A 72,089-nucleotide genomic window follows, 5' to 3' on the forward strand; every position below is an offset into this window, starting at 1 on the left:
GCAGGGAAGGGAACCGGAAGGCAGGTGCCGGCATCGGCCGAGCACACAACGGGAGGATGACTGGAGGATGGCTGGAGGACAGCGGGGGAGGACGGCAGGGGATCGCAGGGGAAGGTGAGTTTTGTTGTGGGGTAATCCCGAGTGTGGCTTGGGGTTACCTCTTTTGGTACTGTATATTACCCTGAGCCACACTCGGGAATACCGCTAGGGAGGTTAAGGTAAAAATATTTAGGCTTTAGAACCACTTTAAGGTCAAGAGATTCTAGGGAGTGTGGGTTATAAAGGTGGCACCATGGCAATTATGGCCTTCTATATGCATATGAAGAAGTTACAAGCATATATTTTATTGCTAATATACAGAGCCATTGACAGACTTTATATAGAGTTGCCCATAGACTTTAGTCAATAGTTATTTTTGGACTTGTAGTTTTAAATTGTTGGAGATTTTCTTGTGGTTTTAAAGGATTGGAAAGCTTTATAGTGTAATACATAATAATTGATAATATTTGTTTATAGACCCCTTTATATCTATTTTTTATATTGGGAACTAGAAGTAATGGATACCAGTAAGTATTTTCAGTAACTATATAACTTGATTAGAATTTAGCATCCCTCTTACTAAACATTTTCCTTCTTATATCTCTACTTGTTTACAATCAATATAACCATTGAGAAATATTTTCTTTATCCAGCATGCATATACACCATTTCCATTCCTGTAGGTCTATTTAGAAATGGATGAAACAACACCAAACTGGGAAAACAGCAGGGAATTGTGAAGAAAGGGCTTTACCACCAAAATTAGGCTCCAAACATTCATCTGCTATGGTTGTTTGCAGGACACTTGGTCCTTCAAAAACCTCACAGTTAGAAAAACCAATTCAGATGTATGACTGTGTGTAAAAGTCACCTATTACTGAAGGAAATGTGCACACAAGCACTAGGTTACATAGTTACATAGTTACATAGTTAGTGAGGTTGAAAAAAGACACAAGTCCATCCAGTTCAACCCATGATGCGTGTGTGTTTGCTTTTAACCGTACATTGTGTACCCCTGTATGTTGTGGTCTTTAAGGTGTACATCTAATAGTTTTTTGAAACTATCTATGCTCCCCGCTGATACGACTGCTTGTGGGAGAGAATTCCACATCCTTACCGCTCTTACAGTGAAGAACCCCTTACGCACTTTAAGGTTAAACCGCCTTTCCTCAAGTTTTAGTGAGTGGCCACGTGTCTTATTGTATTCCCTTTCTCTGAATAGTTTGTTCCTTATGCTAGGGTCGCCAGTACAGTATTTGTACATTGATATCATATCCCCCCTCAATCGTCTCTTCTCCAGAGAGAATAGGTTCAGTGCTTGTAGTCTTTCCTCATAGCCGATGTCCTCCATTCCCCTAATTATTTTTGTTGCCCTCCTCTGGACTTTCTCCAGTTCCAGCACATCCTTCCTGCGGACCGGTGCCCAGAACTGGACAGCATACTCCAGATGTGGCCGGACCAGAGTCTTGTAGAGCGGGAGAATAATCTCTTTATTTCTGGAGTGAATCCCCCTTTTTATACATCCCAGTATTCTGTTGGCTTTGCTTGCGGCGGCTTGGCATTGCATGCCACTGCCAAGCCTGTTGTCTACCAGTACCCCCAAGTCCTTTTCCATCCTAGACTCACCCAGAGGTTCACCCCCTAGTGAATAGCTTGCTTTCTGGTTTCTGGCACCCAAGTGCATTACTTTACATTTTTCTACATTAAACCTCATCTGCCATGTGGTTGCCCACCCCGTTATTTTGTTCAGGTCTGCTTGCAAGATTTCCACATCCTGCATAGAAGATATTGGCATGCCTAATTTAGTATCATCTGCAAATACTGAGATTGTACTAGATATCCCCTCCTCTAGATCATTTATGAATAAATTAAACAGGATTGGTCCCAGGACAGAACCCTGGGGGACCCCACTTTCCACACCCGCCCAATCCGAGTACTCCCCATTAATCACCACCCTCTGGACTCTCCCCTGGAGCCAGGTCTCTATCCAGGTACTCACCTTATGATCCATACCTACCTTCCTTAGTTTGTACAGTAAGCGTTTGTGAGGAACGGTGTCAAAGGCCTTTGCGAAGTCCAGATACACCACATCCACAGGCTTACCTTTATCTAGGTGGCAGCTCACTTCATCGTAGAAGGTTAACAGATTGGTTTGGCACGAACGATTTTTCATGAATCCATGCTGATTTCTACTTATAATACCATTTTCATTACTAAAGTCTTGTATGTGGTCCCTTATCATCCCCTCCAAAATTTTGCAGACTACTGATGTTAGGCTGACCGGCCTATAGTTACCCGGGATATATCTCGGCCCCTTTTTAAATATTGGTACCACGTTGGCTTTTTTCCAATCAGCTGGCACCATACCCGTCTGTAAACTATCCTTAAAGATCAAGAATAATGGTCTGGCAATCACCTGGCTGAGCTCATTAAGAACCCTCGGGTGCAAGCCATCCGGTCCCGGGGATTTATTTATGTTAAGTTTCTCTAGTTTAGCTCTAAGTCTATCCTCTGTTAGCCATGGCGGCACTTCCTGAGGTGTATTATTTAGTTCGGCCTTACAAGCGGGTTTCGTGTAGCCCCCCGATTCCTTTGTGAAGACTGAAGAAAAGAAATTATTTAACACTTCCGCCTTTTCTCTGTCCTCAGTGGCCATTTTTCCTTTATCATCTTTTATGGGGCCAATGTGCTCTGGCCTGGCTTTCTTACTGTTTATATACTTAAAGAACTTCTTGGGGTTCTTTTTGCTCTCCTCCGCTATATGTCTCTCGTGTTCTATTTTAGCCGCCCTGATTTCATCTTTACATTTCTTATTACACTCTTTGTAGTGCTTAAATGCTGCCAATGACCCCTCAGTCTTGTATTTTTTGAAGGCCTTTTCTTTAGCTCTAATATACATTTTAATGTTGGAGTTTAGCCACCCAGGGTTTAGTTTTGCTCTTTTAAATTTATTTCCCTGTGGAATGCACTGGCCCACTCCCTTGTTAAGTATGCTCTTGAAGCACTCCCATTTTTCCTCCGTGTTCTTTGTTCCCAGGGTTCTATCCCATTTGATATTTTCTAGCAGCGAGCGCAGTTTAGGGAAATTGGCTCTTGTGAAATTCAGCGTCCTTATATTACCCTTGTGTTTCCTATTACTGTAATTAATACTGAAACCAATTGACCTATGGTCACTGTTCCCTAAGTTGTCCCGTATTTCTATATCCGTGATCAGGTCTGTATTGTTGGTAATCAGTAGGTCAAGTACCGCATTGCTTCTTGTCGGTGCATTCACCATCTGACCCATGAAATTGTCCTGCAAAACATTTAGGAACTGCCGAGCCTTGGCTGAGTGTGCGGTTCCTTCTGCCCAGTCTATATCTGGATAATTAAAGTCCCCCATTATAATGACATTTCCCATCCTTGCTGCCAATCCTATCTGTAACATGAGGTCCGCCTCACCCTCCTCCCTCTGGTTGGGGGGCCTATAGCATACGCCCAATATTACCTTCCCCGCCGTGCCTTCCCTTTGAAGCTCTACCCATAGGGATTCTGCCTCGTCCATAGCTCCATTATTAATATCATCCCTCATATTTACTTGTATACTGTTCTTAATATACAAACATACCCCTCCCCCTTTTTTACTTTCTCTATCTCTGCGATAAAGGGAATACCCCTGAATGGACGCCATCCAGTCATGAGAGCTGTCAAACCAAGTCTCAGTTATCCCCACAAAATCTAAGTCCTCCTCAAATATCAGCAGCTCCAGCTCTCCCATCTTGTTGGCCAGGCTTCTGGCATTGGTATACAAACCTCGTAATTTTGATCGGTTATATTTATCCTCTTTTGATGTTTTTAGGCTGCTCTCTTGATTTTTCCCCGTACCCACCCTGGGTATAGGAGCTCCGCACACCCTATCGCTAATGCCCCCATTTCTGCCCTCTGAAACTTGCTTTCCACTGGGTAATTCTACATCTGTACCCTCCCCCCCATTCCCTAGTTTAAAAGCCCCTCTAACTTTTCGGCCATCCTCGCACCCAGTACGGCTGCACCCACCCCATTTAGGTGCAATCCGTCCCTAAAGCGCATATAGTTTCTAAAAGCTCAGAGAATCTACTGCAGCCAGTCTTAAGCAAGGTTCTGTAGATTCCTAGGGTTTCTCCAAAGGTTGCTAGGGGTTCCTTGAGCTGTGGCTGATTGACTTCCCATTTGATGGTGGCATATTTTTAGAGTCAGTGCTACTTGTTAGAGCCAACAGCATGACATGATATTTTTAACTGTCTGTAAGGGTGGCACTCTATCCAACAATAAAAGTTGAGAGAGGCTGATCTACTGGAACAAAACTACTGCTTTCACTTTCTCAATCTCCGCCTAAGGAAGGATCACATCCCTTGCCCTGTCCCCTTTCCTCCCATAGCCTCCTGGTTGCCTGGTTGCCTCCCACATCCTGGTTGCAGGACCATTCACAGAGCTCTATGCGAGCATGTGCAGTGAGGGGACAGCCATCTCCCATATCCAAGATGGCAGCACCAGGGACACACAGTAGTAAGAAGAGCCGACTGTGGAAAGACAGTGCTGGACTTCAAGCACCAGTAATACCCGGCTACAGTATTTGTAAAAAAACAAATATAATCATATTTCATGTTTGTGTTGTACAGTAAGAAGCCAATGTTTTGTCTATGAACATTTGAGTCATGGGTTTTTGTACAGTTTTCCCACAGCCAGTGCTAAGAATTACTTGGTGTGCTGCAGGATCAAACACTGTACACTCCCTATTGGCAATTATGTACGCAAGGCCTAAAAGATCAGACTCATATAGTGCAAATAATACTTAATGCATTGGATGAACTATGGGCACTCCTTGACGTATTTTCAGAATATCCACTGTTCAACAAAGTGACAATAAACACTTCCAACACTAGCAAAACATATATCTAAGTTGCCAACTCAACCCTTTAATTTGTGACGTTCATTATATACACAAGACTGAATTATTCCAAGGACACCAGAAAGTGAATCGAATTACCCACACTAACTATATAATTTAAATTTGTCAGTTATTAAATGGGTGAGTTGTCAACCCTATATACTGTGCACTCCAAACTAGATAAATGCAGCTGCACTCTTTCAGATGTGGCTGTATTCATTGATTCCTATAAATTACATGCTAGGATACCGACACTTTGTAGCATCTAAAAACACTTTTCACAGCCCTCGGCACATGCAGGTGAAAGCTCTGCAACCTTTGAAGGCAATAAAATCATTAAAGGAACAAATGTTGACACATAAAAATAAAAAAAAGGATTTGTTGCAAACAAGCAGAAATCCATTCAGCTTTATGAATGGGGTTTTGTTATACTAAATACTACAGCATTTTGCCAAAAACATAAATAAGCCCCTAAGATTGTTTGTTATATATTATGTGCAATAAGGACATACCTATTTCTGCACTGTCACTTGCAAACTTTTGAATATGGTAAATGTGTATACTGTAGGTATACCTTTTTAACACAGAGTAACCCTTGAAATAAATTTCCGGTCTTATAGAACCCTCATAATAACTGGGGTTATAATAATATATACAGCTCACTTTACATTAGAGTGATGGCTACTGTTAGAATGCTTCTTACATTTTTGGCCAATGGGAAGTATCACTTCCATACAGATAACTAAAAGTTGTTCTCAGTGGTTACTTTTTGAAGATACAGAAATTAATTATTGCTCAAGGAACCCCTAACTACCTCCAGAGCAATGGTTCCTAAGTTTTTTTGAGCCATGAACACTTTTAAGAATCTGATGAAAGCTATGGACCCCATCGCTGGTGAGCACAAATTAATAGGCACAACAGATCAACTGACAAAAATACATCCAACTTACTGTACCTCAATAGCCTAGCATAACCTAACCTATTTCAGTCATTCACATCTGTCATTCACCTGTCATTTGGTGGTTTTTGATGCTTTTCATTAAGTAGTCTGATTGGTTTTTAGAACACTTACACGTGTGTTTTTCTATATTGCACCCACATGCATAAACACATTCATACATTCTACACATATTGCTTTTGAGCCACACTGTGAAAGAAATTGTGGTCAATAACACATCACCAGAATAGGAAAATATAATCAAGCTGTTAAAAGCCATGGAAAATTAGAATTTGCACTTGCTGTTATGGAGTGGCACAGGATGGCAGTTGTGCAGAGGACGATGATACAAATTTAAATGGTTGCTATAGGCCCCAACCAGAGGGAGGAGGGGGAGGCGGACCTTCTTTCACAGATTGGATTGGCAGCAAGGATGGGAAATGTCATTATAATGGGGGACTTTAATTATCCAGATATAGACTGGGCAGAAGGAACCACACATTCATCCAAGGCTCAGCAGTTCCTAAATGTTTTGCTGGACAATTTTATGGGTCAGATGGTGAATGCACCGACAAGGAACAATGCAGTTCTTGACCTAGTGATTACCAACAATACAGACCTGCTCACAGATATAGAAATACAGGGCAACTTAGGAAACAGTGACCATAGGTCAATTAGTTTCAGTATTAATCATAGTAATAGGAAACACAAGGGTAATATAAAGACACTGAATTTCAAAAGAACCAATTTCCCAAGACTGCGCTAAAAAATATCAAATGGGATAGAACCCTTGGAAAAGAACACGGAGGAAAAATGGGAGTGCTTCAAGAGCATACTAAACAAAGGGATTGGTCAGTGCATTCCAAAGGGAAATAAACTCCAACATAAAAATGCATATTAATACTAAAGAAAAGGCCTTCGAAAAATACAAGGCTGAGGGGTCATTGGCAGCATTCAGGCATTACAAAGAGTGTAATAAGAAATGTAAAGGCGAAATCAAGGCGGCTAAAATAGAACACAAGAGACATATAGCGGAAGAGAGTAAAAAAAAAAAAAACAAGAAATTCTTTAAGTATATAAATAGTAAGAAATCAAGGCCAGAACACATTGGCCCCATAAAAGAAGACAAAGGAAATAATACACCTCAGGAAGTACCCCCATGGCTAACATAGGATAGACTTAGAACTAAGCTAGAAAACTTAACATAAATAAATCACCGGAACCGGATGGCTTGCACCCCAGGGTTCTTAACCACTTAAGCCCTGGAGGATTTGGCTGCTCAAAGACCAGGCCCCTTTTTTCAACTTGGCACTGCGTGACTTTAACTGACAATTGCACAGTCATGCAATGCTGTACCCAAATAAAATTTATATCCTTTTTTTAACAAACATAGCTTTCTTTTGGTGGTATTTGATCACCTCTGTGCTTTTTATTTTTTGCGATATTAATAAAAAAACTGCGAAAATTTTGAGAAAAAATTTCATTTTCAACTTTGTCTTTTAAAAAATATCCAATATACTCAATTTATGTAATATATTTTGGCCAAAATGTATTTAGCTACATGTCTTTGACAAAAAAATCTCAATGGTTTTTATTGGTTTGTGCAAAAGTTATAGCTTCTACAAACTATGGTATAAATACTGGAATTTTTGCAGCTTTTACTTTCTGACTGCCTATCTCATTTCATGAAGTGCTAAAATGGCAGGGCAGTACAAAACCCTACCAAATTACCACTTTTTGGAAAGTAGACATCCTAAGGAATATCCCGAGAGGCATGTTGAGCTCTTTTTTTTTTTTTTTTACAGAAAGTTGTTATTTAAATTAAATATATTGCTCACCCATGCCATGGGTATATGTGTAATTACACCCCAAAATATATTCTGCTGTTTCTCCTGAGTACAGGGATACCATATATGTGAGACTTCTTTGGAGCCTAGCTGTGTACAGGACCCCGAAAACCAATCACCACCTTCAGAATTTCATAAGGGCGTTAATTTTTCATTGCATTTTCTCACTACCTATCACGGTTTAGGAGGCCCTGAAATGTCAAGATACCACAAACCCCCCCCCCCCCAAATGACCCCATTTTGGAAAGTAGACACCCCAAGCTGTTTACTGAGAGGCATGGTGAGTCCATGGAATATTTTATATTTTGCCACAAGTTTTGGGAAAATTAAAAAAAAAATTAAATTTTTTTAACACAAAGTTGTCACACATGCCATGGGTATATGTGAAATGACACCCCAAAATACATTCTGCTGCTTCTCCTGAGTATGGGGATACCCCATATGTGAGACTTTTTTGCAGTCTAGCCGAGTACAGGACCCCGAAAACCAATCACCACCTTTAGGCTTTCCAAGGGCGTAAATTGTTGATTTCACTCATGACTACCTATCACAGTTTCAGAGGCCATGAAATGCCAAGACAGCACAAACTCAACCCCAAATTACCTCTTTTCGGAAAGTAGACACCCTAAGCTATTTGCAGAGAGGCATGTTGAGTGTTTTGCAGATCTCACTTTTTGTCACAAAGTTTTGGAATTTAAAAAAAAGAGGAAAAAAAAATTTTTCTTTTTTTTCTTCATTTGTCAAAATAAATGAGAGCTGCAAAATACTCACCATGCATCTTAGCAAATACCCTGGGGTATCTACGTTTCGAAAAGGGGTCATTTGGGGGGTTTTGTGCCATCTTGGCATTTCATGGCCTTCAAAACTATGATAGGTAGTGACAACTTTGTGTAAAAAAAAATAAAATACAATAAAAAAATAATTTTCCCGAAACTTGTGGCAAAATATAAAATATTCCATGGACTCTCCATGCCGCTCAGCAAATAGCTTGGAGTGTCTACTTTGCTAAATGGGGTCATTTGGGGGCTTTTGTCCTATCTTGAAATTTCAGAGCCTCCGAAACTGTGACAGGTAATGTTGTTGAAGTTGGTTTTCGAAGCACCGTACACAGCTAGGCTCCCAAAAAGTCTCACACATGTGGTATCCCCATACTCAGGAGAAGCAGTAGAATGTATTTTGGGGTGTCATTTCACATATACTCATGGCATGCGTGAGCAATATATCACTTAGTGTAAAAAAAAAACAAATTGTCACCTTCCTGAAACTTAGGGCAAAATATAAAATACTCCATGGTCTCAATATACCTCTCAGCAAATAGCTTTGGGTGTCTACTTTCCAAAAAGGGGTCATTTGGGGGTTGTTTGAACTGTCCTTGCATTTTATGCTCAATCTTAGCCACACATCACCCACTCTTCTAACCACTTGAAAACCAAGCCTTTTCTGTGACTTTTTGTTTACATGAAAGAATATATATTTTTTTTTAACTAGAAAATGACTTTGAACCCCAAACATTATATATGTTTTTTTTTTAAAGCAGAGGCCCTACAGAACAAAATAGTGAATGTTGCAATTTTTTTTGTGACACGGTATTTGCGCACAGATTTTCCAAACGCAATTTTTGCGAAAAAAATACATTTTTTTAAAATTGAATGCACAAATACACTCTATATTATATTTCCTAATTGTTTGGTAAAATTTAAAAGATGATCTTATGCCGAGTACATAGATATGAAACATAACATGCTTTAATATTGCGCACGCCCGTGCAGCGGCAACAAATTACGTACATTTTTAAAAACCTTTAAAAGTCTTTACAGGTTACCAATTTGGACTTACAGAGGAGGTCTACTGCAAGAATTACTGCCCTTGACCTGGCGTTTGCGGCGATACCTCACATGCATGCTGCAATTGCGGTTTACATATGACACTAGACCAACGCTTGCATGCTCCTTTTTTTATTTATTTTTTATTTTGCTTTTTTATGTTATTTTGACACCTTTCCTTTCTTTTCTTTTTTTTTTAAATAATTTTTATTGTTATCACAGTGGATTTAAATATCCCCTATGATAGCAATCTGTAGTGACAGGTACTCTTTTTAAAAAAAATTGGGGTCTTTTAGACTCTAGATCTCTCCTCTGACCTTAAAGCATCTGACCACACCAAGATTGGTGTGATCAGATGCTTTCCCAATTTCCCAATGGCGCTATTTATTTCTGGTGAAACAGAAGTCATGAAATGCTCGTAGCTTTCGGTATCTTAGGCCATAGAGATGATTGAAGCCATTCTAGTCTCCAATCAGCTCTATGGTCAGATAATGGAACCACCGGCTGCACTCTCGGGTTAACCGGTTGGACAGGAGAGCCCAAGAAAAACCGCGGAAGGCGGCGGGGGGGGGGGGGGGGAGTCCCCTCCCACAGCTTGTAAAAGCAGGCCAGCGGGTAATTATCCTCTAGGATCGCTTTTACATGTAAAAAACGATACCAAGATGATACCTAAATCTGCAGGCATAATCCTGGTATAGCCGATCAAAGTCCAGCAACGTACTAGTACATTGCTGGTCCTTGTTTGGCATATATTGTAGGTTTTTTTTTTTTTCATGCTTTTTTTCATGCAGCCTGTGGGCTGAACGAAAATAAGAGAACCTAACAGATTCCTTCATCCACATCGATTGATATATGCTGAGCGCAAACGCTGTTTGTCTCAGAATATATATAAATCAGTGTGGCAGCTGATGAGTGTAGTTGCAAGGCAAATTGAACAGTAAACATAAACCATTACATTGGTACCTGAAAAGTAAAAAATGGTTACCAATAAAAGACAGTAAGAGTAGGAAGAGTAGAAGTAGAAGATCAGAGTAAGAACAGAAATATAACTCAAACGAAAACTATTTTTGGCTTTTTTATTTTATGTTTTTTTTTGTCAATTTTTTTGTAACTTTTTTTTGTCTTTTTTTTTTTTACTTTTTTTTACATTTTTATTTTTCTTCAACTGCAACATTCCAGCTTAGGGTCTCTCAAAATGACGATAGCCATCGAACATCTTTCGAGACCCTGTGTAAGTTCCCTAGACTGTGCTGTACCCTACGCTAATAATCCACTAGTGTGTGGTAGCGTTGGAAACATTCCCCGATGCAGAGACCAGGTTGGTCAGGACAGAAGGGACAATAAGTGCGGGTGTCACGCCTAAATCCGCGCTTACTACGGACACAACATCTTTTTTGGGGGTTTCTTTTGGCAGGGGTACGCGCAGTGGTGTATTTTGGTTTTGTGCTGCCCTAGGCAAGGCTAAAATTGGGCGCCCCCCCATGTAAATTTTACCCCACTTCTTCCTAACGGATGTGACTACCTCCAAAATTTAAGGACTTCAAGTCCCAGCGAACCCCTGAGATCTCATGAGGGGGTTGGAGAGGGAGGGGGGTGAGAGAGAGGGAGGGGTGAGAGAGAGAGAGAGAGGGGGGGATAAGAGAGAGAGGGAGGGATGAAAGGGGGTGAGAGAGAGGGGGGGTGAGAGAGAGGAGAAATGAGGGGTGTGAGAAAGGGAAGAGGGGGGGCAACCAGTGGCCAATAGAGTCTCAGTTGTAGGGGGGGAGGCTTTTTTGCTGCCCCCTGCAAAGTGCTGCCCTAGGCCTGGGCCTTGTTGGCCTAAGCCAAAATACAGCACTGGGTACGCGGGAGGACATGTGGAAAATGCCTCTCATGCAGCTGGCTCACTGCATCTGGTAGGGGAAGTTGGGCAGGAGCACCTCCTGGATACAGGTAGGCACTGATGATCTCTTCCTGGAATTCTAGGAAGGATCCAGTTCAACCTGATGCTTTGTATAGCACAAAAACGTTCAGCAAAGCCAATTGGAATAAATAGGCAGACACTTTTTTGTACCAGCGTCTGGCTTTATGGGCAATTAAGTACAGCGATAAAAGCTGGTCGTTAAGGTCCACCCCTACCATATTAAGGTTATATTCGTGGACACAGAGGGGCTTCTCCAAAACACCAGTTGCCGTATGAATTTGGACCGTCATGTATGCGTGAATGGAGGACAGAACGAGAACATTCCGTGTATCCCTCTACTTCACTGCAAGCAATTTGTCAGATTTCAAGCAGTCTCTCTCCCCCCGACTAAGTTGGGAATCTACAAGCCGTTGGGGGAAGCCTCATCGATTAGGTCACACAGTGCCACAAGCACCAATTTGAAATTCGAGCAGGTGACTAAAAAGTGGCACGCGTGAATAAAAATTGTTCACGTACAAATGGTACCCCTTTCCGAATAAGGGTGACACCAAGTCCCACACAATCTTGCCACTTCTCCCTATGTAGTCTGGGCAGATGGGGGGCTCCACAGTGCTATCTTAACCCTCCTAAACACGGAAACTAACTGTATAGTCTGTGGCCCTGTCACACAGCTTATACAGCTTGACCCCATATCTGGCATGCTTGCTGGGGAGATACTGCTTGATGGCCAGGCGGCCAGAAAACTTAATCAGGGACTCATCAATGCAGACAACTTGTTGGGGGGGTAAACAAGCCTGCAAACCGCTGACTGAAGTGGTTTACGAGGGGCCGAATTTTGTGGAACCGGTCGTATCCAGGGTCTCCCCGAAGATGACAGAGTTCATTGTCACTGAAGTGCATGAACCGCAGAATTTGCTCGTATCTCGCCCTGGTCATGCAAGCAGAGAACATGCGCATATGGTGAATTGGATTAGTGGACTGCAACTCACTCTTTTTAGTAATGCCCATGTTAAGGGATAGGCCCAGAAAAGTTTTAAACTCGGAAACCATTATAGGTTTCCCGCCGAAGGGTCTGACAAGATGCGAATTTGGATTGGCGGTGATGAATTGACCAGCATATAAATTTCTTTGGTCCACAATAGATCTGTAAAGATCTTCTGTGAAAAACAGCTAAAAAAACTAAGGGGAGTAAAATTGGCTGTTTCCACCTGAATTCTGGGTTGGGCAGTGAATGGGGGAAGTACTGGCACTGTAGAATCTGGGGGCTGCCAATTAGGATATGCCAGCCCATCAGGGAGGGCACTATGGGCTCTATGAGCCTGTCTTAGAATGTGTGGTGGCTGCGGGCCACTACTCTTGCTAGCCACCGCACCAGCTTCAACTGCACTTATAGGACTCGCCACGTCACCAAGTCTTACTGCAGTGCTGGTTTGTCTATGACCAGGGTGTACTAGGCAACTGGTGCTTGCCAGTTCACCAGAAGTTTGAACGGCACTAGTACTGGCACTCTGCTGCATACGAACACACTGTGATCTCTGCACCTCAGCAACTCCAGAATGGGGTCGGGTACACCTGACCTTAGCAGGGACCCCTCCGTCGTCGGAGCTATCTGTCAGGGAGCCACTACTGTCTACAGGCTCGTATACTGACCCTGCCAGTGAGGCTTCCCCATCTCTCTCATCTGACATGGTCAGCATGCTGTAGGCTTCTTCACTACTGTACCACCGTTTGGACATTTTAGCCACTAAATTTACAGGTACACTAGTGTGACTCACAGGTAAAAAAGCACCTGGTTGTCGAGGACTATTTCAAACGCTACAAAAAAACTGCTAGTGCTAGCAGGGATCAGGCCTGACTCTGGTACCACTGCGGTTTCATGTGTTGTGTTTTTGGAAGTGACAGTAATCTATTGGTTACTGCACTTGCCTGGGCGGGGTAGGGTGGGGTGGGCTGGGCAGAGGGACTAAACGCAGGTGCTGGCAGTTTTTGTGACCGATCCTGCTAACGCTGAATTTTGGGAACCCTAAACTATTGGGGACGCTAGTATAGTTCTGATCGGATCAAAGATATTGATCCGTTCAGATACTATACTAGTAATGAAGATGTATGTGGGTGTATGTGTGTGTTACTGGTAATCAAGGGGTTAACTAAGGTTTCTAACTATGCGGCAGGGATCTGCGCTGTCCTAGACTGACGCTAACTAGCGTTAAGGCTAACTAATGTCACCTGTGACACTAATAATAGTGATCAGAAAAAAAACTGTACACTATAAAAGTGATATTGTGACAGGGCAATGAAGGGGTTAACTGGGGGTGATCAGGGGGTGATGAGGGGGTTAAATCTTTATTGGGGGGAATGCGGGTACCCTAAACCTACTTGGGACAGAAACTAACTCGCTAGCGCTAAATCAAGTCACAATCACACTATTACAGAAATACAGAAAACTGCTATATATCTGTATATAGTGTGCAATGTGACAGGGGGTGAAGGGGTTAGTTGGGGGTGATCAGGGGTTAAATCTTTATTGGGGGGTGGCGGTAACCTCAACATACTTGGGACAGAAACTAACTCTCTAGCGCTAGCTGAAGTCACAATCACACTATTATAGAAATACAGAAAACCGCTATATACCTGTATATAGTGTTAAAGACTGCCCACCGCAGTTTTACTTCGCTGGACCGCAAGCAGGGGCACGCGTTCTTGCCCATTCCCCACAGAGGAAGTCGATAAGGGGGTCCAGCAGCGGCGATTGCCTCCGGGCACTGGCGATTGCCGCCGGGCACCGGCGATAGCTCCTTGTGGAAACAGAATGGCGGTTTGCCATTGTAAACACGGCAGACCTCTGTTATGTCAGTTATGAACACAGGGATCCTTTGTTCCTCTTGGGATATTTTTTATAACGCAACTCAGCTTTAACGTTGTCCACAACTTCATCCCTGACCTTTCTGGTGTGTTCCTTGGCCTTTATGATACTGTTTGTTCACTAGGGTTCTCTAACAAACCTCTGAGGGCTTCACAGAACAGCTGTATTTCTACTGAGATTAAATTACACACTGTTTTTACTAATTAGGTGACTTCTGAAGGCAATTGATACCAGTAGATTTTAGGTAGAGGTATCAGAGTAAAAGGGGCTCACTTTTCAGATGTTTATTTGTAAAACAAAATATGAAAACCATTTATTATTTTCCTTCCACTTCACAATTATGTGCCACTTTGTGTTGATCTATCACATAGAATCCCAATAAAATACATTTACGTTTTTGGTTGTAACATGACAAAATGTTGAAAATTTCAAGGAGTATGAATACTTTTTCAAGGCACTGTATATGAATATAAGCCAGAACATGGAGAAATCAGTTGACATAAACAGAATAGTGGATCTACAAGATGGGTAAACAGGGATTAGTTCTGAATGATCAGCTCCCTGCATGTATGGCCAGCCTTACATATGAGCATCTAATAATAGAATCTGGCACATTGCATACAAGAGAGGAATGTGGGATGTGTTAACCGTGTCAAACAACTTGGCTTGCTACTTATATAGACCAATAACAAATATTGAGGTATGTTTTGAGTTAATTATCATTTTTCCTTGCTGCCTCACAGGAAGGGAACAATTAGATAGGAATTTAAGATGATGCTGATGGCTCTGCGATCAACACACAAATAACTTATAATTAATACAGTAAATCTGAAAAGTGCCTTCAAGCCAAGCATTGTTAAATAAGGTCAAAGTACTGCATCACTGTGCTCCCAATACGTTGTAGGAATCTGAACTTAAAGCTCTACTTCGGGCAAATACAGAATGATCACAATTGCTTGTTTATGTCTAGGAAAACAATAAAAGGAAATATACTTACCCAAACCTATGTTCCTTGATGCAGCTTCTACACCCGCATGCTCTAGTGGTCTGATGAAGACCAGAGTAGGGTCTATAGCCCTACTCCGTGTAGCACTACTCCCTTGGGGGCTGCTGGTTACGGATTCCCCTGGGTTACCCATAGCAACAACATCACAGTTTGGCATTTTCAAAGAGCTTGGCTCAGTCAGAAAACAGTCTAGGGGTTTTTTTTTTTAGTAGTTTTATTTGAGAACTTGGATAGGAGAAGGGATGAGTGGGATACTCCAACCTAAATGAACTATGCACAATTTGCTGGAACGTCTAAGTATAGCTGAGTGCGGCAAGGCCACCGCTTCATCTTGTCACTAGCAGTGAAGAAGAATTAAATGGACTTGTATTGCTCTGTGAATCACTCTTCAGGGCCCAACTAGGCACCCCCTATATCCCTATTCTTCAGGGTTCTACACGGCACCCCCTTTACTGTACTTTTCTCTGTGTGAGCTAGCTCCTTGATCCCCTTACCTCACTGGAGTGGTCCCCTTCCTGGGGCGACCCTTTGGCAAGTCCCACAGTACTCACGGACACTGTTTTTCTTGAGAGACTCTGTCAGCAGCTCCACGGTCAGCTACACTGGATCCTTTGCAGCTCAGCTCCACACCTGGTTTACTAGGCCGACTTCCCAAGACCACCTTCCTCATACACAGAAGGAGAGACAGCCGTCCACCTCCTCCTGGGACTCTGCTTCCCGCCAAAGATACCCTGTCATAGGATGCATTGCAAGAATGCCCTCCCACTGGGACTCCCACAAAAGCCAATGTGTCACTGGCTGGGTTTCCTCCACTGTCCAACAAGCCCCCTCATTGGATACAGTGGGGACACTCCCTAAGACATAGTGAATCACACCTGGAGACATGCAACAGGCAACCTAACAGATCAGGCCCCCCCCCCTGATAAGCAGAAGGAGCAATAGATGCTTTTTCCAAGCACCTACCTAGGAAGGTGCTACATCTGGATGTGAGGACACATGTCAAGGGATATGAATACTTTTTCAAGGCACTGTACTTTTATTGAGAACTGTGGCAATAAAATGAAGTCGGACCGAGCCTATGGCTGCTTCTTGTGTCTGATGTGGAACCTTCATAATCTTTCTGTTGAGAAGTGAGATAGCACACCCTTATGCCATGCTAGACAGGGTACCTAATGAAGTACCCACTTGGTGAAGGGGGAACCCAGTGTACTCAACTGTATGCAAAAAAACCTTGTCAGACAAGGCGATGATGGTGGACAGGGGAATTGGAAGCCTGTCCTCTAACCATGCTTAAGTTATCGGGCCCGATGCAGTGAATGTCCTTAGTCAGAGTGGCGTGATTACCAAGAATGACCAGGAGTTAGCATAGCTTCCGACTGTCCCTGATTTCAAGGGACTGTCCCTCATTTGGAGCAAAGTCCCTCTATCCCTCTTTCCTTCTCATTTGTCCCTCATTTTGGTCTGATCTCTATAGTTATACATAAAATGCACTATTTATCTATCAAAAAGTTCTTCCCAGTGCTAAACCTTTAATCCAGTTTCTAAACTGCTGTATTTGTTAATTTCCAAAGCCAATATGAAGGAATAGTAGTGTTAAAAAAAAGCACTAGGGGGTTTAACCAATAGTTTTATTGTACAATTCTCCTTTAAGGGGACATGGCAGGGGGTGTGTCCTGTACCTGCATACTTTTGCTGACAGGTGTCCCTTGTTCCCATCTCAGAAAGTTGAGAGGTATGGTGGTATTGGTGAATAACACATGGCACCTTGTCTGAGGCACACCAAACGTGCAAGTGTAGCGGGTTAAAGATGAGAAGAGAATTAAGGGAGCAGTTTACTCACAATGTAGCTTGAGTTAGGCCTGAAAAGGCTAGCCCTTTTACTTTTAGTGAGTTCTCAGCGTGGAGGTAGGCCGGGACCACCCGCATCCAGCCCTGCCAGACAAACATGTGCTGTGTGGCGGAGCTGTGTATATCTCAGGATCAGATGGACATGTTTATAAATCCTTTGGTAGGTAAAACAGCTCCCTGAAATGCATTTAACCACTTCAGCCCCAGAAGGACAATTGCCCCTTTAATGACCAGGCCCTATTTTGCGATTCAGCACTGCGTTACTTTAACGGACAATTGCCAGGTCGTGCGACGCTGTACCCAAACAAAGTTGATGTCCTTTTTTTCCAACAAATAGAGCTTTATTTTGGTGGTATATGATCACCTGTGCGATTGTTGTTTTTTGCGCTATAAACAAAAAAATTGTGACAATTGTGAAAAAAACCCCAATATTTTTCACATTCTAGGACATTATAGGACATTCCCAAAAAAAAAAAAAAATTTAATAATCAAAATTTTTTTACATTTTAGGCCAATTTGTTTTCTGCTAATTATTTTTGGTAAAAAAAATTGCAATAAGCGTATTTTGATTGGTTTGCGCAAAAGTTATCGCGTCTACTAACTACGGGAAAGATTTATGTAATTTTTATTGTTTTTTTACTAGTAATGGCGGCAATCTGCGATTTTCTGCGGGACTGCGACATTGCGGCGGACAGATCGGCCCCTGACTGACATTTTTGACACTTTTGGGGGTACCAGTGACATTACTACAGTAATCAGTGCTAAAAATATGCACTGTTACTGTAATAATGACACTGGCAAGGAAGGGGTTAACCCTGTGGGTGATCAAAGCGTTAAATGTAAGCCTAGGGGAGTGATTCTAACTGTGGGGGGGGGGGGGGGGCGTGACTTGTGAAATGACCATAGAGACATGTGATCCTATATAGAAGGATCACATGGACTCTATGGTCATTGCAGGGAGAAGGGCGGTCAGCTGTGTTTACATCAGCCGACCGTCTTTATCTCTCAGCGGAGAGCCATCATGGGTGTCAGGCGGCAATTGGAGCCGCCTCACCTGTGCATCGGCCTCCCCGCTGCCGAGGGGGGTGGGAGCGCGCGACCGGCGCAGGAGAGCCATCCTGCCGCAGTAAGTGCCGGTTCACATTTCTGCGATGCGGCAACGCTACAAATATACAGCGTGTTCCCGCATCGCATACGCACCCCTGGCAGTTCACACTTCAATATGTGATACGCTGGGGGTGTCAATTAAAAGTTATTGACACCCCCAGATCAGATCGCATATTGCAGTGCGAGCTGTAAGTTTGCACAGAATCGGATCGTACTAGTGTGAACCACCATGCGATCCGTTTCTGCTGCGGACCAAAAAAAGGGTACTGTGCGTGTTTTAGTGCGATTGCGCTGCAAATTCAGCCATACAAAGTGTATGGCTGAATTTGCACCGCACAGAGATCGCATGTCATTTTAGGAGCAGTGTGCTCCGAATTACATGCAATCTCTGTGATCGCAGAAATGTGAACCGGCACTAAATCTGCGGTGGGTGGTCAGGAAGTGGTTGAAGCAGAACTAAACCTGCCAAACTACACCAACTATTTTATTTCCTTATTCTGCTGGCCTTAGTAAATAGACAGGAATGTATATTACTGTGTATCTACTTGTTTTAAACTATTTTTTTTTTTATTTCTTCAGCTGCTTCCTGATTTCTGGCCTAGGCCAAAATTATGTCATACATCTCAGGAGTCTTCATGTTCTTTCTAAACTAAACACACCGTCCTGACTGCACATCCGAGCTAAGGGCAGATGGATTCCAGCAAGTAAATGCTACACAAATCATCTGCCCTTACTCAAGGCCACTGTTAAAAATGCTAGGGAGTATTTTTCAAAGTGATTTCTCAATAAACAAAATGGAGCCATGAATGGATGATTGAGTTTTCTTTGAATGTCAAAAAATGAATTAAATAGCATTTTCAGTTTGTGGTGCTCGGGCACAGTTATTTTCCACTTTAAAGGACAAATCCCCCAAGAATTTAAAGTGAAAAAATACTGTATTTATTATCATAATCAATCAGGTCCCACATAGAGATTTTCACTACTAATGCTCCTTTGCTGGATTTTACTATTGGAAGACAGTCATAATAAACGGGTAGCAGATGTGTACATTGTGGGAGCAGAATCTATGTATTGCGGTAGGAGAGCACTATGAATAATTATTATTTTTGCTTAATGTTCCACTGAGAACCACTAGGCGGACCCACTTATAAAAATATTTCATTTAGGACAGAAAGCACAGTATGTAGAATATCAAGATTATTCTCAATGTTTAATTTGATGAGTATACACTACAGTATCATTTTATGTACTCAAAAACTTACAAAAACAGCCAGGTCTTGTTATGTGGCTTCACGCATTTTTGTTTCTAAAGTATTGAGAGTGTGGCTTTCAGCTTTTTGGGTAGGGCAAGCTGTATACTATATACTGTATGTACATGTGTGTTGGTGGAGAAAGACAAGTCAGGACAGATTGCAGACAAGTCCAGACAGGAAACGTTCAAGTCTCACTATCCTCACTATACATAGTCCCTACAACACCTGTATAATGGTTTAAGAATATCCTGGGCTATGTTTAACCAAGAATGTTGGCTTGTAAATTTAAGCCACATTGATGATGCCTAAAACTTGCAGTTATTAACAATTATTACCACAGTTTTCTTGGTCTGCTGATATACGGTATGTAGCAGGTTTTCCAGGCCTGTGGCCTGATGTGGGTCTGCCAAATGGTACCGGTTATCTCTCCAGTCCATGTGAGCTGCGACCCTGGGTGTGAGCACTGAGACATCGACAACTCCGGCATCTTCGTTTGTTGTTTTATTTGATTTAAAGGGGATGGGAGAAGGGAATGAGGAGGGGGATACTCCTTTAGGCTTCAACTATATACACTTGGTACTTTGTTCCTGAAAAATGCCCGTTGGCGCTTCCTTGACGCCAGCCGGCGCCAGCCAATGCTCACTAACTCTGAGAGCACTCTGTCACTCAATAGAAGGGCTGAATCCTGGACTTGAAGTCCAGAAGATCCAGGACTGTGAATTGTAGAACTGCTGACACTGCTGTACTGCAAAATCACTGAAAACTTCCCTCCCGCCTTACACTGGCTTGAGGTAGTATGTTGTAGGATTATAAAAAGCTGAAAACTTCCAACTGGTAACCTCTGTACAATTCAGGGCCCAACTGCCGCCCCCCCCCCTTTAACCTTGAACTCTTCAGGGTCCACTGACTAAGTACCCCCTCTGTCACTTCAGGGTCCTCAACCTAGGTACCCCCTTTCACCACTAGCTGGCACTGGATCCCCGAACCTCCACCGGAGTGGTCCCCTCTAACTTCAGGCAAACCCCCATGGGGCAATCCTCCTCAGTACTCACGACCTGTGTAGGCTTTCCCGGGACTGGACCCCTCTGACTCTCCAGAGGGTCTCGGCACACCGGATCCCCTCAGCTTAGCTCAGCACTCTCTGAATCTGCAGGCAACACCCCAAGATCCTCTTCCTCAGTCAGGAGAAGAGACAGCTGTTCTCTCCCTCCTGGGACTCTGCTCCTGCCAAAGACATTGTGTAATGCGCCATCCCCAAACTTATACCCACTCCCAGAATCCTTCTGCCTTCTGGGGTAGTTACAAGCCTGGATGTGTCCCCTGATTGGGTTTTCTCCACTGCCCTATGAGAAGCCTCTCACAGGAGCCAGTGGGGAGACTCCCCCTTCAGCAGGCACACCTGGAAACCATGATACCCTGACTAAACAAATCACAGCCCTTCTGTTAGGCAGACAAGGCCCACTATACCTTTACCGAGCACCTACCTGTAGGGTGCTACAGGTATAAAACAATCTATCTCATTGTCAAAATTGTTTATTTTCTAGGACCAGAGATTTGACATCTCCTTTTCTTCAGTGGACCGGGAAAAATTTTTCATGTCTTAAAATAAACTCTTCATGTCCTGTAAGGCACAGGTAAAAAAAAGTAGGATTTTGGTAAGTTGATATAGATGCCTCCTGACCATTAATGCTTTACCCCTACTGTTACTGAGAAGTGTCGGTGATGTCTCACTGGCAAATGTACAATGTAACATGTTTGGTGGAGGTGTCCCTCAACTTTTGTGGGGGAAGATTTCATCCAGCTGCCAAACATCTCCGGATTCTCAATCCCTTATTTTCTCCTTTTAACACTTCTCTTAGAGTTATCAGGCTCCCTTAGCTTCTCTGAAAAGAGAATCTTATGCCACTTTTTCTGTTGGATCCATTATTCTCTGACATGTGTGCACACATAGTCCTCCATCCATGGCCGAATGGGCTCAGGAATTGAACCATAAAATACACATGGAGGGACTGGTGGCAAAAGAGGAAGACTGTTTTGACAGCTTTACTCAAACCAATTCTTCTTGGATAGTGTTTAAAAATTCAGAGCAATGTAAACCCTACCTGTCTAAAACCTAATTTGACTTTTAACAAGCTCTGGGGTGGGTGGGGTCTTGACTAAACCCTACCCAGGTACCCTCCACCCATGTGCTTCCAAAGTCAGAGCGTATGTCGCACCAGCGAGGACCCGGCTTTTTCAAAGCTTATTTGAACAAGCTGAAGATAGAAGCTGATTGGCTACCACGCACAGCTGCACCAGATTTTGCACTCTCCAGTAAGTCAACCTCTGAGTGTCTGTTGATTTATACACTGGAATTACAGTAGGATTTCCAGATTTCAGACTCTATAGTTAGGAGTAAAGTTGTATATTAAATATAAAGTCTTTGTAATATACTTGAGACAGCACTGTCTGTAGACTGTGATTACCAGCATGCTCACTAAACATTTTTAAACTGAAGTTTAGGTATGCATATTTTTGCATAGTTACATTGGTCTTGCTTGAACCAATGTAAGTATGCTGGAAATCACTGCTGGCTTTCGGGTCCCATGCCAAGCGACTTGCCTTGCTGCTTAATGAACATAGAAGTTTACTCGCTCAGAAGCAAGATACTGGCTGGAGAGAAAACAATAATCTGGCAGACAAGAAGTGCAGAGACATGGCTTTAATCAGGAAGTTCATGGCAGGAGCAAAGAGTTCAAGGTTCAGCAGAAAATAAGGCACAAGGCAGGATTGTCCAATGGATCAGGCACATAGCTGTTCAGCGTGTCAGGTTACAGGTATCTCACTGAGATGAGTTACTGCCAAACACAGCAGAGATCTCGGGTTCAAGTCCAGGCCCTGACATACACTGGCCCAGCTTTGACCAATATAAGAATACATATTTCATACATGGCCGATCCCTGTGAAAACAGAGAATCACTGTGGTTGAATGACTACAGTGGATCTTTACTGTATTCCAAGTCTTGTCCCAAGTTTCTGCCCAGTGTATAGTAACCACTGGGGTTGCATTTTTAGCAAAGGCACCATTCAGAGAACACCTCGCGTTTTTCTCAATGAATGCAAAGCATTCTCTGATTGGATGAGGTGGAGAAGTAGGGTGGGTACATCACCCCACCATATGAAGATCATCTACCTTTACACGCACTATGATAAGGCTTACCTATAGGTACTGTAAACATCTCCTAAACATGTACCGTTTAGGAGATATTTACCTTAAATGCAGCCGCTGGTGCCGTTCCTTCAGAGCCCCATGCCATGACCGTCAGCTCCCGCGTGCATGCGCAGGAGTGACGTAATCGCGGATGGCTGGATGCCGCAAACCCGGAAGAAGGGTGACAGAATATGTCACCCACGAGAGAGATAAGCGGTCGGCGCCTCGGGGCTTCGTTCTTAGGTAAGTATTTCATAATTAGCTAGTATGCGATGCATACTAGCTCATTATGTGTTTGTCTTTCAGGTTTTTTTTTTCAAAAAAAAAAAAATTCGGAGGTTTACAATCTCTTTAAGGGAACAGGATCTGTTTTTTTTTTTATCTTAGGGTAACAAACGTTTTAATGATTGTAACATATATAGTCCATTGGTAGTAAAACAGTTACATGTGTGTAAGTATAAATAAAAACAAAGAAAATGATGGAATGGATCTCTGAGGGTATACACAAAAAATAAAACAAAAAAATAAAAATAAATTAAGGTAACAAAAATAGCAGGAAAGGGGTAGGAAGGAAACAGACACAGAGAGACCTTCATAAGAACTAGAAGGCAAATGCATATGCATGGGCCACATAGTATGGATGCAATTCTATTAAAAAGAGATATACATCCCATCTGTGGTTCATGCCTGCAGGGATGCGTGTCCCCAGGATAAAGATCCACCTAACTTCCTGCTCCAGGAGTTTTCTGTGCATGTCGCTTTCGCGTACTGACAGACGGATTTTTTGTACTGCAGAAAAGGAAAAAAATAATTCATGTTACCCCCATGTATAAGTTAAAAATACTTCAATACATTAGACATCTTTTTCCCGTTACTAAGAGCTACTCCATTATAATGTTTGCTTATCCACTCCTACTGCGATTGGATTCAGCGGGAACCAATCAGCGGGTCCGGCAGACCCGATGTCCCCTGGGACCCACTGAGCGATTCTTGACAGAGGCAGAATTGCGGTCTGCCTATGTAAATAAGGCAGATCACTGTTCTGTTAGTAGGGAAGATAGAGATCTTGCATTTCTGCTAGGCAGGAACATGAATCTCTGCCTTCCTCCAGTCAGAGCAACCCCCACACAGTGAGCAAGCAGTCCCTAGGGACACACTTAACCCTTTGATCGCCCCTGATGTTAACCTCTTCCCAGCCAGTCTCATTAGTACAGTGACAGTGCCTATGTTTAGCACTAATCACTGTATAAGTGTCACTGGTCCCCAAAAAAGTGTCAAAAGTCTCACTGAGTGTCCAGTTTGTCCCCCACAATGTCACAGTTCTACTATAAGTTGCTGTTCAACCCCATAACTAGTAAAAAATATATAAATAAATAAAATAATCATAAAAATATCCCATAGTTTGTAGACGCTATAACTTTTGCACAAACCGATCAGTATACACTTATTGGGATTTTTTTTTTTTTTACCAAAAACATGTAACAGAATACATGTTGGTCTAAATTGATTGATTTTTTTCTTAGATGTGTTTTATAGCAGAAAGTAAAAAATATTGTTTTTTTTTTTTTTTTTTTTTTACAAAATTGATGGCCTTTTTTTGTTTATAGCGCAAAAACCATAAACCCCAGAGGTGATCAAATACCACCAAAAGAAAGCTCTAGTTGTGGGAAAAAAAGGATATCAATTTTATTTGGGTACAGCGCCGCTGGTCATGAAGGATGGCAAACCTTCCAGAGCTGAAGTGGTTATTCTGCACAAAGAATCACTTTTAGTGGAAGTTATTGGATATCACTGTAGGTGCTTTTTGGACAGTACAGAAATTGTATGGTTACTATTTTTATGGACGTTTGATTATTAAATTAATTTTTTTGTTCAAATTTATTTAATATAAGTTTTTGTCTTCTCATTTATATATGCATATCATTCTATGATATATATTTTTCAAGCACTTTAGATCAATTTTTGATGCATGTTATACTTTTTATGGATTGTTTTTATACACAGAAATAATTTTTTGAGCACTGCACTATTCTTGTTTTTGAGGTTGTTCGTTAGGTTTGTCACCTTTTGTGCCAGCTGCTTTCAGTCCCCGAGCGTTCACTGTTCCCTGCTTGTTGAGCTTAGCATAACTGATTTCTCAACTTTCTTGGGTTTCTCCTGGGCCTTGGTTACAGTGTGCATCTGCTGCCTCTGGCAAAAGTGTGAGAGCTACACTAACCAGAGTTATGAATATTTCTCTCCCTAGCCAGCCAGTAGGAATTTCCTTGCCACTGGTGCATGCTGGGAGAGGGTATAAATAACCAGGTTGCGACCTTGCAAATCATGCTGTTCTCCCCTTGGCCTCCTGCCTTGGAGAGGGGTGTGTCTGCTGTTTAAGCCTTCTTGGCCTGCTGCCTCGGAGGATTACCATGTGGCAGGGCAAAAGCCTGGATTTGGGGTATCTAGCTGGTGGTGCCTGGGGTTTGAAGAGCCATAGAGGACCTCCAGATGTCTTGAGGAATCTGAAAAGCTTGTGTGCAGAGCTTGGACCTTTGTAGTCTTCCCAGGGTACTAGAAACATATTTAAACAGTGCAGTCAGGAGCTACAATCACAGAATGCCAGGTTGGCTTCAAGGTTCTTTGTGAAGTACTTTTGTTTCCATTTTGTGGAGTCTGATAGTTCATGGGTGTCCTGTGCCCTTACCCTCTCTCCCTATAGTTTAAGTGTTTGTTAATAAACTCCTTTTTGTTTGCACCTTAAAGTGATTGGTGCCTATCTGTTTTTTTGTCCCATTATTGCATAAGTAATCTGCGTGAAATGTCAGCACACTCCTGTCTTGAGGGGTACCACCATGCCTCCTGCTACATCTCATACAAAATAACAAGTGAAGGAATTAATCTTCCTACGCTCATTCAGAGAAACAGATTATCAAAAAATGTAGAGGAGATCCCTACTCTGTAAGATGCATGTCATGTATTCTTCATTGGTTTAACTAGTTAAATCCTAACATTAGACAATAATGCTAAAATCATGCTTCTGCTAAGAAAACATCCTGAAAAGTGCACGAAATATGAGAACAGTTCAGTGGTTGTACCAATGATGCCTTCTCCCAAGCATTACAGGTGCTCTTCGATCCAATAATAAGCAGAGTTCAAACAGTGTAAAACTGATAAAAGAATTCAAGAAATCCCTTTCATCTCTCAAAACTCATGCCACAGGAACTCAAAGAAGATTTGAACTCTTACTATGAGATGTCTTGTGAGCAATTAAGTCTACATCAAATCATCTTACAGCAGCGTCAGGGAAACAACATTTCAAACTATTGCTGACAGCAGCAAGACTGAATTATCAACAGGTAACCATGAATTTACTAATCCCAAGATCCTGCACAACAATACTGATGTTCATCAGTTCATGTGTAGCTAGTGATTCTTAAACACTATCTACTTCAGTAGATGCTACAGAGTTGCTTACAGAGGAACAGCTGCAACCTCAGGTTAGTTCTGTGATCAATTAAACTACACCTAGTAACAGTAAAACAGTTATGTCTCATCACTTAGAGAATCCCAATGAGAGCTCCAAAGACTTTGATTTTATATTCTTGTAACAGAGTCTTGACCCAAGCTGAAACTCAGCTAGAGATTCATCCCTCAAGACCCAAGCTGATACAGTTGACAGCTAAAGCATTGCATATGAACCATGCTGACAATGAAAGGCATAAGAAGCTTATCAGAATAATTTACACCAGTCATTGGGCAGGAAAATATTTTTATTCGCATCCAGGTAGCAGAGTCTCCAAAAGATGGAAAGATTGTTGAGAAGTTCCTTCAACCAACTAAGAAACTGCCCCACTTCCACCTCCAAGGGACTTAGCAATTCTTTACACTTTTGGAGAAGTGACCTGATACACCAAAGACTGTTCCAGCTAGCATGACTGCAATGCTGGTATATCAATCAAAGTACACCATCAGAGCTTCTATGGCTATACAGTATATATATATATATTTATATATATATATATATATATATATACATATACATACAGTACAATATATGGGATGGCATGTTTTTTCCTAGTGGTGTTAGCCTTGGGGTTTTCACCCTCGTTCCTCCTCTGTAACTATTCATCTTTCTAAATCCTCTTATTTCTTCTTTCTGGTTGTGTAGTATTGATTTATATTACATTTATTTGTATGTATTCTTTGTGCAATGTCTGTGTTTTCTGCGTATCGGTTGTCATTTTATGTCTTTTAGGTGCTATCCTCGACTGATTCTTCTGTGTGGTTTTCTGGGTTTTCAAACCCTTTTTCATTAATGGAGGTTTCTACACTCACTCCTTCTGTTTGGGGTGGCAAGTTTTTTTTTTTTTTTTGCAATGATTTATTTATCTGAGTAATCTGGTTTCCTCTATCTGGTTGTGGAGCGTTGATATTAAGTATATTTGTATGCATTTTTATCTTTGTGCACTGTCTATTGTCTTATGTTGGGTGCTATTCACACTCCTACAATTGTTTACTTTTGGCCCACGTGGGGTGTTTGATTTTGGGTAGTATTTATGTGGCTATCTGGTCATTTTTAATTTGTTGCCATGTTGTCCTAGCACATTACTTGTTAATTTATAATTTTTTCATGGTACTAATCAGGGGTGGTCAATGCCTGCCTGGTGTTTGCCTTGTGCTATGACCGCCATCTTGTGAATGTTTATTACATGCTTAGTTTGTTCCATTTTTTCTGCAATTTGCCATTTTTATGTAGGAGCTATTTTTGATTGCTTGTTAGGATTTTGTATATTTTGCATTTTGATGAACTATTGTGATTTGCTCCTTGTGTGATCTTTCTTTGACCTCTACCCTGCATGTGTCTTTTAACCCTTGCGCCAGGCCCGGATTGGCTAATCGGGAGCATCGGGAGAATTCCCGGTGGGCTGGTCCAGTGCAGGGCCGGTACAAGGGGTGGAACAATTTATTGTAGGAAAGGGGGGGGGCGCAGCGGAGGTGAAGTGCTTAGGGCTCGGGTTTACTCTCAGCATCTTCTGTCTGCTTCTGTCCCGACCGTAAGCCCGCCCACCACCTGCATTGCTTTAGAATTCTTAGTTCTGTGTCTAGGTTGAGTCCCGGCATTTTCTGCATCTTCTGTCCCCGGCGGGCCAGTGGGCGGGGATAGAGGCCGGCAGAAGACGAAGAAAATGTCGGGACTACATCACTGGCAGAGCTAAGAATACTAAAGCAATTCAGGTGGTGGGCGGGCTGACAGACGGGGACAGAAGCAGACAGAAGATGCCCAGATTAAACCCAAGAACACTGATGAATTATTACAGGTACAATGCAGTGATCTACTAATATTAAGAAGCTATGCTTCAATTAGGCACCGCATATCTTGTCTTCCAAAATTGTGCTGAAATGTATGTATTATACTATAGTGACAGACATGGACTTTTAAATAATACCAATCCTTATAAATAATTATTAAAGTGCATAAATGTCAAAAATTAATAAAATATACATAAAGTGCTCTGTGACATTCATGTAAACATCCATATCCAAAAGAATATAACTGTGTGTATATAACACTGCAATCAATTAAAGTGCTTAGTGCTCATGAAATACCCAATTAAATACAATTATATATATATATATATAACACTTCAAACAAATAAAAGTGCTTTTGTGCTCAGTGCTACTATAATTTGATCACTCAAAGTTCAGTGCAAAAAAAGTGTCCAATATTCTCCCAGTGAAGTATTTGCGACCATGCAGGGGAACAGTGGTGGTGGGTATCTCCTATTCACCCGTGCAGTATTATCTGGGGTGTGCGCTTACCAGAGGGATATGATCCCTGTTACCTTATGGCAACCAGGATCCACCTCACTGCAGAGTTCAGCTGGAACGCACGCCGGATGCCGGACTAGTAGCCGGGAAGGAGCGAAGTGATTTGCACCTGAGGGCTTGCTATTCTCCGTGATCCGGTAATTAGTATATACAGCTATTCAGCATAATGCTACATAGGCATTAATTGATTTTATATTTTGTATGAGTTTTAATGAACCCATAATAAAGGATACGATTATTGAACATACTACACCATGAGAAGTCCCTTGTCTCTCTCCTATTACTTACCCTGAGACATATAGGTGATCCCAAACAGAGGAAAAGTGGACGAGAGGACCATTCAACAGCTAAATATTAGCTAAAAAGCGTTCAGGATCCTGGTTGCCATAAGGTAACAGGGATCATATCCCTCTGGTAAGCGCACACCCCAGATAATACTGCAAGGGTGAATAGGAGATACCCACCACCACTGTTCCCCTGCATGGTCGCGAATACTTCACTGGGAGAATATTGGACAATTTTTTTGCACGGAACTTTGAGTGATCAAATTATAGTAGCACTGAGCACAAAAGCACTTTTATTTGTTTGAAGTGTTATATATATATATATATATATATATATATATATATATATATATATATATAAAAATAATGAGCACTAAGCACTTTAATTGATTTCAGTGTTATATACACACAGTTATATTCTTTTGGATACGGATGTTTACATGAATGTCACAGAGCACTTTATGTATATTTTATTAATTTTTGACATTTATGCACTTTAATAATTATTTATAAGGATTGGTATTATTTAAAAGTCCATGTCACTATAGTATAATTCATACATTTCAGCACAATTTTGGAAGACAAGATATGCGCTGCCTAATTGAAGCATAGCTTCTTAATATTAGTAGAGTACTCTTTCCCTATTGGTGATTGTAAGGTAGCTGCAGTCTTGTTCACCGCTATATATAATCTAATTAATTTAGTAATCATTTGGCGCGAATATCTATAGCACTTGCACAATGCAGTGATATTCTGCTCTTTTCAGCTGAGCACTGTGGATATGATTGATAAATAGGGGAGTACTCAGCAGAAATATTTTTTAAAGTGACTTTGTGCTATTACAGTAAAATATGTTGGAGGCACCTTGCTGTATGTATTTTCCATTTAGGTGACTATTATATCAGGTTCACACTAATGCGTTTTCTGTGACTCACATTTGCGCAGGCACAGCAGCCGATTCATTTAAAAGGGCTACTGTACCTGCAGGAAACACAGGAAAAAGGTCCCTGCACCTTTATGAAAACGCAGCCGCAGCAAAATCGCATGGTGCAAAAGTACCATGTAATTTCCCGCACCAAAAAATGTGCTGCATTTTCAGATGCGCGGGAGTGCCAAAAGGAATAAATGGCAGCCTTGCGCATCTGTAAAAGAGCAGGGAAATTTTCCTGCAGGTGGTTGTGGGAATAGGTGCCATTTACACGCTGTCCCGCACATGCAACCACCTGTAACAGTGTGAACCTAGCCATGGGCTCATTTACACTTGCGGTTGGCGGGCAATAAAACATGTTGCTGAGCCTCATTTTACAGCTCCCTATCACTCCCGCCGTTTAAGCTGCAGAGGCAGCAGCTAGAGGTTTACAGATTCCACTGCTGCAAGGTGGGGGGGGGGCAGTGTAGGTGTCAGTGAAGGGGTCAGTGTAGGGGGGGTCAGTGTAGGTGTCAGTGAAAGGGTCGGTGTAGGGGGGTCAGTGTAAGTGTCAACATGGGGAGGGTCAGTGTAGGGGGTCAGTGTAGGTGTCAGTGAAGGGGTCAATGTAGGGGGTTCAGTGTAAGGGTTCAGTGAAGGGAAGTGTCAGTGTAGGGGGGTCAGTGTAGGGGTCAGTGTAGGTGTCAGTTAAGGGGTCAATGTAGGGCGTTCAGTGTAAGGGTTCAGTGAAGGGAAGTGTCAGTGTAGGGGGGTCAGTGTAGGGGTCAGTGTAGGAGGAGCAGTGTAGGGGGGGTCAGTCTTTCCCTCTTTCTTTCCACCCCACCTACTTGATCTCTCTCTCTCCTTCCCTCTTTCTTTCCACCCCTCTCTCTATCTCTCTCTCTCGCTCCCTGCCTCTCCTTCCCTCTTTATTTCACTCCTCCTTCTCTCTCTCTCTCACTGAATGAATTACAAGGCTGTAGAGAACAGTGCGCCATTGCAAACTTATAATCAGAGGTTTTAATTACATTATTTTAATATAGGGAGTCATGAACTAAAGTGGGCCAGTCTAAGGCATGAAACTCCAGGAAAATTAGTCCCACTCCGGCCCTGCCTTGCACTGTGTGAGGTCATCACTAGTGGGTGTTGTTGGTGGGTGGGGCTTTGGGTTTATAAGTCTGTTCACTTCCATGTTGTAGTGCCTTGAGAAAGATGGACTGAGCTTCATAGAAACATTGACAATAAAAACACTGGTCTAAAGAAATTGATCAAACGCTATTAAAAATAGTGGAGTTCCAGCCTCAAAACGAAAATTTGACATCCGCTTGCTCTAAGTAACCTGAAAAAGAATTGGATAATCGTGTTTTTTTTTTGCTTTACTTACCTTGTTTTTGAAGAAAATATACTTACCTTCCTTCCACTTCCTCCCTCTGCGGCCGCGGCTATCGCCGTTACTTCCTGCTTGCATTGACTCCTGGGAGCCGAACGTCATCGCTCCCAGGAGTGAATGCGCTTGCACCGGCCCTGCTCGTCACTTCCGGTGCAGGCGCGTCATTCCCTGCTAAACAGCTTCTGGGCATGCCCAGAAGCTGTGCAGGGATGACGCGCCTGCACCGAAAGTGACGAGCAGGGCTGGTGCAGGGCATTCTGGGACTCCGACGTCACCGAAGAGGACACCGAAGAGGACGCTCCGGCTTCAGCTGCCCACACCTGAGATGGCAGCGCTGGACAAGACATTTTCAAGGTAAGTATTTCTTCTAAAAGGTAAGTGAACCTGGGGACAGTTCAGAGGCTATCATTGCTGAAATGCACTAGCCCTGACTGTCCTGGGGGTATTTTTATCCATGCATTTTTTTTAGGCCGGAACCCCGCTTTAAGGAGACTATAACACATGTATTGGTTTTATTAATCAATTTACATGGAATTAATAAATTATTTTGTACATTTTTTTTTTAAACTTGAATGTTTATTCTGAAAAAAAGTTTCCAGTAGAACAATATATATTTCAAGGGATACAGGATACAGGCAATTTGGTAACAGATCTAAAGTACAAATAGGTACAATAAGATATGTTGCGGTAACTTACAGTAAGCAACAGGTGAGTGAATAACATATGAGCATATGAACAATATGAACAAAAGTGTGGAGTCTACGCAGTGAAAGTGTATATGTTGGGTAAGAGTATCGAATAAGGCAGGTGGTCCTTTTGGGTATTGAGAATCTGGGATTAAGCTGTACAATTTGTAAATCAGGACAAGGGCGAGCATTTTGGATTTACCAGCCAGGAGTTCCACCTTTTAAGGAATGCAGGAACTTGCATGTGGGTCCTGGCATACATAAATTCCATTTAGGCTAGGCGTAGGCGGGTGGCGATAAGGACATGGGCTAGGATTGTGTGGGCGGTTGGTGGCAAAGAATCAAAGTCTAAACCCAAGAGGACTATTTGGGGGGATAGGGAAATGGAGGTCGAAAGAATAGAGGAAAGAAATCTTTTGAGTATTTTGTACATTTTTAATAGTTTATTATTGCTTTTGCAGCTAAAAAGTCCAGCTCCATTTGAACAATTTCTATTTAAAATTTGGGGATGTAGTGCATGGTTTGAGTCTTCTTCTACCCATACACACAGTATACCTAGTATACCATAAAAAAAACACTGCTGTTTTTGATCTTCCTCCCACACCCCACCTCTGGAATTTGACAGGCAAATTACTTGATAATCCCCCTATTACACAAACTACATTAGAGTATTTCCCGGGATAATTAATTCCTGCCCAAAAGCCTTTGTCTTTCAGACGTCTAAGTCACCACTGCATCGGGTCTGTAGCTCAGTTGCATTTTCTATGGTCCTTATTAGCTGTATGTCCGGTTACCCTAAGTACCTACTCCTGTTCATAGGCTGTCTTACTTTGTAAGACTTTTTTTGGAAGTGTATTTCATCCATGTACAATGTATAATCTGTATGTTATTAGCTTTGGCTCTCTGGGTCATTTCTCCTTTTTTTCACATGTACATATATTATTTCAATAGTAAAAAAATATACATTTACAGCTGAAATTAATCCATAAAAACTGTTTTAACTTCCAAAAAATATTTTTTTTTCTGTTTAGCCAGTATGTCAATCCAAGAGCCTGTGCCTGACAGCTCAACCAGGTCCTTGGCCTCTTTGCTGACTACAGTTGACCAGTACAGTCAGATCCAGCCTGGATTTGGACAAAAAGGACTAGCATCACATTAATAATGCCATGACAGACTAAGATACTTGTGTTATCTACTATATATAATAATGTCTGTTTAGCTTTAAATACCCTTTATCACCTTTGCATTTTATAAAAACAGGTACATTTTAAAACCTCTGCATTACATCACACTGTTTTCTGTATCGAAAAAAAAGGATGTGAGCTGCAGCCTGAGGAAAAATGGCACGGCTGCAAATTTTGTATTATCTTGGACCCCAACTGAGAATGTGATGGTGCTTTTTCCCTTTAAAAGGAAATTTATTATTAGGCGGTCTCTGTCCACTGTAAACTCTCTAATGATTCACCTTAACAAGCATACACCAGGACAGGTTTCTGCTGTTACTACCTATAGGGATTTTACTGACAGATAATTACATTCTCTACTTAGATCTACTTAGTTTGAACTAATAGGAGTCGGAGTACCCTTTTTGGCGGGTGTTATTGATCCGTACCGTACCTCCCAATTTTTAAGAAGAGAGCGAGGGACACCTATATGCAAAAGTATGTAGGCATAGGACACACCCCCTGTCACGCCCCCTAAAAGGGGAATTATACAAAATAAATTATTACACAAGTGTTTTTTGTACCTTTTATATTGGCTTTTGACATTTACAAATGCAGCAATTTAGTAATTAGATAAAAGATTTAGCACTGGGAAACACTTTTTAAAAGATAAATATTGCAATATATATACTATTTAATAGATCAGACTAAAATGTGGGATAAAATAAGGGGGAAAGAGGGATAGAGGGACATTGTTTCAAATCAAGTCAAGCCCCTCGAAGTCAGGGACAGTTGGAAACTATGTTGATCACCCCACTGTCTTCTTTTGCATAATTAGCTCAACATCTGTTGGATCTTTTGTTGGCTGTCGTCTACCCCTTGGTGTGACTGCTTTAGAATGTTGACACTGTTTAAAAATTTCTGAATTCCTGTATCACTCAATAAATGATAAAAAAAAAAATGTTTGTACTTATCATAAAGTCTTTTCTTGAAGTCAATTGAGGGACACAGGTCCTACTCACTGTTTGTACTGCTTGCTCACACAACTGGAGCATGATGGTTGAGGATAGGCTCCTGCTGGGGCTGGCTTCTAAGCTTTTTCATTTTCCAGTGTCTCAACCTTCTGTAGGAGGTATTATAATTCAACTGATTAAACATTTCTGATTTCCTGTGTCCATAAAAAAAAGTTTTCTTTTTCTTTTTCTTGTCTGTGTCCCATTGGACAGATATGCCTTTACGTCTCAGAGACAAAACAGTGAGAGGAAATCTCTCCAAAATGAGGGTGAATCCTCTCATAGGTGTCCCCATTAGATGATATTTCCTCTAATCCTGTTACAGTGGTCACAGACAGCAGTGAAAACCTGGCAGGGGTTTTATGACTTGAAACACTGAAAAAAAAAAGTTTTGGATTTAGATATACATTAGGAACATGAGATCTAAAGGCAGGCTGCCTCTGCTGAGCTTTCTATTCAGAAAACCCATAGTACTCTGGGAATCCTTTGTTGTGTACACAACGTAAATTTAGACTAGTATACAAATGTTTGGAATTCACCAGAAATGTTCATGTCATAAATTCTATACTTTAGATCATGTTTAAAACACAAGGTCCGTGGGCCGAATCCAGCCCTCCTGGAAATTTAATGTGGCCCTGACACCTCTCTTGCAGCTGCTGTACCCCCTTTGTCTCTGCTCCCACCTTGTCTCAGCAGTTGGCAGAAGCGAGGATAACAGAACTCCTCCACCAGAATCTGCGCTTCTCAGTGCAGCTGTGGAGAGGCTCGTCTCTGCCTCCAGTTTTATCAGTTGGCAGCAGAGAGAAGGACAAAATTACTCCTACAGATCCTTCACCTATCTGTGCAGTTACTGCACCCTCTCATCCTGGTAGCATTCAGCAGACTCCAGCTGCTGAGTGCTGACTCCAGCCCTTCTCTGGTCTTCCTCCAGACTCTGTACTTTTTGCCTCCCAGCCCAGCCACAGCTTCTTTCTGGCAGCAGCACAAGGGGGGGTGCACTGTGAAGTAGATGAGGGTGGAGGACTTTTGACTTCTGATGGGGGAGGGGCTCTTGACATCTGATCGGGGGGGGGGGGGTGAGGTGCTCAGGACATCCGCCTATAATTATTATGAGAATAATACAATTCTATGCCAGTTGAAGAGAAGGGTCACACACTGCTGGTATCATCCACAAGTAACTTTACTGGAAACTGCTCGGACAGAACACCATGGCAGAACCATGTTCTGTCCCCAGTAAAGTTTCTTGTGGATGATACCAGTGGTCAAAAGGTTGGACACCCCTGTCTTTTACTAATATGCAGACACAAAAGTTTGCTTGTATTTTTTTTATTTGGTTTCATGATACCTAGATTGCTAAAGTGAAACTGTTAAGCCTAATACACATGGGCTGAAAGTCGGCGAAGTCCGGCTTCTGATCAGTGCTCTCAGCCAATGGCTGGGAGCACTGACCAGAGGGTTCTGGGTATGGGGCGCCTCCCTGTCAGAACACAATAGCTCAGCGGGGGGGATCTGACCAGAACTGTCAGTTTTTTTTTTCGTTCAGCCTGCTGGGTTGAATGAAAAAAAAAAAAACTAATGGTGTGTACAAGGCTTTACGTTTACTGATGTGTAAAAACTACAAGTGCTGATAAGGAGCAGTTACCAGTACCTGTACTAATGGTAAAATTGGTTCTTTTGTGCCTAATGGGAACCACTGATCCTATCTGTAAATAGGGCTTTGACTTTTTATGAAAGCCAAAATCAAGCCCCAACCCGAATATTGTTTTATCTTGTCCCTTTCATTGAAATGTCAGAGCATTTGTATTACCAGTTTTGCATTTACCACTGAATGCTGGAACTTTATGCAGTTTTACTTAATGGTTTGTATTGCAATAATATTATATTGAATGGTTAACTGATATTAGGAGGCTCCTGAAATGCTTTCGCCTCATCTTTTTATGCTTTCGTAATCATTTGTAAGCAGCATTTATTTATTATTGAGGATGTTCCTTCTAGTGACGGTTTACAGCTATACTATTATTATCCATGACAAAACTCTTCATCCACCCAACCTGTTTTGTCTGAAATATCCTTATTAAAGGAAGGGAACATAATACATGCTATTTTATTATTACTCACTTCACTGACAAGAATGTTCACTGTAATGCATGTGATGCGTCAATCTTTCATTATTTCATGAAGAGTAAAAAGTCTTGAGAGACTAAAGCAGTTTTTTCACTCAACTAGCAGGTTGAATGAAAAAACTGACCAGATTCTCTTTGATCATTAGCTGGTTTGAGAGATTAATCTCTCACCTTCATTTTTGCAGACTCTACAGGAGTTGAAGTGGCCACTTTGTAGCCCTATCATCACCTATTTGGAGAAATCAAAAAGATCATATTTTGCCAGTAAAATATGGGAGTTACTGTTCTCATTTACAATTGCCCCACTTTTTAAAGGGTATGTATTGTCTTTGCCTCAATAGGCATGAACATTAGTTGAAACAATCTTTTGTCATTTTTATAACAACATGTTCCCTCCAAGGCATCCAATTCCTTTGGTGGTCTCTCCTTGTGGTATGCTGATATCTTCCTAACAACACTTAGGCCAAACTATAAATGTCTCCTTTATGTGTTTGATACACTTTATCACTTGATGCATAGAAACTGGACTACTCTTTCCAGAGGACCTATCCTATTTAAACATCATTGTCTATAAACTTAATCTGTTGATGTAGATTTTGCATTGTTTCTTTTTGTGTTTAATTGATACATGTATTTTTTGCAGTGTTTACATATGCAGAATCCATAATTATCTCCTGAAAAAGCTAAATCATAGCGATTAGCGAACCATGTGGAGGTAATTAGAAAGACTGCACAACATATGTAAAAATGTTTCTTTTATTGTTGAATATTTTTCATTTTGCAATTACGATTAATTGTGTAGCACCTAAAAAAACCCATTTCTCCTTACCCGTACTGTTTTTCAAATTTGAGGGTTGTGGTGCTTGTGATTTTCAGACACCCAGCTTAATTTCTTTGTTATACGCTGTATATTAGGGTGGTGATCACCCAAAGTTCTGCCGGTGGTCTGAAACCCACTTTAAAATATTGCATAGATATTTTCATGTTTTTGATATATTTTTACTGTTAAATTATTTATTAATATTTTCTTTGTCCTGGCCAGTTATCGAGGGGCGGCTTTTGATGAACTAAAGAGGCTGTTGAAAAGAAAGTCTTGCACATTTTGGACTAAAAGGTATTTTAAAAATACATGGATGATAAAATTGTCCCATGGGGACTACGAGTACAAATTTTTCCTGATATTAAAAAAGTTGAATCAGATTTCCGTGATGTCTGGGAAGCCAATCTTCAGGCTTGTTCCCTTAAAATGATGGATCTTCTGTGTCAACAATATCAAAAGGATCTGGATGTTGTTGACTCAGAAACAGAAAAACTATATGCTGAAAATAGTGGTCTAACTGCTGTTTATAACTTTATTAAAACAGAAGATAAATAAACATTTAGAATAATTTGTCATGGAGATTCTAAAAGTAACGACAAAAAAATACTACCGTAACTAAATTTTTTATGATTCAAATTTGGCATACAAAAGGTTGCATGAAACAAATAAAAGATGAAAAAATAATAATAGCTATAATGTTTCTTGTTCAAGTATATCCAATAATTATCCCAATGACTCAGATGGATCTTCATTATCCTCTGATTTTTCCTCACAGGCTACTAATGCTCAACCATGAGTAGACAAACAAGGTCCCCAAAAACGTAAAAATGAAGGATCAGGACCCCATACATCGGCACCTAAACGCACTTTGCATTCTAGTCACACTTGTCTTTCTTCTCACTCTTCTAATACTCATTTTGTAGGTTCGTCACTCGCCTCTGTCCCTTTAGGAGATGAGGCTACTGATTCTTTTGTTTCCTTCTCAGCACCTGCACCAGCCACTTCCCGAAAGGTAAGTCCCTCTAGTTCTCATCCTACTTCGGGGGACTTATACACAGCACCCATTTAACGACCAGAGTTAACACCCGATCTCAAAAAGACTCTCACTGTGGAGGTTACACATCCCAAAATTCTGAGCAACACAAACTCCAAATAATTAATTTCTCATCCTATTAGCTTTCTGAAGACCAAATTCAGGTATTAAGCATGAGGTTAACCTTTTGTCCTACCCAGAACATAGATAGCTTTGAAATAATTAATATGTACATTTATTTGCTGGATGATTGATGTACAAAGTCCCCTCTGATAAAGATTATCAAGCTTCCAGATCACAATCTTCCAATCATGAAGTTTGGAAAGATTTGACAATCAATGACCTCAAAGCCCTGAATGATCTTATGGAACTCTGGGAGGAGAGAAATTTATTGGAGGATTCACTGCCTGATTTTTCTGACAGGGACTCCTCTGATTTCTCTCCCCCTGGAGCCATCCCTGCACCAAGATGTTTTCCACCTCCCCGATTATACAAGCCTAAATCCAGAGCTTTTCCATTATTGCTAGCCAATGCAAATATTTGGGCATTTACCCAGCAAATTACCAAAGAAATTGCCCAAACTAATTGGAATCATAGACCTAAGTCCAATTTAATTTTTGCCCAAAAATTAGCTCTATCGGAACTGAAAAACTATGATGATATAGTCATTAAGCCGGCTGACAAAGGCGGATAATCTAGTAGTGATGGTTAAAATGCAATATAAGGCTATGGTTATGGACTTCTTGAATAACCATCATTGGTCAAGATTTATCTCTAGTGGCTATTTTGATTGGGTAGTAAATAAATGTAAAAGTCTCATCGAAATGCATTTAATGAGGGTGTGATAGATCAAAAAACTTATGAATTTTTAACTGTGAAAACCCCTAAAACACCAACATTATACACGTTACCCAAAGTGAATCGTCTATTGTTTCAGGAAATGGGTGTCTAACTGAACCAGTGAGTCAATTGGTGGATGACTATTTATGCCCCCATGTGAGGTCCTTGAGCTCATATATTCAGGATACCAGGGATATGTTACAGGCTCTTGATGGGATTTGTGTTCCAAAGGGAGCTTGGTTAGTTGCCATACATGTAGAGGCTCTCTACAACTCGATCCCCCCATAATTTGGGGGTTTGAGTTGTAGAGACCTTCATTTCTGAGAGAGGTTTACCAGCAGGTTGGTAGAATCAATTTGTTTTGGATCTATTGAGATTCATTCTAACCAACATTATTTTTATGTTTAGTCACTCCCACTAACTTCTGGTGCAGGAGGTTGCAATGGGAACTCGCTACGCCCCTTCCTATGCAAACCTATACCAGGGGGTGGGAGCGTGACCTTTTTTCTTGTGATGAAAGTCAACAGCATACTAGTAAAGTGCTAGTATGGCGCAGAATTATAGATGATGTATTCGCTATTTGGACTGGATTCCTCCTTAAAGGACTAACTGGTTCAGAGCCACTATTCAAATAAATCCCGTTTCCCTCCAACAAAGTTCACTGGAACTAAACCATGTAAAAAATGCAACTTTTTGCAGTCTTGTGATGAACGCCCGAGAGGTGACCTTGCCTGATGGTCATCTTTACAGGCCCAATGTTTGGACTGATTGCCAGACCATCGACGCGGTTTATTACATGACATGCAAATGTGGAGTTTTCTACATTGGAAAAACTAAAAGACCTTTTTTTTCACAGAATTAGAGACCATGTGTCTCTAATTTCTAAAAAGAAAATAGAAATGACTATTAGCAGACACATTGGTCTCTATCATAACTTTGACTCATCTAAAATTAGATTTTTTGCCCTTGAACATATACCCAAGCATGAAAGAGGGGGAGATATTGACAAACTCTTGCTTCAGCGCGAATCCAAATGGATTTATACCTTAGCCGCCACAAGATTTTCAGGACTTAATGAGTCCATGAGCTTTAAACCTTTTTTGTAATAAATATCTTTCTATTATTATTTATTATACCTCTGATAATTTTGTTTCTTTTTCTTTGCGACTTTATTGCCCTTTCTTTCCTTTATTGATATACTAAATGGTCACTAGATGGTGTAAATTTCCTCAGGTGTTGTGGATTGACGGGCTACCATACAGTCACATGGGACACTGCGGGGCAGATTATTTGGCAATACATGTCATTGCCGATGCTCTGTCCTGGCAGGTTTCCTATTTAGAGCCCCCTAGTGTGCAAACTGTTTCATCCTGAAATTGCATTTTTTACGGTTTTATACGGTGACTGGTTGTCTTTTGTTTCGTGGCTCTATTTTGGCATCCACGCCTCTGCCGATGCCATTGGACGTCAGGGAGGTGGGGGGAGGCATTTAAGGTACCCAGGATGCTTTGGGATGAGGAGGTCTTTTTTGCCCCACAGGAGACATTAGGTAAGGTTACTCTATTATGTTAAACAATTATCCTGTTTTGATCATTAGCTGGTTTAGGAGATTATTCTCTCACCTTTGTTTTTGCAGATTTCACAGGGGTTGAAGTGGCCACTTTGTAGCCCTATCATCACTTATTTAGGCCTCTTTCACACGGGCGCTCCGTTTTTGTCATCCGTTCAGTCACTTTTTTTTTTTTTACGGACATATATCATCCCATCCGTTTGCGGATGATATACGGACATAATTTATGTCTATGGGATTGCGGATGTCAGCGGATGACACTGCTGACATCCGATTTTGCGTCCTTTCCGTTTTTTAAACGGAAGAAAAATAGGGTTCTGTTCCGTTACAAAAAACGAAACAGAACTGAAAGGACGCAAATCGGATGTCAGCGGATAGTCATCCGCTGACATCCGCAATCCCATTGACATATGTACGTATATCACCCGCAAACGGATGGGGTGATATACGGACATACGGAACGCCCGTGTGAAAGAGGCCTTAGGGAGAAATCAAAAAGATCATATTTTGCTAGTAGAACATTAGGTTCTGACAACTGCCTTACTGTTCTCATTTACAACTGCCCCACTTTTTTAGGGTATGTATTGTCTTTGGCTCAATAGGCATGCATATTAGTTGAAACAATCTTTTGTAATTTTTATAACAACATGTTCCCTCCCAGGCATCCAATTCCTTGGGTGATCTCTCCCTGTGGTATGCTGATGTCTTCCTAACAACACCTAGGCCAAACTATAAATGTCTCCTTTGTTTGTTTGATACACTTTATCACTTGATGCATAGAAACTGGACTACTCTTTCCAGAGGACCTATCCTATGTAAGCATCATTGTCTATAGACTTAATCTGTTGATGTCTTTTTTGCATGGTTTCTTCTTGTGTTTAATTGATATGTGTATTTTTTGCAGTGTTTACATATGCAGTATCCATAATTATCTACTGAAGAAGCTAATTCAAAGTGAAACATGTACAGTGAATTGGAAAGACTACACAATATATTTAACAATAATGTTTTTTTACTGTTGAATATTTTAAATTTTGTATAAATAAAATTTAGATTTTTACAAAAATAATTTTCTCTTTTGTGTAACACCTAAAAAACCCCATTTTGCAGCCTTTGCCAAGCTCCGGTCATGTCTCACTCAAACTCAACAGGCAGTTTTATTACGTGATGAAGAGCTTGCTGATACATTTTCAGGTGTTAATGTAGCTCCTAGAATATATTTGAGCATGATGGTCACTAGTTGTTCAGGAGAAAGGTTGTTGAGCAAATCGGCACTGATAAAGAATTACCTGAAAACCACGAGGACCCATGAAATACTAAGTGCTCTGTTCCTACTGGCTGTCGAGAGCAGTGTCCTCAAGATCATACAGTTTGATGAGCCCATAGATTTTGCAATTTTCTTTCCTTCCATCATGGGTGGAAGGAAAGAAAATCACTTGACTGACTGTGTCGATGCGGAAACGCCTCCCGCTGCACTATTATATTCAGCCGACAGGGAGCCTTCCTGGTCGGCAGAACATAATAATTACTACTGGTGGGTAAAGACGGCAGCAGTAATCATGTGTAAAAAATCTCACGGGCTGGTTGTACCCAAGTTGATCGCTGGCTTGACTTGGGTACAACCAGCCTGCCCATAGATAGATGCTGAACCTAATGAACTAGCTCAGATTCGATCCATCTATGGCTGGCTTAAGTTAAAGATTTTGCAGATGCTAAGTGCAGGATGAAAGGCTTTTTTTAAATATTGTAGTGTGATGCATAACTGTGATTTATGACGTGCCAGTTCCAATCACCTGTGTAATGTGTATTCTTACTGTCAATAAATGTAAGAACATAAATAAGACAAGTGTCTTCTTCTAAACCTAACTTATTTTTTTTTTTAGAACAAATGCGGTTTATCTTCCGTTTCAGTTCACTTTTTTATTTGTCATATCATTTAGTTTCTACATTGAAGGGCCCCCGAACTTGAAGTGCAGTGTGCCCCCCAGGTCTAAATCTGGCACTCTACAAAGGACACATCTAAAACTGAATAGGTATCTCTCAAGCTGGGCATAGGTTTGTTTTTTTCAATCAGCCAGTAGGTACTTTCTGAGTAACTAATACAGGACAAGTATGCAGATACAGAGTTTTGGCTTTCTTGTAACTTTGCTAGTTACATGCTTGTTCCCTATTAGTGACCTAAAGCTCAACTCCAGGCAACATTTACCTTCGCAACCTCAGCCCACTACAGTCTGTAATAGTGATGGGCTCAGATGTGTTTGGTTTTGTGGGCCCAACCTACCTGAGCAATCCTGTTAGGAAGCTGACACTGCACATCGCCAATCATAGGAAGTGAGGCATTTCCTGGTCTGTGCAGCTTTGGGGCACTGCCAATGATTGGAGGTGCGCAGTGTCGACTTCCTGGCGGGATTGCTCAAGTGGCTTGAGACTTTGATCCCGATTCCCGAACACGCCTAAGCCCATCACTAGCCTGTAATTCTTAAAAAAAATAACCCAAAACCCCAATTTCTTAGCTGAAATTGCTGTGACGTGACAAGCCTGGCCTCATATCTTCTTTATTCCGATTTGTAGTGTGGGAAGGTCCTTTCTTCAGTGCTCACATTGCTTTCTGATGATATAGATGTTTCCTTGCGAGGCTTTCACCCTCACAGGTTCCGGCAAACTAGTCAGCTTCAGGGAGAGCATGTAAGCAGGGGTTAGTACCACTTTTCATGGAAAACCCTCCCCTAGGTGGATATGATGGGTGGGTTTAGCTTAGTCTCTTATAATCTAGACCCGGAAGAGCCTGGGGCAGAGGGTGATGGGAAAAGGCTAGCCTTAGTATACTTCCATGTAAGCTTGTAGCCTTAGAAAGTGAATCCCTTCGATAGGCCTGGTACAGCCTCCATTGGAGAACCTACCTATGGGGACCTACAGGGAGGACACTGGAAGAGCTAGGCGTTGATTCTATGTTAATGCTGAACTGTGCAGAGATATTGATGTCTGGACTAAGGAGGCAAAGGTGAAGGGTGTTTTGACCAAGAGCTGTACATTATGTTTTGCTACAGTAAAAAACGTTAAAGAAGTATTAAACCCAAACCTAAGAATGTATTATATTTCAGCTTACAAATGTGGTGGCAGCATCAGTTTTACTTTTTTTTTTCTTTTTCCTCTCTGGTTTCACCTGGTGATCAGGCCAGTAACACACCTCCTTTAAATGCCTCCACTTTGGATGACGGAGCACAGGGGCACAACAGACAGCAGCATTGTTAATGAGGAGGGATGTTTGCTTTTGGGTTTGGTACCATTTTGAAAAGGCTGAACATGTGGACATTCCTTATTTCTGGAGGTGGAACTGGGATAATGTGCGTAATCAAAGATGGCGGAGTTTCTCCATGTTTACAGGTATGTGGGTACACTATCTTGTTCCTGTGCAGGAGGACATTTGGAGGGGCTCTTGGTCAGCATGTTCAAAGATGGTCTCTGCTAGTGATGGTCTCCACTAGCAGAAGAGTTGCTCCGGAGGGTTGCACAACAGCAGATTCAGGTAAGTGATTCTGGGACTTTTTAAATACAGAAAGGCTAGGTGAGGTTAAGTAGAAGCAGGGCTTAATTTTTTTCCCTGGACTTTATGAGACATAAAGGCTTGTGGTGCTTAAGTAATATGTAATAATAATACATGTGAATTGGAAGCTGAGATGGGAACATTTTTTGTGAAATAAAATTACAAACACCATAAACTAACTCATACAGCTTAGAGAAATGACTCCTATATGTGATGGCCTTATCATCAAGTTCTTGTATATTACTAGACCACTATTGCTTTTCGTTAGTAAGCTATGCAGTTCTGTGCATAATACATTTTTTTAAATTCACAAGTGAACTGTGCATGGTGATAAAGACAAGCGTTTGCTGAAATGAATGATCCAACATACTTTGGCAGCTGTGAGATCATAACTTTGCTTTATTAGCTTTACATCCACTGTTTAATAATAGTTCAGGTTAAAATTACCAGCGTACCTGAATTTTGCCTGAGGATTTACAGATGGGGCTTGACCTACTAGATGAAGCAGTGACATTTATCTCAGCTCTTATCTTAGTCATCCCCTCTGGAATGGTACCAACATGCTCTTGCAATTCAACATAGATACCTCTGTAACCAAACAGTATTAATACATTTAGTTCAGATATTTCATTAGCATCCCCAAAGATCATCTAACATTCTCAATAATGTAGTGTAGATCTTAAGCCAATATGGACTATACTGGAAAAAAAACATATACTCTTTGTCAATTTAATTATTATTAATGTTTAAAATGATTGTAATGTCCTGTGTTTTTTTTTTAAATAACAAACATGTTTTACTTACCACCTCTGTGCAGTTGGTTTTGCACAGGGCAGCCCAGATCCTCCTATTCTCGGGTTCTTGTTCGCTGTTCCTGGCCCCTCCCTCCTGTTGAGTGTCCCCACAGCAAGCAGCTTGCTATGGGGGCACCCGAGCTGAGCTGCAGCTCTGTGTATCTATTCAGACACGGAGCTGCAGTTTGGTCCTGCAGCCTCTTTTTCCTTATTGGCTAACTGACTGACAATGTCAGTTTGATTGACAATGGCACTGCTGCTGTATCTCAGCCAGTCAGAAGGGAGAGTCCTGGACAGCCGAGGGACTCATGGACATCGCTGGATGGAGATGGGGCTCAGGTAAGTATTAGGGGGTGCTAGGGGGGCTGCTACACAAAGAAGGTTTTATATCTTAATGCATGGAATGCTTTAAGATTAAAAAACCTTTTGCCTTTACAACACTTTTAACGTGGTTGTTCAGCCACTTGTATGACTTTCTATAATATTATTTGTTTTATAAGCCCGTGTGCCTTTGTCTATGTGTTTTTAAAAAAAAATGCTGTGAATACCTTATTTCAGTGTGCTGCTTGGCTCTCGTGGCTCTCTTCTCCAGAGGGGGGGGGCTGACACAGAGCAGACAGGCAGATAGGGGAGGGGAGAGGAGGACACAGGAGAACAGGGAGCAGGGCTGCAAATGACAGAGGCATGTACACTGACCACGGTGTCAGGGCTCAGCAGCCATGATACACTATAGTCAGTGTATAGAGGGGATGGTAGAAACTGGCAGGATCAGCTAGGTTTTTTAGGTGATAGAAGGGGCCAAATTACACAGCAGAAGCACTGTGCTGTTATCTATGCTTTAAGGGAACAGGATCCACTTTTTATTTATTTATTTTTTTTATTTTAGGGTAACAAACGGTTTAACAATATACAGTAATTTTAAGTGATATTAAACACTTCAGTTTTTTTTTTAAAGAACTTTAAGCAGCTGATTGAATCACTTACTGAGGATACAGCTTCTTTATCTTTAAATTCTTAAATATGTTCCAGTTTAAGCTGGTGCCATGTCTACTGACCCAGGTTTCCTGTTTCAGAGTGGCTCCTTTCTCTTGCAGCATTCTATGGAGCCACCGGTCAGTGGAGATACCACAGTTGTGTCTCTTTACACTGTGTGCATCAATAGAAAGTATTGTGAGTTACCTTAGTATTGGGAGTTACCTTAGTATTTTGAGTTACCTTAGTATTGTGAGTACCTGAGTATTGTGAGTAGCCGAGTATTGTGAGTATCTGAGTATTTTCTGCATACCTGTGTATTTTTGAGTAGTGTTAAGTAACTGAGTACCTGTATATGCAGAGAACTGTTGAGTAATTGAGTATTGTTGTGTAATTGAGTATTGTTGGGTGGAGATACAAGGGCGCAGGCACCACAGCAGAGTAGTTGGGTGACATTTAGGAAGGGTAGAGGGGAAAGAGTCAAGGAGGCAAGTTGCATGATGTTGGGAAATCAGTCAGGGGCCAGCATTGCTGGAGCAGAGCGACGCCCCTAGCTGCCAGGGGAAAAACTCCTCCAGTGAGGGCAGGAGCGAGACTAAGGCTAAGGAAAGATAGATTCTGGTGGTAGGGGATTCAATTATTAAAAGGCCAGAGAGGGCAATCTGTCAAAAAGACCATAAGCGCTATACTGTATGTTGTTTTCCGGGCGCTCGGGATCTGGTGGACAGATTATTGGGTGGGGCTGGGGAGGACCCAGCTATCATGGTACACGAGGGTACCAATGACAAAGTTAGAGGGAGATGGAGAGTCCTAAAAAACTGATTTCAGGGACTAAGGAGCTAAATTAAGGAGTAGAATCTCCAAGATAGTATTCTCTGAAATACTACCTGTACCTCGAGCCACGCCAAAGAGGCAACGGGAGATTAGGGAAGTTAACAAGTGACTGAGGAGCTGGTGGAGAAAGGTGGGATTGGTGTTCCTGGAGAACTGGGCCGACTTCTCAGTCGGCTACCCGCTCTTTGGTAGGGACGGATTGCACCTAAATGGGGAGGGTGCAGCCGTACTGGGAGAGAAGATGGCTGAAAAGTTAGAGGGGTTTTTAAATTAGGTGATGGGGGAAGGGTCCAGATGTAGAGCTAGCCAGCGGGGAGCAAAGTTCAGCGGGCATTATTGGGCATTAGCAGTAGGGTGACCAGAGATCCTAAACCCAAGGTACAGTAGGTAGGCTGGAAAATTGAAAGTGCAGCCTCATAACATCTAACGAGGATATAGTATGCAGCCAGACAAAATTACGAGGTTTGTATGCCAATGCTAGAAGTCTAGCAGACAAGATGGGAGAACTGGAGTGGCTAATGTATGTGGAGGATTTTGTTGGAATTTCAGAAACTTGGTATGACAGCTCTCATGATTGGCTGGCAACCATTTAGGTGTATTCCCTTTATCGCAAGGATAGAGAGGGTAACAAAAGGGGAGGGGTGTGCCTGTATATCAAGAACAATGTGCAAGTGAACATGAGGGACAATATCACGAATGGAGCTAGGGAGGAGGTGGAATCCCTATGGGTAGAGTTTTTAGACTTTTGTTTGCTACGAATCGAGGGGCCTCGGGTTCCTGCCTGTAATGGGCTGATACTCTAAAATCTGACTGAGATCTGTATCAGATTAGCTATCAGTGTGCCAGCTGGAGTTCTGCAAGCACGTGTGCTGGAGGAAGTGAGGAGTGTATATAGACTGTATATTGGAGAAGTTGTCCCTGAAGTTGCTTGAAGTCAAGTGGGCATCCCATAATACCCTAATTCCCATCCAAGTTTATCACCCTCAATAAAAAAAAAAAACAAAAACAAAGTACTGGATGTTTTTTTGACTCTGAAGTAACTGTGAAAATTTCGTGTGCCTGGCTGTGCAGGGTGGAGAATCCCATTCTCCTTGCGGCTCCTTAGGGGGTGCGCTACATTCAGTTTGGGACTGCGTCTCATGTAGACTTAGAACATTGGGGGTTGGCATGTATCTGACCTCTCAGCCTTAACTAAGTGCTCCACATGTAGGAGGACTTCTTTCTACCTGGAAGGGTGTTCTCCAGCTCTGCATTGCAGCTGGAATTTTGCCTCCTCTTTCGGCAACATGGAGTTAAAAACCTACCTCAATACAGAAGACTCAGCAGTTTTCTCCACTGGGAGCTTGAGCCCTCCCAGGTCAACCTTAGCTACTCTATATTCTTCATTCACGGGGGTCACATTATTTTCCCCAACTTTAGCTTTCAGAGACCTATAGAGAGTTCTGTTTTTCCTCACTTCAGGCACATCGACCAATTGACCCAAGTCACACACAGCCTTCCAGTGAGTGTACCAACACCCACAAGGTGCATTCAACAGACACCTGAAAATGACAGAGGCCAATATCTCAAGTCTCCATCCCTGCCTCTACCTCCAGTGTCATGTCACCACATACCCATTGATTGAACATGGTGCTTTTAATTCATCCTCAGCCCCACTAACATGGAAGAACCACACTCGGTTGCTACATTTCTGTTTTAATTGTTTTTAATAATTTTTAAAAGTAAAAAAAACAAACATAATAGCAAAACTATCTCGCAAATAACCCTGCACACACAGTGTAATAGGTACACATATGAACCATAATGCAGGAACTAGACTGTTCATTGAACCCAGTTTGAGTTCAGAGGACAGGAAAGTACATAGAAAGGAAGGAATCAATGAACGTGAGCCCATTAGTATGGTAGTCCCATCCCTGTTGAAGAAAATTAGCTTATTAGTAACCATAAAAATATAATTTATAATAAATCAGACAGTGGGGTCAGGCTGGCTTACACTAGCCCATTTATGCAATAGCCCCGCATGGGAGGACTATATTCCAGATCTGGCTACAAGACAAATTAGGGCCCAAATCGCCCATAACATTAACAATATACAACATCTTTGAAATTGTCTTTAAAGTGCTAAAGCACATTACAGTACCAAAAAAAATTCCCAACAAAAGCCTTAATCATCTATCAGGGTCAAGGCCAACAAATGAATGAAGGAGAAATAAGAAGGACAGGGAAAAGTAGAAAAAGGGAGACAGAAAGAAGACTAGGATAGCGGTTGCTAAATTTCAAGACTTTACTCTGCAGAAATCAAGGCCAACAAATGAATGAAGGAGAAATAAGAAGGACAGGGAAAAGTAGAAAAAGGGAGACAGAAAGAAGACTAGGATAGCGGTTGCTAAATTTCAAGACTTTACTCTGCAGAAATATGTATGAACAAGGATGTACATCTAACTTGAACATTAAGCCGTACTCCACTAGAGAACACGAGTGTTAGCTCAAATCTTGTCAGGAGGCAATCACGATGATATTACAGCCCTTCAGTTGCTAACCCCCCTTTTCTAGATAGTGAATTCACCCCCGTCAGGCCGGGAGTTATGACAACACATAGCACTCAAACGTAGTGCAGTCACAACTAATTTTATTGCAAGTGTAGCTCTTATTTAAAGCACATTTGTTGAGCAGGAAAGACTGCTCCAAACCGGTTTCCAATTCATCAGTCAAATTACATATCAGACAGAACAATACATGAAAGGGCCTTTGCTTTTGCCATGCATTTGTGTCAATGTGAGGTGTTCCCGTATAATAATTTGTGTCCTGTGACAGAGTCGCCCCGGCTGCATTCAGTTGTCATGTGTTAATGTAAGCAATTGTCAATTGTTTATGCAACATGTCTTGTAATCTAAATGCTAAGTATCCAACTGACAAGTGTTCGAATGAATGAATCAACAGGTGGTTTAACATGTCGTCTAAATGCAAAACATAGCTGTCTGCTGACCAAGGTGGATGAATGGTTGTCCGTCTTAGCTTGTTACTATGTAAATGCAAGGGGGCCACAGTCTATCGTAGAATGAGCATAAACTGAAATATATATCTGAAATATCATAAGGCATATTAATACAATCTTTCAACGAGTATCCACACAGTTTATTTCTCTAACATTACATTTCACACAAACAGTAAAGCAATACAATAAACTCCTCTACCAGTCCTCAGCCAGAGGTACCCTACTTCCCTGAAGGAGAGCCTAAGACCAAACTTATGGACTAAAAAGGGCCTCAAATGCAGTCCTGGCATCACCAAAGGGCCGCACATAATGTTCAATATATGTAATACTTGAGAGGACTGTAAAATTGCAGACCTATTAGAGGAAATGAGGGTCAGAGAGTGTGGACATTTTACATTTTTTGGTGGGGATATGCTGCAGAAGACAATACGAAGATGGGAACATGTTACTTGAGGCTAGTAGAGATTATTGCTATTGCCCTAATCAATGTTCCCACTACAGACTACTGAGGTCTGTGCATCATTCACCAAAGGGCTGCAGGTTGGACACCAAGCATCTTAAGAGCTCACAATTTAGGATGTGTTCTTTCTCTCTAGAAAAGGGTTCCTCCATAAAATGATTTTCCACTGTCCAATCTATCGGCATCTCCAACACCTACTATATACAGTATATCCCACATCTGGGCCTGCAGGATGTCAAAAAAAATTGCCTTGAAGGGCATTACACACAGGCACTGGAAATCAGAGGGGCATGAAGATGACCACAATAGGCTGGCTTACACTGCAGTCAGAGGCTGGTTTTCTGGAAAAGAATTAAGGTGTAAAACTGTTATGCTGGGTTATGTCTTTGATAAATATTTACATTGCATTGTGCCTAGCGTTCAGTTCAAAATGAGCTTCTTATCTATATAATTTGGATTGTTCTTCTCCCTGGATTGATTAATATTATTAGCACTATTATACCTATGACATCATCATCTCTTGGAAGAGCTTCAATGAAATCCTGGTCAGACCAGTTTTTCAAGCTATTTTCGCACGTGCAGAGCTGACACTATAAGCCAATTAACTTCAGGTTACCTTGGTGGAATGCCGAAATAATTATATATGTCATCTATTTATATATTTTTTTTCATCTGTAGTATTTGTTTACCCACCGAACTTAACCATTTGTACTTTTCTGTTGCTCCCATATATCTTACAAGGGCAATATGGCATTTGAAAACCTTGTTTCTGTTCTAAACATAGGTGTGCACAGCCTATTGCATTAGGGTGTGCACCCCAAAGCTCAAATACACATGCCTTTCTCTTTCTAGGGCAGGGAATGAATGGGAAGTGATCTGTGCTGAGTGGCTTTCTGTTCATTCATAATCTGAAGCATAGTCCATAGTTTACTATGCATCAGTTTTGAATGAACACAGTGTGAGTGAGTGTTTTCACACTGAACTCATTTAGAAAAGGAAGGGGCCAGTAAATTACATATTTACTAGCCCCTACCCCTGCTCTCTATCTTGAAACATCCCCCACAGCTGCTGGGCGGAGAGGAGGAAAGCCAGCAGCACTGTGGGGTGGGTGGGGGCAACACAGGGGGATTCCTGGGCAGTAGGGGGAATGTGCACCACACTTAGTAATTAGGGTGTGCCTGGGCACACCTGGCACCCCCCCTGCGCACGCCTATGGTTCTAAATGACAATCAGGGGACCAGAGAAGAAAGCTACAAACATCTGATTTCAACATATAGAATGTATATGGAGTGCTTCTTTTCCAAGTGCAAGAGAACTAGATGCTGGGAAAACAAGGGCTGCCCCAAGAAGAAGCTTTTTTTTTAGCAAAATTCAGGTAACATGTAATAGGCATTAAATTCATTTTTACTATGACAACTTACTTCTTGAAATGTAAATATAAAGAGGCCAGCAATAAATTAGTGAGCGCTGAGCGCCATTTGTCATCATTTTAATTCCTTAATTTTTGTTAACATTTTTGAAAAACAAAACGCCTGCACTCCAGTTTAAATGTGTTTTCCATATTTGAAAAGGAATAGGGCACATGTGTCAAACACAAGGCTCGTGGGCTCAATCTGACCCACCAGGCCATTTCATGTGGCCCTTGCACCCAGGGTTTTTTCCAGCTGGAACGTGGCAGAACTCAGCTCCTTCACCCCTGGCTCTTGCCCTCTATTCCCTTCTCACCACTGTCACTTGTAAACACAGAACTTTGGCTCTCACAGATCCCTGCCTAACCTGCACTCATGGCGGGGACAAGGAAGATGCAGATGCAAGTACAGTGTGAGACGGGCATCATGTAATCAGCTGCACTTTGATCCCCATCTGTGCCCATGCACACATGCCAACCAATTATCTTCCTTATCTTCCTACGAGTGAGAGGGAGAAGCTGAGCCACCTACACTGGTGGGAGATACTAGAGCTGAGCTAGATAGGTGAGATGCGAGGAAGCTTTTTTTTGGGGGGCGGATGAGGGCTGTGGAGGAGGATGTGTGCAGAGGTAGGGGATGGAAGAGAGTGATGCAGAGGTCAGAGCCAAAGAGGGGTGGAAGTGAGATGTGGGCAGCCTGTGAAAGAGAGCTGAACCCTGCACTCTGTGCATTGCGCATCCATAAACCCTGTACTCTGTATGTAGCAAACTTCTTAACCCTGCACTTTGTACACAGTGCATCCCCGAACTCTGCATTCTGTACGTAGTGCACCCCTGAACTCTGCACTCGGTACGTAGTGCACCCCTGAATTTTGCACTTTGTATATAGAGCACCCCTGAAGCCTGTACATAGCGCATTCCTGAACCCTTCACTCTCTACATAGCGTATCCCTGAGCTCTGCACATATTGCAATCCTGGTATTTATTGCCCCTTTAGGATCCTCCCACTGTTTTGTGCAATTAGGCCACACCCTACTTTTGACGGGGGGGTGTGGTTAAGTTCCCGCACCTATTCTCTCTCAGAAAAAACGCCCTGCCGACTATAATGCTGAAGCGACCTGCAATGAAAGTGAGTTTGACCTCCTTCGCAGAGGCAATGGTTAGAACTTTTGTAAGGTTTTTATTGCTGTTTGTGTTCACATTGGGAAGTTTTCCACTGCCTTCCTGTTCTAGAGACTCTCCAGGAAGCGAGATTAAAGCTGGATACACACTATACAACTTTTGTTGTTAGATTTCCTTTAGATTTACCTTCAACTATGTAGTGCAAGGGCCTGCCTGATTGCATACAAATTGAAAGTGTTTAGATTTGACCTCATATTATATGGTTTTGGTAAATCTAAGGGATCTTTCACACAGTCCGCCTCCGTAGGCGGATCCGTGCTGCTCAGCGGGGATCGATCCACCGATCCCCACTGAGCCGGCGGATGACAGCTCCGTCTCCGCTTGCAGTGTGGAGAGGGAGGTGTCACAGCTCCTGCTGCTCTCTATGGGGGATCAGATGAGAGCGGACCGCCTGTCCGCTCTCATCCGATCCAATCCGATCCTTGAACGGATGGAAAATAGGGTTTCCATCCGTCCGGATTTCACGGACAGGATCGGATACGGATGGCAGCGGGTGTCAGCGGAGGTGTTTCCGCTGACATCCGCTGCCCCATAGAGCTGCATGGAGGATCCGATCAGATCCGCCTAAAAAACTGACAGGCGGATCGGATCGGATCGCCCGTGTGAAAGAGCCCTTAAGGAAAAAATCTAAAGACAATTGTATAGTGTGTATGGCCCATTATTCTCCCCAGTGTGAAGGGAAATTCCTTCTTTGTCACTGAAATAGGAGACCCTATTGGGGAATTTCCCCTCTACTGTTCTAATAAACTGACAGGACCAGGGCAGAAAGATAGAGGAAATCTGGCAAATAGGAATACAGACAGAAATGAAAACCTTATAGGGGTTCCAACCCCCCAATCCATCGAGGGCTTGGTTAATCATGCTAATGTTTAGCGAATCCGATGTTAGCACTGAATCCCATTGAAGTGCATGGAGATGAATCCAGTTAGTAAATCAGGGCTATTTTTATGGCTAAAGGCAAGCTTATATAAAAAAAAAAAAAAAAGAATGTTAAGCTTACATTTATCATTAGCGCAGGCTTTTTTATCGAATGGCGTGGCTTGACTGGCATACAGAAATTGGCCAGTTGTTTGCTGAGACTGTCCTTGTTCTTGATACAAAACTGCCCTGCACTGCTTAATATCTAATTTTTGGACCCAAAATATACAGCTTGCCAGGTGCATTTTCTTCATAAGCGCCCACTCCTCAGGTCCATCAAATCCACAACAAATGTAATTGACAATAAAAAAAAAAATCACACCATAGGTACCACTGATCAGTTTATTGTAGAAAGGAAGTAAGCGCCACCCAACAATAGATTGATCAACACTGGTGTGTTCCTTTATTTCTACTTTCTGGATTATTGATCACAAGCTGTTGCAGATTGTAGCCTCATTTTATTTTATTTTTCAAAATTTGCAAAATGTATCTAATTTGCCTTGAAATTAATTGTCTGAAAGAGTTTCACCCCAGTAATCACTCCCAGGGGTGTAACTACAGATAATGGGGCTCCGTAGCAAAGTTTTAATAGGGTCCGTCAGTGACCGCACTACTGTCATTAATCCTAAAATAAAGTTTGTCTGAATTGAGGGCAGGCGGCCAAATGCTCTGTCCTCAAGCATGGTATGCACGCATAGTTTTTTTTTGGTTCAACCTGCGGGTTTAATGATATAAATTGACAAATCCCCAAATCTACACAAGCGATGCGGGGAAATCGCCTTCTGTACCATTCTAATCTGACTGCTGGGCCCCCCTCATCAGAATACACAGATCAGCGCTGTAGTGTTGGCTGCAAGTGCTGATGGAATGCTGTTTGTCCAGCATGACCGTTCAATGGAAACAAGTTGTTAGGCCAGTTTCTGTTGAACAGACACACGTACCAAATTTGGTCAGTTCCTGCCAAACCGGCTGAATGTCTGCAAGTGCATACCCAGCTTTAGTAGCTTACCGAACTTTACCAGCATCTCCGATCTCAGGGCCTCAATGTATATGCTAAGCCTTTCCACCCCTTTGATCACCACAGCAAGCAAGCTCTGAAAAAGGTGACATAGTATTCAGTAAAAAAAAAATTGTTGTAGTAGCAATTATAGGTGCACCAAAATTTCCGCGGCCGAAACTTATCGGCCAAAAATCGTATTTTCGGCATTTTGCCGATAGAGAATAAGATGCCGATAATGGCACCAAAAATAGTGATTTTACTGTGCTTATGGTGTGTTTTTCATAGGTCATGTGACTCAAAAACTGCATCAAAACCATAACACGGCTGCGTTATTGATGCGTTCTTGCTGCATTTTTAAGGCATTTCAAAGGGGTGATGCGTTTTTGGTGCAGTTTATTAAACCTGGCAAAAAATGCAGCAAGCAAGATTTTAAACACCACACCAGAGGCACAACATACTAGTGTGAAGACATACATAGAATTTAAAGGGATACATTTTCCTTGAGCTTTTCATGGGCTAAAGGTGCCGATAATGGCCAACAATAAATTCATATTTATTTAAATTCATGATATTATTGAAAAAGTAGAATACTGTATAATACAATTATATATAAAAATTTCAGTTTTGGTTTTTGGTAAAGTGCATCCTGCATTTTCGGTTTCGGCGCCAAAATTTCCATTCGGTGCACCTCTAGTAGCAACAATATGGACTGTTTTAAATTATGACATAATATGCAGTCAATCACTCTACGGGCCTAACATGCATTTCATTAAAGGATAAGTCCATCCTAAAACTAAAATCCCTGCATTTATAGGTCTCCACGTTCTAACACTGACCTATCTAGCCCTGTAAAGAAGAAATCAGTATACAGTACATACCTTTTTTTAAGCCGATCTGACCCGATCCCACACTGAGCTGTCAGCCGCAGCTTCGCTGTGTAGGTGGGTGCAGAGGACACAACTGACAACAGAAGCTCCATAATAACTCTATGGGTGATGTCACATCCCATTAATTTAACCACTTGCCGACCGCTCACTCGAGCTCTACTGCGGCAAAGTGGTTAGTTCCCGTCCAGCGACGTAGACCTGCGTCGCTGGACTCCTCCCCTTGTGGGCGGCGCATGCCGCTGCACTTCCCCGATCGTCAGGGAATCGAGTTTGGAGATCCGCCCGATTGTGTAAACAAAGCGGGCGGATCTCCTAAGTGACAGACAGTGACAGATTGCAGGGTTCAGCATAGCTGAACCTGCGATCTGTCCCTGTGTCACTCAGTCACCTCCCCCCACACACGTTAGTAAGCACCAGGCATACATTAACCCCTCCCTCTCCAATAAAATTAACCCCTTCCCTGCCAGTGTCATTTTTACAGTAACAGTGCATATTTATAGCACTGATTACTGTAGTAATGTCACTGGTACCCCCAAAAGTGTCAAAAACGTTAGTCAAGGGTCCGATCTGTCCGCCGCAATGTCGCAGTCCAGCAAAAAAAATCGCAGATCGCCGTCATTACAAAAAACACCAAAAATGACAAAAATCTTTCCCTTAGTTGTAAACGCAATAACTTTTGTGCAAACCAATCAAAATACGCTTATTGCGATTTTTTTTTACCAAACATAGGTAGCAGAAAACAAATTGGCCAAAAATTTAAAAAAATTTTGCTTTTTACATTTTTTTGGGGGGGAATTTCGTACAATAAAATGTGAAAAATATTGTTATTTTTTCAAAATGTACGCTATTTTTTTGTTTATAGCGCAAAAATAAAACATCGCACAGGTGATCAAATACCACCAAAAGAAAGCTCTGTTTGTGGGAAAAAAGGACATAAATTTAGTTTGGGTACGGCGTCGCACGACCGCGCAATTGTCAGTTAAATTCGCACAGTGCCGAATCGCAAAAAGTGGCCTGGACTTAAGACAGCAAAATCCTCCGGTGGTAAAGTGGTTAATTTCACAGTCATTGTCAGCTGTGTCCTCTGCAGAGCTTCTGCCGCTGGAAATCGAGTCGGATCGGCTTCAAAAAAGGTAAGTATACCGATTTCTTCTTTACAGGGCTAGATAGGTTAGTGTTAGAATGTGGAGATCTATAGATGCAGGGGATTTTAGTTTTAGGGTGGACCTATCCTTTAAACTGTGGTGTTTTTTATGCAGAATTAAAGCTGTAAGTTTTTGGCTGTGGAGAAATTTTGGGTTTTTTACAGTCTGAGGAAGCCTGCATTGGGCATACAGGGTTCATTTCAGTGCTGTCCGGGATGACCAGAAACTCTGAGGGCAACACATCCACACTGATAAAACCGCAAAATAAATTCTCATTAATGCATGGAGTACAAAAGAGGGATCCCTGACTAGTGGCAATGATGCTGAGGTCTCTAATGTGTCTGACATCCCATCCATTCTTCTTTTTGGAAATGTCAAAGAGTACAGGGCCAGTTTTAACAGAAAATTCTGGGAACCCTTATCTTTTTGTGTAATCACACGCAGACAGATTTTCTATGTTTAAAGTGCCTCAACAGCGCCCCCTCTTCCCCCACCTCCTTTTCCACCTTCAGGCCTCATAGCAACTGCTTGGACTGCCATGGCTTTTGTTATGCCTCACTGCTCTCTTTAGTTTGCAGAAAACTTTTGTTTGTGTGGAATCAAACAAGAATTGAGTTTCCTGGCACATCAGAAGTCAAAATTGCTGCGTTATTTACCTTTAACTGGAATTCCTCATTCTTGTTGTCTTCCTCATCACCCTCATGTCTAGACGGCGAGTGGGTTGACTTCATCCTGAAATGCACTATGAGCGCTCCTCCTCGCCATCCATAGAATTTTGTCTTTCTTCTAAGCACCATCCTATATCTGCATGGGTCCATGATTTTGGTGAATTAGACAGCTATGTTAGTTGTTGATAGTATTTATTGTGCTCTGAAATAAAGATGAGAGGTGTTCCACACAGGATAGCAAAGTGTGTCCCAGGCTATCCACCCACCTGTTTTCGGGGGTGTGGGGAGTCAGGTACATTCATACACACAAAAAAGATAAGTGCTGGACAGCACCCCCTTTCCTGCGCTCGGAACCTGGTCCTCAGGCTGTCTCAATCCTGGAACTCGTACTGGTATTAGGCATCCATGATGGCTAGGCTTTGCTGCCCCTTACGACCAGGGTGGTCGACCAGACACTGAAAATACAAAGCAAAAGAAGGGCGCACCAGCCTAGCGCATTATCCTCAGCAAGTTTATTTGGATAAAATTGTTTAAAATCAAATACTCACAAACAAACAAGAAGTTCAGGCACATCAATTCCATACACCTGCCTCCTACCAGAGGATCAACGTCTTTACTGGAAGCAGGGGGCTGACGCATTTCGAGGCTGTGCCTCTTCCTCAGAGCCTCATTCATACACACATGGTGGACATGCCTCATTGGACGGTCCTATTGGGAGGACATTTTCTCATTTTCTTCTTCGTTGTTTAAAAAGCCCCTTCAATCCATGAATAGCCTCTCTTTTTGGTCACGACTGCTGCGAATCAGACTATAGCTAAAGCCTGAAAGATGCCGGTACTTTGTATATTAGCAACAAAGAATCGTGTCACTCAGACCACGATACATGCCAAGATTGGGGCAACGTTTCAGGACAGAGTAAATTGGTACACTGAAATTTGGCAACCTTTGGTTGACAACTTTTTACCTCCTGCTTTTGACGCCTTCCTTTATGGAGCCTTGATTGACTCTACACTTTTGCCTTTTGATTTTATTCTTGGGACCCCCCCTTGCCAGCTCAACCCTGGAACCAATTTATCCCTTAACTACCCCCCACTTTTTTTTTATTCCTACCATGCTTCTACCCCCCCCACTTTTATTGACTTGAACTTTGCTCACATTTTTTTATTATAAAAAAAGTCGTCTTATACGCCGGAAAATACGTTACACCAAATTGCACCGTTCCCCGCACTAAAACAATGGTTTTTTTTTTTTTTTTAATCTAATGCTTTCCATTGTAGAGGAGAGATGTGGGGTCTTATTGACCCCACATATCTCTATAAAGAGGACCGGTCATGCTTTATTGTTGTCACAAGAGATGTTTACATCTTGTGGCAGCAATAAAAGTGATAAAAAAAATTAAAGGGACAGTGTAAAAATGGGAAAAAAGTAAATAATAATAAAATGTTTTTTTTTTTTCAAAACGTCCCCACCCCTTATGCTTGCGCGGAGTGGTTAACGCATACATAGATCATGTCCACATATGTAAACGGTGTTCGCACCGCACATGTGAGGTATCGCTGCGAAGGTCACAGTGAAAGCAATAATTCTAGCACTAGGCCTCCTCTGTAACTCTAAACTGGTAATCTGTAAAAAAATGTAAAGCATCGCCTATGGAGATTTTTAAGTACCATAGTTTGTCACCATTACATGAGCGTGCGCAATTTTATATCATGACATGTTAAGTATCTATTTACGTGGCGTAACATTATTTTCCATATTTTACAAAAAATTGGGTTATATGTTGTGTTTTTTTAAATGAGTTAAAGTGTATTTTTTCCCCAAAAAAACTGAGTTTGAAAAACCGCTGCGCAAATACCAAGTGACATAAAAAATTGCAATAACCGCCATTTTATTCTCTAGGGCCTCTGCTAAAAAAAATGTTTGGGGGTTCTAAGTTATTTTCTAGCAAAAAATTCAGATTTTTTACTTGTAAACAAAAAGCGTCAGAATAGGCCTGGCCTAATATTTATTTTGTTTATTATTATTATTATTATAATTATTATATTTACAACTCACTGATTGAGCTAATGTACTGCGAGCTGTAGATCTGAAAATAATTTCAGGGGTTCTCCGATACCTGAATTTTTTTTAAAGGGTTCCTCTAAGGTTAAAAGGTTGAAAAAGGCCTACATAGTGGCAGATGCTCTGTAGTCCACATAGAGAACAGTGCTAACTGATGCACAGGCTGAAAATTCACTGCAGTTCTGGCAAAAACAACAGGTATTTTTTTGCATTTACAAAAAGATTTATCAAAACACTTTCTATTGTAGATTTTACACACCAAAAGGGAGCAAATTAGTGATTTTCATTGTTAATATGTTTCTTTGAATTATTTGAAAATACTGGAAATGTTTTAATTAGTAGTTACAAGTAACGCATTGCACTTCACTTTAGATAAATGTAAAAATAAAACTGGAGTAGTCTCCCCTTTATAAAATGACTTGAAATGTATTATGCATCATCAATGAATGAAAGTATAAGTCTTAGTTGTTAAACGAATAGTATGTGTCCCATTTAAATGGTAACAGTCTTCCCTCTAGTGGTAATAAGGGATATTGCAGAGTCTGCTCTTTTTTTTTCAACTAAATATCTTTGGAATCAGTATGCTTTGGCACCAAAATCTTGGTAGATTTTTTTGTGGTCAGGGATAGGGAGTGTTAATGGCAATGATTAAAGATCCATTAGGATTAGGATTTAGGGGGTTAAGTTTTTGGTCACGTTTTAAGTTTAAAGCTATACTTCTAAACCTTCTTACTTAAATCTTACTTATACCTCCTATACCTTCCTACTTAAATCTTGGTGAGTTGCTGACTGATGGGAGGGGGTCTGATGTGACACACAGCGGTGGTGGAATTCTGGGTGACGCATTGTAAATTTGATATCACTGTAGATCACAATTTTGCATAGAATCACTTTTTAGAGGATTTTATTGGACTTTTGTGCACTATCATACAAGTTTTTTGTTTTTTGATCACTGATTTAGTTTGAAGATAGAATTTTTGTGCCACTGTGGACTTACATTTATAAGCTATATTTAATTTTTGTATTTTCACTTGATTTTATGGTTCATTTTTAAAGTAGCAGCACTTGATTACAGCATTGACATATTTATTTCTGTAATTTTTGGTTTCCGTATTTTGAAATAATTAGATCACCGGAGGCATTCACAATTTAATATATTTTACTTATTGGCCCGATTGAAAGTGTTTTATTTTATGTCGATAAGCACAAACAAAAAATAACTGTTCTCCCAGCTAGAAATCTTTTGTGCTGACAACTTCTTATACTTTCTGTCTCTGGACTATAATCAGTTAGCATTGTTTCCTGTTATTTTTTTTTTCCTGTAATTTTTTTTGAAGTGAAGAAATGTCATCAGCACACCAAGGATTCCTCGAAAGGGTCCAAAGCTTTATTCCGTGGTTACATGATTAATATATATCAACTGTAGCACTGTCCCCATAGGGCTTGCTGTGTGATGACTTCTTGGGTCTCCCTCTGAATACCTTCACACAGTCACTAACCTCCAGTTGCTCGTTACTCAAAAAACAGCCCAAGGGATTTGGTGTTATATTTATGGTTCAACTTGGATGGGAGAAGGGAATAGTGGGATACTCCAACTTGAACTATTCAGTAGATAAGGACAATACTCACTTGGCCTCACCAGGTTATTTGTGGAAGCAGTCACACTGCTTTAACCATACTGCCACTTGTATGGAGGAATTAAGTCTTCTTGCTCTCTTCAGCAGTAGACTTGATGCAACTACTTTCTCTTCAGAACACTCTCTAGCATCCCCTGGACTGACACCTGTCCACTGACTCTTCTAGCTACAGGGATGGCCCTCTCAGGACAGGCCCAAAGACACAGATCTGTACTCACTGTAGGCAGATTTAGATCCTTTCCAGTGTCTCCCTTCCAGTCCGTTCTGCAGAACATCTGGGTTCAGCTCCTCTCTGACTGCTGCCCCCTCCCTCTTTGGGACCCCCACTCTCTAGCTGAAAGACCCAAGCACATGTGTCCTTGACATTTATACAGTATCCCAGCATGCACCGAAGCACGTTCCTCTGCCAAACAGCAGGGCTGTAACAATGCCTGTGCCCTCACTTTTCATGTTTCCTCCCACTGTCCAATATGCTTCCCTATTGGACCATTGTGAAACATTACAGACAAGCTAAGCTGCACCCTTGCACCATGAGCAGACCCTACCAATGGATCCTGCTCTCTGGTAGGCAGAGAGCAATGTAAATTTACCTGGCAATCTCTCTGGTAATCAGAAAGAGCCAAATACTTTACTCTCTCTTCTAGCACCTACCTGGGGGGGGGGGGGGTGCTACACAATGTTTCAGAGCCATGCAGGGCCCCTTTGTCAGGCAAGTGGCCATGCGTGGCTCCGAAACATTGCTATATATTTATCATGTGACCGCGGAATAAAGCTTTGGACCCTTTCGAGAAATCCTTGGTGTGCTGATGACATTTCTTCACTTTCCGTATCCACAGTTTCCAACCTTTGGTCATTACAGCAGCCAGCATCACTAAACAGCTGTTTTTTTTTTTTTGAATGTGTGCGTGGGGAATATTGCATTTGCATCTGCTAATTTTTTGGACTACAAAACACTTTGCACTGTGAAGAAGAGAGGGAGGTGTTATGCAGTCCTAACACAGCGTTATGTAGTCCTAACACACTCCCTGTCCTAGGGTGACAACCATGCTCAGTATAGTTGTAGGTCCTAGGACAGGAAGTGAGTTAATGGCAGGATTATCAAGACAACATTCAAGTCTAAGCCTGCTGGCTCCTGATTGTCATGAAATTGTCCTCTATCAATTTCCCCACCCCAGCCATTGTTTTCTTCTGGTAAGGTGGGGATTAGGTCCTTGTGCACACCATAACAATTTAAATATGCTGGATTTTTGCTGGAAAAAAATGCCTCAATGTTATGTACTGTATATATGCGCATATGGTGTTCAGAGTAAAAGATCCTACTGGTCAGACAATGCATGTTTAGATGCGTTTATGTGCGAACGTGTGTAAAAAAACCCTCATAACCTGCGCCCTGAATGCTGCACATAAATACATGTATAAATGCCTGCATGTGCATGACTACAATGAATAACATACAGCTGTGTTCATGGGCACAAAAAAAAAAAAAAAATGCCAGACACCCTTAGTAGCTTTTTTTTTTTTTTTACACCTGTTTGCATGAGGCCTAATAGAGCTGAGGAATCTGCCATTTGCAATCATATAGAATGCCGGACTATGACCGCTCTTTCCACCCAACTCTCCCATTCATAAAAGGAGTTGTAAAGGCAAAAGGTTTTTTATCCTAATTAGGGTTGAGCGAACACGGACTGTATTGTTCGGGATCGTACCGGACTTTTGGGTGTTCGGTACCCGGACACGGACCCGAACATTTCACTGTATATTCGGGATACAGTCTGTTGTTCGGTAATTTAATTTCATGTTTCGGCGCGGTTTTAATGTTTTGGCGCGGACTGCAGGGCAGCCAATCAACAAGCATTTAACTAGTGTGCCCTTAGAAGCTATCACAGCCATGCCTACTAATGGCATGGTTGTGATTGGCCAGTGCAGCATGTGACCCAGCCTCTATATAAGCTGGAGTCACGTAGCACCGCACGTCACTCTGCTCTAACTACTGTAGTGTCAGGTTCCTGCTGCTGCTGATATGAGGGAGAGATAGGAGATTATTGAAGGAGCAGGCTGGAGATTGCTTTCAGGGAAAGAATAGGAGAATCTTCTTTAATCAGACAGCGATCTACATCGATTTTATTGTGTAGGGGTGCAGTGCATGAGGAGGGAGAAAAAAAAAAAACTTTTATCAGTCTGTTAGGTGGGCGGTGTGCGGCGTGTAATGCAAGCTCAGTGCATATGTGTCTGCTTAATCTGGATTTAAAAAAAAAGTTTTTCCTTCATATTTTACTGTGGCATACAGTGTTTAGACACTGCTGTTCTAATCTGCTATTCAAAAATCAACAATTTAAGGGGAAAAAAATTATTTTTCAGGTTTTCATTGAAATGGGTTTTTTTTTACTCAATAGCGGAATAGAACAACAACAATATCCAACCTGTTAGGCGTGCAGCGTGTAGCAGCCATGTAATGCAAGCTCAGTACATATGTGTCTGCTTAATATGGATTAAAAAAAATATATATATATTTTCTCCTTCATATTTTACTGTGACATACAGTGTTTAGACACTGCTGTTCTAATCTACTATTCAAAAATCACCAATTAAAGGGAAAAATAAAAATGTTTCATTTTTACCACCTTTTTCACCCTCTGGATACTGTTGTTCTATTCCGCTATTCAATAAACACCCATTTAGGGAAAAAAAATGTAATTGCAGCCTATTCTGCATATTTTACTGTGAGATACAACCGTTGGATACTGTTGTTCTAGTCCGCTTTTCAATAAAAACCCATTTAGGGAAAAAAAAAAATTGCGGCCTAGTCTGCATATTTTACTGTGAGATACACCCGTTGGATACTGTTGTTCTATTCCACTTTTTAATAAAAACCCATTTAGGGATAAAAAAAAATTGCGGCCTAGTCTGCATATTTTACTGTGAGATAAACCCGTTGGATACTGTTGTTCTATTCCGCTTTTCAATAAAAACCCATTTAGGGAAACAATATTAAATTGTGGCCTTGTCTGTATCTGTATGTGTGAGATACACCCTTTGGATACTGTTGTTCTATTCTGCTAATCAATAAACACCCATTCAGGGGAAAGAAAGATATTAAATTGAGGCCTAGTCTGTATCTGTACATGTGAGATACACCCTTTGGATACTGTTGTTCTATTCTGCTATTCAATAAACACCCATTTAGGGGAAAGAAAGATATTAAATTGCGGCTTAGTCTGTATCTGTACGTGTGAGATACACCTTTTAGATACTGTTGTTCTATTCTGCTATTCAATAAACACCCATTTAGGGGAAAGAAAGATATTAAATTGCGGCCTAGTCTGTATCTGTACGTGTGAGATACACCCTTTGGATACTGTTGTTCTCATCTGCTATTCAATAAACACCCATTTAGGGGAAAGAAAGATATTAAATTGCGGCTTAGTCTGTATCTGTACATGTGAGATACACCCTTTTAGATACTGTTGTTCTATTCTGCTATTCAATAAACACCCATTTAGGGTAAAATTTATAATTTTGCAGCGTTTGCTGATTATGTTAGATATGTTAGATTATGTGAGATACACCCTTTAAATTTGTTTGGCGCATCTATTTCCACCACCGAGGATTGCAGAGCGCTTCAGTTTGACTCCTTTTGCTAACTCCTCCTACTCCGCTTCCTCATCCTCATCCACTACCGCCTCCGTATCCAAAGCAGTGATCATTTCCAAGGCTTTCAGGGCAGTCATTCACAAGTGGCTCACAGGGTGGGTTCCTGCACCCACAAACGCCCGGTACAAAATTGTCCAGCAAGGGCACAGTTCTGGAAGATGACGAAGTGGAGGATGAGGAGGAGGAGATGGAGGAGAATGAACCATGTTCACAGCAGGGTGGCACCCAGATAACTGATAACAACAGATACTAAACTTGATCTTAGCCAAAAGGTCGAGAAGGGATGCTGGTGGCATTCCCACCTGACAGCGGGGGCACAGTGGAAGCACAAGGTGAAGGCGGAGGAGGAGGAGGTTTCCAACGCAGCCAGGGCACTGCCAGCACCTCAGAAGGCAGGGTTAGCATGTATGAAATGTGGAAAAGCTTTGTCGGCACACCACAACAACCAGGACCACCAGCTGTTTTTTTTTTTTAAGCCCGTGGTGTGTGAACACACTCAGACTATCACCCGGTGGGTGCATAAAAAAGTGCACACCAAAAAACACAAAAAGTGCACAGGGTGTACACATGGTCCCTGACCCTGATCCCCTGGGGCGCAAGGCTCCTGACAGGGACTGGGGTACTTACACTGGGTAACCTGGCCAAAACCAGGCAGCCCCGTTTTTTAGGAGGTCTGCTGAAACAGACCACCCCAATAACTAGGTGGGGCTCTCCCGAAGAGAGACCCCATGAGAGAGGGCGAACCAAGCCAGAAGGCCATATCCACCCCCTCCCAAGACTTTCAGGGACAGGCCCAAGGACCTACACCCTACTAATCACGCTGTGCAAAATAAAGTGTACCGCCACAATAAAAAACACAAAACGTGAGACACACAACACATAAAAATGGGGAAAGGGATAGTGCAGAAGAAGTGCAAGGTTAGTGCCAAGTTGCAATACTATGGCAGGCCCTTAGGCCAGGAATAAAAAATTCCTCTGGTCCTGACTCCTGACCAAAAGGCCCACCCCTAGAGGCAGGTGTGAAAAGCATGTGTAGGAAGTGCAGTGTCCTTGGTGTCATACTCATAGTGTTGCCATCCACCGTGAATTATGGCACCCCTGGACTGCTATTCCAGGGGCACATACACCACAGGCTTTTCAGAATCCCAGTCCCTGGCAAGACCAGTGCAGCCCCGTCCCTACCAGAAGGCCTCAGAACTTAGACAGCTTTGGGAGAGCCCAGCCCACAACCAGGGACACATACCTTTTCCAAGGCCAGACTCAACCTAGAAGGGGGAAAAAATCCCCCCCCCTCCCGCCGCCATCACCGTTACGTACCATATACCATATACAGTTCCTTACTGTTCCTTACGTACTATACACGTACTGAATGACGGGTCTGCCCCCTTCAACTTCTGGGTCTCCAAATTGGGCACATGGCCTGAGCTTGCCCTTTACGCCTTGGAGGTGCTTGCCTGCCCTGCAGCCAGTGTATTACCTGAACGTGTATTTAGCACGGCTGGGGGCGTTATCACAGGCAAGCGCAGCCGCCTGTCCAGAACCAATGTGGACAAGCTCACGTTCATTAAAATGAACCAGGCATGGATCCCACACGACTTGTCCATACCTTGTGCAGAATAGACATGTATACCGGCCTTACCCAGCCATTGTTGTATTCTCCCCCCAATCTCCCTGCCTGTCTGCTCCTGTGTAAGTGCCCGTCCCCTCCCCTCCCCTCCTGCTGCTGTAGTTTCATTTAAAATCTCATATTCTGCCTACAGTCTGTTTAATAATCCTGTGTGCCCCTGTGTCTGTGTTTTATAAAAAAAAGCCATTCTTTACAAGTTTTCAGAGCGCCACTCGCTGCTCACGTGACCCGCCGCCTCTCTACTCCTCTCTCCCTCCCGCCTCCTCCCCTCCTGACTGACATCAGTGAGGAATCCTCGGTCCAGCCCGCTGCCGGCAGCTGTCAGATGGGGAGAGAGCTGATGGGTCACATGACCGGTGCTCGACCCTCTGAAAACTGGTAAAGATCGGCCTATTTTTTTAAAACACATACACAGACACACAGGCACATGTGATTATTAAACATACCAGTCAGGATGGTATAAAGTGGCTTAACAACCACTTGAAAGGGGAAGTTGCGATTCCAGGGGGGCATTAGGGGGGGCCCTTGCCCCTACCTGCGGATGCCCATGTGTGTGTAGCAGTCCCTCTAATACATATCTGAACCCCATCTCTATTCAGCGATGTTTGGGAGTCCCTCTGCTGTCCGGGACTCTCCCTCCTGCATGGCTGAGACACAGCAGTGGCACTATTGGCTCCTGCTGCTGTAAATCAAAGTCAGTTAGCCAATCAGGAGAGAGAGAGAGGGGACAGGGCCAAATGCCAACTCCGTGTCTGAATGGACACAGGGAGCTAGAAGCTCGGCTTGGGTGACCCCCATAGCCAGCTGCTTGCTGTGGGGGCATTAGGCAGGAGGGAGGTGTCAGAGGCAGTGAAGATGGTTCTGAGAAGAGGAGGATCTGGACTGCCCTGTGCAAAACCAACTGCACAGAGGAGGTGAGTATACCATGTTTGTTATTTAAAAAAAAAAAAAAAAACACGAGACTTAAAGCTGGACTATAATTTCTATGAATAATATGTGATCTATGAATTGAGGGGGCAGAGCGATTAATCATGCACTTATCCTCCATTCATAGAAGCTTTAATATGATGTCTATGAATGGAGTAGCTGGGTGGAAAGGGTGGACATAGTCAGGTACCCTGAGAACGCATGCCACATGCTCTGCCTATGCACATGTTACCCCCCCCCCCCTCCCTCCCCAAGAATCAAGATCCTTAAAAGCATGTTCAAGTCAAAATGAAAAATGAAGGCTGAATATGCATACAGGGGTGTGGTTTACTAGCTCAGGGAATTTTTAATTTTCACCAAGGTATTGCAAAAATGCACTTGTTTACCTGTTCCCTTTTATTGTATTGGGCACTGAGTTTTGGAAACCCTTCTTTCTTACTAGGTCAATTGCAGGATTCACAAAAAGACTTACTGCAGGCTCCTTTCTTCTCTTTCATACAGAAAGTCTGGTGTAACAAGGTGTCATTGCTAAAAACTTCCTCACAGCCACCAATCAGATTCCTACCAGCCTTAGGAGTTTGATTCTTACTGGCAATAGAGATAAGTGTATCGTTTGGCAGAAGAGGAGAAGGCCCTGTTATTTACTCCAACTAGGCAAAGAGTTGCTTCATTGGGCATATTCATGAACTGGAAAAAGTGTCCCCCTTGCTAGTTCACTTTAGAGAGGCAATGGTTCCATAAACATCAAGTACCTGGTCCACTGTCGGAATCAAATGAGATACTCCCTGTTTGACATAGGAGCTCTAATAGGGAGGCAGTATACTTAACACATTTTTACAGAAAATAGCCAATGCAGTCAAGGGGCCCTAGTAGGTATTAATTTGATTGTCGTACCTGTAGGCCATTTGGGTCCCCTGGGAGCCTAGATGCTGCAGCTTACACTTACCTTCCCATTGCTCTTCTACTACTCTATTTATGATAGAAATCTTGTGCTTCTGACTATAGGGGAGCAGGCAACTAACTCCCCCTCCGTCCAAGTGACAGTGCTGGCGTTTGGCAATTGATTTCTCAGCTAGCTAGTGCTGTCACAATGTGATGGGGCTCAATAGGGCTTTTCTCTTTGTTCTTGTGGGTAAATGAAGTACAGGGAAGGTTAGTATTGGCAACTATATGAACCAGTGCTTTGCCCATGCAGTAGCAAGAAACAGGGCCGGCCTTAGGTGTTCAGGCGCCCTGTGCGAGCTAATCCTGTGGCGCCCCCCCCCCCCCATCTTCACCCCTCGCCCCCTGGTCACCTAAATATATAAGTTTTATTACAGAGTATATCCAATATTCAGTTTGGCGACACACTCTAATTAATCCTCCTCAAAAAGCCAGGGACTTTATGAGGTGCATGTGAAACAGGCAAAAATAAATAAATAATGCAGCGCCAAAGTGCAAAAAATGACTACAGTGTACAAACGGTGATGGAATAAAAATATGAACTCACATAAAAAAAATTCCTCAATACCGTGACTGTATGCATCAAAATACAGTGCATTAGATGTGTACCACAAATATTAAAGAAATCTCAATACACAAATATATCATATAATGTGCTAAAAAAACTGGGTGCTCCAAACAAAAAGTCCACAATAAACTTTTTCTTCTTCCACATGTGAAACAGGCACCTCCATCCCTATTCTAGACAATGAAGGGGAGGATATAAGGGACTTAACATAAGACAAATAACAAAGGAGTAAAATACAATAAAATAATTAATAAAAATAATATGTTTATTACAATATAATTGCATTGGTAATGGCAATTATATACATGCATACATTACACTACATACATACATACATTACATGCAAGCATACATTACATACATGCATACATTACATTACATACATGTATACATTACATACATGTATACATTATATACATGTATACATTATATACATGTATGTAACTGCCATTACCAATGCAATTAGTAAACATATTATTTTAATGTATTTTTCTTCTTTTTTTTCCCCTTATATCCTCCCCTTCATTATCAACACAAAATAAAAAGTATTTAGCCTAATTCCTCTTAAAAACTGGACAGGGCTCAGTGACACTTACCTTTCTGTGACTTCTGTGGACGGTGGCTCTCTTTGCATTTAAAAATGGCGCCTCCCGGCGCTTAGACGCCACTGCGCATGCGCCGTCTGCCCGAGAATAGCCGAGCGTGTTCGGGTTTTCCCGAGCAGCGGCGCCTGCGCAGTGTGCCTTTCGGGAGCCGTCAGCAGCCATTTTTTTTTCAGTTGCCGATGCGGCGATGCCTTCACCCAGTCCCAGGGCAGGGGGACCTGGCAGCGCCTGCTGGTGTGATTCGTTTGGATCCGACTCCACTGATGTGATTCATGTAACTAATTGCGACTCACAGTCTGCGAGCTGTGATGGCCGCACGGCGCCCCTGTTGCCCATGGCGCCCCGTGCGGCCGCACAGCTCGCACACCCCAAAGGCCGGCCCTGGCAAGAAAGTAAAAGGAAGGCTAGTATGTTATGCAAATGGGTCGACATTAAACTAAACTTGTTGCCTTGCCTTGCATGGGCTTAGCACAGGATTCCTTTAGGTATTCACTGGAACAAGTGTAGGATAGTCAAGGTAATGTATAATATGGCATTCTGCACATGTTGGAGTCAGAGGCGTAATTAGAACCTTCAGGGCCCTGGCCCTTCACGAAACCATGAAGGGCCCCCTGACCCCTGGCCAGGGGTCCTTACCTTTGAGCCTAGTAGCGGAAAGCCAGGGCCCAGTTGTAAGTGCGACTTTTGCGACCCTGGTAGTTTCACCACCAGTGTCAGTACATTTTTATAGTATTCCTTTTACAATAATATTTGTTATAATTTTTTACAATTATTTAGAAGCCCTGTTGAGGGACTTTGGTGAGATATCAGGGGTCTAATCAGACCGCTGATATTTCATCTTAGAGACAGAGACAGGAGATTGAGAACACAGCCCTCCATCTCCATTTCCATCTCTGTGGCCTCAGCTGCACAGAAAGAATGGATAGGAATAGCACTGTACAGAACTTCCTGTTCATCCATAAACTGAAGCATAGTGAACACAGTTTACTACACTTCAGTTATCAATGAACAGTGTCAGTGACTGGTACTGATCAAATAATCAGTAAAAAATATCCTGTCACATCCCCTGCAGCAGCCGGCAGAAGAGGGGAAGGGAGAACTCGGTAGTGCTGTGGGGGAGGAGGGTTTGCAGGAGACAGTACCGGAAGGGGGTGGGGGGGTAGAGAGCAGGGGGCCCTGGGAACATGGGTTGGCATATAGAGGAGGAACTGATGCCCTCCATGTTCCTCCTGTAGCTGCTGAACATTGCCTGTGGTAGGGAGAGGAAGAGAAGCAGGCATTCAGCAGCTGCCGGAGGAACGTGAAGAGCATCAGTTCCTCCAGTTCCTCTATATACCATCTCTCCTGTCCAGGTGTAGAGGGGAGCCCCACGGGCCTGGAGCATGGGGCTGGGTCACAATGGTGACGCCTGTAGATATGCATCTGGATGGGGTTATATCCATATTGTACTTGTAGCTGTAGCAGAAATTATATAAAAATCCGTTCTGTGACAGCTTGCTGCCTCCTAGTTCAGGTTTGTGACCAGAACTGAATTTATTAGAGAAACCATATCTAACTCCATGAATGTTTAACCAGTTTATTGAAGCTTGGTGGTTTAGAACAGAGTCCAGGTGTGTGGATGTCATGGTTGCAGAACAGTACAAAACTTATTGGATATAGCAATGTCCATGTGTAACTTATTTTGTAATAACCTAATGTGGCAAATTAATAGAAGCAGGTTGCTCAGGAAATGCTACCATTGGTCAGGTCCAGAACCAAAGTCCTTTATATGAGTGGATGGAGTCCCTTCCTAAATCTTAAATTGCAGCATTGCATTTCATGAAAGCTTTAAAAAGGTTGTACAGCTCACTTGCCTTCTCACTATAAAATACATATTTAAAGTGTCATTAAACCTAGATCATTAAAAACTATCAATAAATGCTATATTACATGCTGTTCGTACTCAATTATTACTATTGGATTCTACAAAAAAAACTGGTTGATTCTGCTGTTCTCTATCTCCCCCTTCTCCTTCTGTCCATGTCCCCACTGCAGTTGGGGATTTTGCAGAGCAGTGTTGGCAGCTCTGTAGATGCTCAGTTTTCAGTGTGTTTCTATGCTGTGCATTTCCTCCCAATCACATCTGAGAGTCACACATGTGGGCGTATATACAGTGTAAGCAACAGCCCACTCCCTCCCTCCTCCTCCATGCCCACTAACCAGCTAAACACAATGGGTGTGGGATATTACATCTTAATTGATGGAGGCTTCACCTCCCTGTTATTCTAAGACATAGGCTGGAGGGGTGTGATACAGCTTGTTACGGGCAGAACTTCGCCCACACCATGTTATTGCCAAAAAATAACCATTTGATTTAAAATATATATTTGTATGACAATTTAAAACAGTTTATAGATATGAATTATCTATTTTTGCTCTGCATTCCAAAGGCTGTTTTTATTTTTTTAATTTGAGCATGTGACCAACAGCAGAGAACTAGAAGCTCCTTCTGCCACTGTTTACCTGCAGACAGGCTGGGAAAGATCTAGGCAATGTGACAGCTGTATATGGATTAGGAAAAAAGGTACAGTGCATCATGAAATGTCTGAGGCAGCCAGCATCTATCAGAGTTAGAGCCTATAAGGGTGCTCATGTGTATACCATTGCTGAAGAACATATTGATGTTCTGACAGAAGCTTATAGACTGCACCGTGATCCTGTTCGGATGCTTGCTGATTTTAAACTGACAAAATATAAAGAGGGAGACTGTTTCTGTGTTTGTGGAAAGACGAAAAGTACTTCTGGGAAGAATGTTTACTGAAAAGGTAATCTTTCCTGCAGATCTTGACAGTGTAAGGGCTGCTCAAATTATAAAGTGCAAAAGGCATAAACGCAAGAGACAGGGTGCAAATATCTTCTTTCGAAA

The sequence above is a fragment of the Pelophylax lessonae genome, assembly GCF_965119305.1.
Source record: "Pelophylax lessonae genome assembly, chromosome: 4".
Classification (NCBI taxonomy): Eukaryota; Metazoa; Chordata; class Amphibia; order Anura; family Ranidae; genus Pelophylax; species Pelophylax lessonae.